Below are 72,089 nucleotides of genomic sequence, written 5' to 3'. Positions count from 1 at the left end.
TATGGGTCGTAAACCCATCTGTGGTCCCTTCATAATTCTTTCCCCTGATCACTGACCCCACACAAGACCACTCTACGGCCCATGGTTCACTCAATAGCCCGTGGTGGGCTCTGTGATGAAACCCGATGCCAAAAGCTATGGTTTCAAACTTGAACTTAATTTTTCTGACTTTCTAACTTTTGGGGCCTTACACTACTAATAGGGGTATATAAATTGAATTGGCACCTTCTGGCCTTATGGGGCCTGGGTAGGTGATCTTGTTTACTGTTTATATCTGCCGAGCTTATGAAGGCTTGGTTAGGTTGTTGTTTGATTATTTTTGGTATGTTTAGATTCATGATCAGCTTAGTACCCTTATTTTATTCTTGATTTCCTTACCTGATTATTTTCAATATATTATGATAGTTGCTTATTTAGTCTATTGACGTTCATACTTGGTACATTGTTTCGTACTGACACCCCATTATCTAGGGGCACTGCATTCATGTTTGCATGTCCCGATAGACGAATCGATAGACCTCTACAACAGCACGGTTGATTCTATCAAGTTGGCTAGTTCATTTCTTCCGTAGCTTCCAGAGTTTGAAGGTTTGTTGTCTTTTATTATATATAGTTTTGTTAGGTAGGAAGCCTATCTTGACCAAGTTTTACTACTCTAGAGGTTTGCAAATTAGTGTGTTGGGTTGTATAGCTACGTGAATGTACATATCGGTCTGGTTTGATGAGGTTTGGTAGTTATTTGATATATATATACCTGTTTTAAGCTTTTGTATAGTGATCATTGTGGCGTTGATAGCCCACATAGTGTTTATGCTTTCCTAGATACCATGGTGGCTTTGACGGTCCAAACAAGACTTGTGTACTAGCTGGCTATTATTTTATATGAAATGTTGGGATAGTTGTTTTCTTTATAGGAGTTGTTGACAGAGGTCTTGTTGTTCGAGGACTTATTTTTAAGCCAAGATATACTTGTTTATTTTTTTAAATGTGTATGGTTACTATGAGCTATTAGCAAATGGTTCGGCAAGATCGGCTCAGACCTAAGTTTTGATAGTAGGTATCAATTGCACCCCTTAAGTTTGAGGTGTAGCAGCTAAACTAGGATGGAGACTGTTTTGATTTGTTTAAGACTCTGATGATAGGATTAACATCTTTTGTACTTCAAATGATGACATCACAGAGAGTAGCCACCGTCGAATCTACTCTACCCTACGCTACCATCTTTCTTCCTTGTGAGATACTATTTCACCAATCGAGTAACAGGTATCTAACATATTCATACCTAACAATTTTCCACCAATTTTTCAAGGAGGAAAGGCCCCAAAATAATCCTTTATTTTTGTCTTTAGATTCAAAATCATCCCTTTTCTTTTATATGATGCACTAATAGTCCGCCAAATTTAAAGTATTAGTGCACTTTTAGTCCTCTTCTAACGTTTGTTTACTATTTAACGTCCAGATATATATTTTAAAATTTTCAGTTGTAGTTCAAAATTACAAGAACAGAATACTAACTACGAAGCTTAGGTAAAGTCTTACCCATTATTCCACTCACACATCAGTTTGGTCCTTTGATTTGCACTTCTTTTTTTTCATTTTACTTTGCGTTTTATTCTTCAGTGCCAATTTCCAAATAAAAATATAGTCCGAGAACATTGGAAGGGTGGGTTTGGTACTAATAAGGAAAATAACTTTTTAGAAAATAAGTGAGTTTATTATTTATTTTCTTATATTCGGTATATATAAGTAAAAGAAATATTATTCTATAAATATTTTTATATAATATAGATAAATACTCCCTCTATTTCATATTAACTGAATTTCTAGAGCTTTTTTTCATTGTTCAAAATAGTTGAATTGTTTAAAGTTTGAGAGAAATATTTGAATAAAGTTTACCCTTTCCATTAATGAAGTTTTGTAATTTCCTAGAAATAAACTACACTACTTACGAAGTTATACTCCAATAAAGGACTACTTACTTGCATTTATGATTTCACATTTAATCATATTTATGATGCTGATTAAACAAAAGGATAATAGAGAAAAATATGGTTCAAATTTTGTCCTTAAATATTTTTCTTAATATGTGTGCATTACCTTAGAAATTCAATTAATATGAAATAAAGAAAGTACTATATATAAGAGGTGGAGGTGGGGTAGAAGTGTGGGGTAGTGGGAATGGGAGCTCCGAGAGTGGACGTGAAAATGAGGTGTCTCGAAGAGTGGAGAGGACATAATCAATTGGAATGTCATCTATGGAACTTGTTTTTCATAATTCCGTTAATAAAGTCATTTTCTTCATTTAAAAGAACGTATTTTTCTAGAGAATATATTTTCTAAAATTTTTGATTGAACACGAGAAAATTAAAAAATATTTTCTATGCAACACACCCTTTATCTTATCCCAAGTTGAGATCAAGTTGCTAGTGTGTTTCGTATGGAGGAAAATATTTTTCGGAAAAATGTTTTTTAATTTTTTCATATTTAATTGATCAAAATATTTTGGAATATTTTCTCTAGATAAAAAAGCTTTTTCAAAATGAGAAAAATGATTTCTCTAATGAAAGTGGAAAAACATGTTACACAAGTGATGAAGTGATATTTCAAGTTTATTATCTCCTTCTCACCCACCCAACATTCCCAATCCCCACCCTTTGACCATCCCACTCTCTAGAGACCACTCTCCACCTCATCTCGCTCTTATAATATGTTACTAAATTACATATAAATGCTTCTAATAATATTTTTTTCTTACTTACTAAATCCTAAAATCTAACATGATTTTAGATAACCACTAGCTAGAAGCTAAGCCCATATTATATTTTTTCTTTTTTTCTTGTTCCTCTTTGATTATGCTCCACATATATATAGGCAAAGCATTTAAGCTGAGCATGACCAAGACAGAGTACTTAGAATGTAAGTTCAGTGAGACACCTCAGGAGGTCAGCGCGGAAGTTAGGCTTAGTGACCGAGCCATCCAAAAGAAAAGTAGTTTCAAGTACCTTGGGTCTATCATACAAAGCAGCGGGGAGATTGACGATGATGTCACACATCGTATTGGGGCAAGGTGGATGAAATGGAGGCTCGCTTCTGGTGTGCTATGTGATAAGAAGGTGCCACCACAACTTAAAGACAAGTTCTACAAAGTGGTGGTTAGACAGGCTATGTTATATGGGGCGGAGTGTTGGTCAGTTAAGGTATCTCATGTTCAAAAGATGAAAGTGGCCGAGATGAGAATGTTGAGATGGATTGTGGGCATACCAGGAGCGACAGGATTAGAAATGAGGCTATTCGGGACAAGGTAGGAGTGGCCTCGGTGGAAGACAAGATGCGTAAAATGCAACTGAGATGGTTTGGGCATGTGAAAAGGAGAGACACAGATGCCCCAGTGCAAAGGTGTGAGAGGTTGGCCATGGATGGTTTCAGAAGAGGTAGGGGTAGGCCGAATAAATATTGGGGAGAGGTGATTAGACAGGACATGGCGTAATTACAGCTTACCGAGGAAATGACCTTAGATAGGAGGGTGTGGAGGACCCATATTAGGGTAGAAGGCTAGTACATAGTCTCGTTATTCCTCCGTATTAGTAGGCGCATTAGCGCACTATAATTTGTTGTGCTCTGACTTCTGTTATTATCTTTCAATTACTTTCTGTACTTTGATTACTCTATTTTATCTGTGTCGCTTTCGTTATTTGCGTTATTCGTTATTTGCTTTTCCATATCGCTTTGAACTTTTTAGCCTTATCTGACCTTTTTTATGCTTTTTTTGAGCCAAGGATTTCTCGAAAACAGCCGTCCTACCTTGGTAGGAGTAAGGTCTGTGTACATTTTACCCTCCCCACACCCATGTTGTGAGATTTCACTGGGTTGTTGTTGTTGTATATATAGGCAAAGCGCAAGAGACTTTTATATAGGCAAAACCCAAAGACTTGGTCAGCAGATCAATTGTTTATGAAAACAAAGGAGAAAGATAAAGCATTAGCAAATCTTGAATGGTGCACACCAAACAATGAATACGCTGAGTCCAACAAATAAAAGAAGTATAACCTCTGTCCCATATTAGATGGACACTTCCAATTTTACATAGTGATTAAGAAATTATTAATACATTGAAAGATTTTATAATTTTGCCCTTTGTTTATATCAATGCAATATAAGTAGAGTATAGAAATAGCTAGTATTAGAAATTGCTTACATTCAAAATGTCATATTAATTGTAGGTGTAAAATAGGAAATATTTAATTAATTCTATCTTGATTTAGTAAGTGATCAAGTAATATGGGATAAACTTTTTTAGTAAGATGCTCATCTAATATGAGACGAAGGTATTACAAATCAAAATTCAATTACAACCTACTGGGATAAATCTAAGAAGGAATTTATTTTGTACTAGAAAATATACGGAGGAGGTTATTAAATGGACGTGTAAAGGATCAAAACGTTAATGAAGAGACTAAAAGTGCACTAAAACGGATGTTAATGAACAGACTAAAAGTGCACTAAAACTGAAATTTGAAGGACTATTAGTGCAAAGAAAAGAGATGACTCTGAGTTTAAAGTCAAATATAAGGGACTATTTTGGTCTTTTTCCATTTTTTAAGACTTGTGTCTATTTGTCAAATTAAGTTTTTGGAAGTGGCCTTCTAACCGATTGATCCTAGTAACTAGTTATACTTTAATATATTTATCTCATATGGTACGAATAATCTTTTCATATTGAACATGACTGTTTTTTATAAAATTTTAAATTATATTGTTCTTTTTTAAAAAATATAAACTTATAAGTCAACTTTTAAATTTAAAAAAAAAATTAAAATTCTACCTTTAGAAGAATTTGATATTTAAAATTTTATTCAAATTTCATAAACAAACGCTAATTTCAATGAAAACTTCAAATAATTGCATGATGAGAAGCCTGCCCAGCCTCTTCATAAGTTGTGCATTTGGTGTGGAGGCAATGTGTAGGGTATCCTATTGGAAGAAACGCATGCATGCTTTTGTTAATATTTGATTTCAAAAAAAAAACTGCAAATGTTTGGTGTGCATGTCCACTCTCAACTCCCAATATAATAAAGCAAACCCATACTCTCTAAAAAGAATTTAAGGCATGTTGTTCGTTGAGTGCAGCATGCACTATATTCTTATGGACCCATCACGCCAGTGCATCTCCTTTCCTACCTTTAGTTTTAATCATCTGAAAGAATGATTTTATTCAAATCTATTTTCATTTTCTTTTTCCTTACAAACAAATCATGATGCACCTTTTAATTTCACCTCTTTTTGCCACTTTGTTTATCGCTTTTTTTATGCTCTAGTTCCAATTTCTAGACAATAGATATGGTCCAACACCTACTCGTGAGTCATACTTAGCATACCATTAATTACTACTTTGATTTTCTTCAAGAAATTTTGTGTCTTTTTCTTTTATTGATGTAGGACTGAAATGTATATTAAAAATAGTTGCAAAATGCATAAAAGAACCTTCTGCCCCTCCTTCCTTTCCATTTTGGCACATTCATAAATAAAATTATTTCATTACTAAGTGGTATTTGAAACTCTCTATCTTAAATGGGTAATTAGTGATTATACGGTCTTTTCACGATAATAAAAAAGACATTGATTGTCAATAGATTTTTCTTTTTAGTGTCAATATTTATTGTTACAAAAATTTGAATGACAATTAAGTTAATGTCATTACATTGAAAATCGCAATTATTTTCTACGATATTTACACAGAATGCTAGTTAAAAATAATTACTCCATCCATCCATCTTTATTTGTTTACTATACTGAAAATAGATGTGCAACAATATTTGTTCAATTTATGAAATCAAAAGATAATTTACACATAGTTTCTAATTTATCCTTATCATTAATTAGTAGTCATTTTTCTATTACGTTTTTCAAGTCATTGTATTTATTATATTCAAAGGGTGATATGGTAAAATTACCCTTCTATTATAGTTTTTTAAGAATTGTGCAACGTCAATAGTGGACAAGTAAAGATGATGGAGGAAGTATATTTATTATTCCCCCTAATATAATACTCCCTCCGTTCTATTTATATATCACCATTTTAGATTTCATGTCCCTTAAGAAAGTAGGTAAGTTTATTATTGCACCCTTATTTAATGTTCTCTTGAAGTTAGTTTTCAATAAATGAATATAAATTAATTTATTTTAATTAATAAAATTGACCAATGAAAATAAATAAATTATTTAGTTTTTCTATGTTGGTCAAATTCATACTTTTAAGACTAATAACTTTCAAGGATAAAATATCAAAAATAATATTATTTTTAGTATTAATTTTGTAAAATGACAAATATTAAGGAATATCTATTTTTATAAAAACGACATATAAATAGAAAAGGGTATAATAACGACAATTCTTTATTTGTTGTACTGTTTGGACCAATTCCTTTTATGTATTTGCAATGCCTATGCAATTCAGAGATGTAATTAAAACTCTTCGGCCAACGTACATCCATCATTAATACCTTTGCATGGTCCAATTCATACTAGCTAGTCATACTTTGGACTTAGCATACCATTAATTCTTTGGTGCCTTTCTTCAAGAAATTCGTTTTCTTAAAAAAGAAATAAAAAAATTGCTGATTTTGGACCTTGGGGCTTGTAGGTTCTAGGAGGTGGAGCCATTTGTCTAGCTTTAATTTCTAGAAGGCTTAAGAATGCCGAAGATTCTTTTCAGTAATTTATAACTCTTTGAATCAGAAGCTTAATTGTAAGAGCATGTGGTAGTTGATGATAATGAAAACGCCAAACGAATTAGGTTTTCTTGGAACCAACAACGCTCATGAGACTTGTTGCACGCCAGAGTTGCAACAAATTTAAGACAACTCACATTAGTTTTCTAAATCACATGGCTTTGGAATTTTAGTGAGATTATCTCAACTATAAATTAAACAACGTAACCACCATTATACAATGGCTTTCTTATGTTGCTACTGAGATTTTTGTTAATGCATAATCAACATAAAATATCTAGTACATGCATGCTGACTAGTGAGAGGAACCCTAATAAAATTAGTAAACACTACCGAGTAGTAAAATTAATGGATTTGTATGAAGATAATTAAAGGCAGAATAAAGCCTGGTGCACCAAATTCGCGCTCAACTATTATATATGTTATAATTAAGCAGATTTTGAATTATTGAGACTAGTAAACTCGGGAGAATATGGATCTCTAAATGAGGGACACTGGCAGAGCTAGGGTATCACAAGAGGTCTATATAAATCCCCACTTCCAAAAACTTGCACAACATATATATAAGGTAGGTTGGATTTTTCAGCGAAAATTTCGACTCCGTCGCTGACAATAGTCAAAGGCACTGGAGGGAAGCCGCTTGGGAGGTGGCTTATGCTGTTGAAAGCCTAGCTCATCCTAGCATGGCATATCTGTATCCCCTGATAATGATCATTCCTATTCGATATCATGAATAGGTATGCCTGTCAACCATTTCTATATGCGAGATGGAGGGCAGCTTTGGTTTGGAGCTATTCCCATTAGGCTGCTTTCTCCTCGCCTTGTCGATATAGCGCATCTTACAGGGCGCCTTTCATCAAGTAAAGGCTCGTGATAACGCTCTTGTGGAACTAGGCTCTCTTAAGATTGTGCGAAAGAGTTCTTCTTTACCGAGAAGATTGGCATGACTATTTCTATAAGTAAAAGAATGTATGAAGTCGGCCCGAGAAAAAGGAAAAAATTGACTTTTTGAAGTCAATAAAAGATCATATAATAAAGTGGCGGGTTAGATAGCAAGAGCAACTAGATCAGTAATGGAAAGGGTGGCTAAAATGGATAGATCTCTTTTACCCGGGGGTCTAACTGGATACCTTGAAAAGCTCTCATGAGATCTCGTTGGCATGCCCTACCAAATGAAAAGGAAGTCGCAGGAGCAAGTTAAGAGTTAGAATTCCCCGTTACCCCTTGCATCTTCATCTTTTCGAAAGCCCAGACCATTCTTCTGGATCTGCATTAGTCCTATTTCAGGTGCAAAGCCTCTTCAATAAAGACCTCTTTTTTGGATTTCTCCCCCATTTCTCATTTTGTTGATTGAAAGAGAATAAGCGCTATCCATTGAGTAAAGAGAGGGTTTGCTACAGTGAATAAAAAATAGACAGAACTGCTTCACTTTCGACAACATCATATGCACTGTTATCCCATACCCACCATTTTCTCTATTTTATTAGTAATTTGATCTACCTTTTCCTTTTCTTTTTTCTTTTTTTTGGGGGCTAAATTTTGTGCAAACCATATTCTAATCATCATTACTGAGATTATTTGCTTTATAAGTAGTGGGAGAAAAGAATCTTTAAGGCACTCAGCCTATCAAGTATCAAGACCCTTTTTGACTTTACAATATATATTATGATTATTTTGTTATGTACTTTCAAGAAAACAAAAAACCATGGATTGCAAATTCTTTTTTTTTCTTTTTCTAACAATAATTGAAAAGACATTATACTGCAGAGCACTTTTGCTGCTTTGACAAGTCATTTTCCAGTCAGACAGACAGACATATAATAGTGTATGTTCGATCATTTTGTCATGAAATGTACTTATTGGCACATCCACTATCAACATTTGGAACTTCCTAATCTTACAAGTCTTAATTCTCATTTGAACAAAACAGAAGAGGTTGCTGGAATTACATATTAGAGTAACTGTTACAGAAAAGAGCCAAGAAAAAGGATAAGTGAGATCCCCACATACTGAAACCCGGTGAAAAGGAATCCGGTAACCCAGAATAACAGAGAACCAATAACATAAAATAAAAATAAAAAATGAAACTTTAAATGACCATAATATGAAAAGATCAAGCGGATTCTTCTTCCCCGGGACTAATAGCTTATGTTAAAAATTCCATCAATTTAGTGGGATATCATACCAGTTCCTCCTGCCCTTCTGAAGGACATCTGATCATCTCCAATATGTTAACCACTTCTGCCATATCAGGCCTGTTTGAAGGGACTTGTGATGTGCAGATTAAACCCAATTTCATCACAGGAATTGCTTCCTCCGCTGGAAATTTCCCGTGCAGCCTCTTGTCAACACACTCTTCTACCTTGCCTTCTTCCAATGCGCCTCTTACCATGTCACACAATACAATAACATCGTCCTCCATGTACTCAACTGGCTTCTTTCCAGTGACTATCTCAAGAACAAGAACTCCAAACCCATACACATCACACTTCTCAGTTATCTTCACAGTCTTGCATGCGAATTCAGGTGCCATGTAACCGAGTGCACTTTGAATTTTGCTGCTCAAAACATATCGATCTAACATCGGTAACAACCTTGCTAACCCATAATCTGCAACTTTAGGATCACCAGATCTGTCAATCAAAATATTGCTGGACTTGAGGTTATAGTGAATTATGTTCATTTGATGTAAGTTAGCCAAGCCTTTTGCTGTCCCAAGAATAATGTTGAACCGCTCATTCCAAGAGAGCAACTTTTTACTAGAACCTTCATGGATATGATCATACAAATTTCCACCAGTTATGAATTCATATATAAGTAGCTGTAGTGATGGTGTCCAATAATAACCTTGAAGAGCCACAAGATTAGGGTGATGAATTTTTCCCAATTTCTTAACCTCCTTTTCGAAGTCTCCCTTAGACTTAACAAGACCGGAGACAATAAGCTTCTTAATAGCCACAGGCATACCATCTCCGAGGACAGTGCGATAAACGGCTCCAAAACCGCCACGTCCGAGCTCACAATCCTTGTTAAGCAGAGCATGTGACCCTGTGCTGAAGTCAAGTTCGCCTGAAAACATGACAAGCTTACCAGAATTTGCATCTGTACTGTGTGAGGGGCTATAGTCATCTCCACCAGAAAATGTAAGGGCAACAGCAGAGCGAGATGTTGCAGACCGTACGCGAAGATTTAGCACAGTAATGGCAATAACACCAACAACAATAATAGCAGCTGCACTAATGGCAATGAGGGCAGAGATGCTTAGGATTTTCTTTTCATGGCCCAAAGCCGGAGGGATAGTACCAGCAATAGATTCTGTGGAGTTGGGATTCAGAACAATCGGCTTGGGAAGGACAGTTGGACAAGACCTGTTAGCAGCAGCCCCACAAAGAGATGGATTGGCTGACACTGAATAGGGAGAAATAGTGTTAAAAAAACCACCAGAAGGCAGTTCGCCCTTTAACTGGTTGTGTGAGATGTTGAATGACTCAAGATGACCAAGATTTACCAGCTGCTTTGGTAAGATTCCGGTTAATTTGTTAAAGGAAAGGTCAACATTTTGTAGGTTAGGTAGTTTAGCAAGGGTTGCAGGTACAGGGCCAGTTAAACCATTATGTGACAGAGACCTGCCAAGTTGATTGAAACAAAATGATTAACCAAGCTTTGAGGAAAGATGATATTCAAAGACTACTTCGTAAATAAATTTAAAGGTTACGTCACATAAAACATCGAAAAACAAGGTAATGTGATGTTGCTACATTATACTTTATGTAAAACATTATCTGAAATTGCCTTATATAGAAAAAAGAGAGGATATTATCATACACTAGAAGCTATCCGATTAACTCATTACGGAAAACTCTACATGATTGTTAGAAGCTTAGAATTAACAAATTAGTAGAACATGATAAAGATCTCTAGTATCTTGATCTGGTCACTAGAATTTTGACAAGCCAAAACAACATCTTCTGAGAGGAAACTGCGAAAAAGAATGCAAATGCTAGTTCCTTAATTATCAAAACTATATAACGATCAGGTTCTTCTGTACAATAACTTACACTACAGTATCCTTATGATAACCTCCAAGCAGAGAGGTTATCCCAAATGAAGATGTAAATGAACGATAAAGAGAAACAAGTACTTACAAGGACAAAAGTTCAGAACAGTTTCCAATAGAAGGAGCAATTTCTCCTGTCAAGGCGTTCTTCCCCAGTTTCAGTTCCCTGAGAGAATAGGCTCCTCCAATTTCCACAGGAATACTACCATTTAATTGATTCTCGCTCAAGTCAAGAACATCCAATGACTTCAGGTGGCCAACAGTCTCAGGAATGGTCCCTACAAGTGAATTTCTCGACAAATTCAAGGACTGCAAGCTATTAAAATCACCAACAGCAAATGGAATTTCACCAGCTAACTCATTACAAGAGATATCGAGAGCTAGAAGCTTTTGACGAGAGTTGTCCAGTGAAGAAGCAAAAGCATTCTTCAAACCCCCACTTAATTTATTCTCAGATAACAAAACTTGTCGCAATCCTAATTTGAATACCCAAGGAGAAAGATCACCCGTCAAAGAGTTGTGACTAACATCCAGTGTCATAAGATTAACACAACTGCTCATGGACTTGGGCAAGTTCCCAGAAATAGCATTTCGCGACACATTCAGTAATTTCAGTGATTGAAGCTTTCCAACTGAATTCGGGAACTGTCCAGAGAAGTTGTTCCCAGAAAGATCAAGCATCTCAAGGCTTTTCATTTCTCCAATCCATTCTGGTACAATACCAACTAATGCATTGTGTTTCAGAATCAACTCATTACACAAACTAAGCATCTGCATTGTTTTTGGAAGTTCTCCAGAGAAAGAATTTTCACTCAAATCAATTGACCTCAACAGCAAACAACTTCCAATTCCATCTGGAACTTCACCTTTGAGAAGATTTTTCCTCAAATTTATGGCTCTCAAATTATACATACCTTCAATGCCTACTGGAATTTCACCATCCAGCAAATTATCTGACAGATCAAGAGACCTTAGCCCATTCAAAGACCAAATTCCAGAAGGTAACAATCCTGAAAACTGATTTGAGGACAAGTTTAAAGACCCCAATGCCACACATGAGTTCAAACTTTCTGGAATTTTCCCTGAAAACTTATTCTTGGCCAAAGAAATTGATCTCAAAGGCCCGCATTGTTGAAAGAAATCACCCGGAATTGTCCCAAATAAGTTGTTGTCACTCAAGTCTAAAATCCTCAGATTAGCAAGTTGAACAACACTGATACTTATACTCCCTGTAAAGTTGTTCTTGGCAAGCGAAAGCTTTCGAAGAAACTGCAACCTCATAAGGCCTCTACTAATCTTACCTGAAAGACCAAACCCATCAAGAACAATTTGAGAGACCCTATTGGATCTGGGGTTACATTTGATTCCATTCCAACAGCAGGGACTATCATCTTCTTCATTCCAAGACACCAACTTTCCTTGTGGATCTTGAACATCGGCCTTGAATACCATCAACCCCAGTATGTCATCATTAAAAGATAAGTTCAAGGCTTTAACAAAAATAGGAGATAAAAGACACAATATTACTATACCAAAGACCTTCCTCATTTCCATTCTCCCACTCAAAAATCACAACGCAATATGTATGTTGCTCATAATCCCATTAGCAACCCCAAATGGGCATATATATACAAGAACAAGCAAAAGATACAATCTTTGGCACAAGAACAACGTAACGGCCAATAAAATGGGAATATATTTTTTAAAGAAATACCCAGTTCTTAAAAAGCCCTAGAAATCCGGAAAGAGTGATTTTTTAATGAAGCGAAGTGGAGAAGAACAAAATGTACATGAATGAGCGGAATAAACAGCTAACAGAGAGTTGAATTTTGACAGCAGAATCGGAAAAAGGGAATTCTGAAGGCAAGAAGAAGCCCACAATGAGAGTGAACGCCGGAAAATGTAAAGCACTGGTGATAACTAAGTGAAGTTAATGCTTATAAATGAGTTGTCGAGAAATATGCCGGAGAAAGTAGATAAAAGTAAAGTTTCCGAGGACGGCGGGTCAGTGGAGCATTTATTAACGTTCTCTTTCTATCTCTCTTACAGAGTATTTAATTAACGGGAAAAATGAGGGAGTGGGTGCTTTTATTAATGATGACACGTGGCACTGTATGGTCGGTTATGGTGAGTCTGATGTGGCATACACGTTAGTCACTGTCAGAATAGAAGTATAAATGGAAATTTAGGAAACAAGGGAGTTAATTAAATTTAGAGTAAAGGAAAGTACTAATTAACAAAGTCCACCTGAAGGTAAATCAAAGACAGTTCAAATATTTCTACTAATTTATTGAGACATTTGTAAGTACGGGTGCTTGCGGTCCCATTTCATTACAAATATATATTTTCCATTGATTTTACGGAAAAGAATCAAAAATATTTTTGAATTTATTTATTTTGTTAAAAAAAATTCTTTTCTACTTATTTTTTTGATTTAAAAATATCCTTCTATGCACCTTTTTGAATAACTATATCTCTTCAAACTAACAATCCTTTTTTTATTTTTTATTTTTTAAAAGTATGCATTTGTTTTTAATACATAATGCAGTTTTTTTTACCAAAACAAGTACAATACATTTTAATACATATATATTACATATATAATTTACTTTTAATATATAGTACATTTGCTGGTAAATATTTTCTAATATAATATATCTAGGTAATAAATAAAAAATATGTTTTAAAATAGTAAATATTTTATAAAAGGAACTCAAAAAGGTAGTTATCGGTATTAATAATGCATTGGACTCTAAATTTGACTATTCCATATTAAATGAATTGTTGGGTTTGATATAACCTTTAAAAAAAAAATTAAGGACGGAAATTAAGGTTACTTTCTATCCTTTTTTATTATTTTCAAATCATTCTATTAGAAAATGTAAAGTAGTTAAGAACCTTTTTAAATGAGGAATAAATATTTTTTAAAAATCTTAAAAATTCACTTAATTGGACTAAAGGGAGTATTATTTTTATGAGAAAAAAGTATTACGAGTTTTTTTTATTTTGCTATAATCAACAAATAAAATGAAACATATATTTTTGATATAAAAATCAAGTAAAATGAAACGGATGAAGTATCTACCTAAAATCAAATGATATCGCTTAAATATTAAACTTGTGAAAATATCCTTACTACTTTAAGCTTTTCTTTATGTATATAAAAAAGAGTAAGAAAAGAAAACTACAAATTGAAAATTGAAATTTCACGAATAAGATAAAAACTCAGATAGCAATTATATTTTAAGTCTTATGTGGTATGACATAAAATTTTCATTAATAGTTTGAAGACAAACCTTGTTTCCATCATTATAACTTAGAAACAAAAGTTCCCTATGTTTTTCTCATTTTTTGTCACGATGTCATGCGTTTTCCAAATGTGCATGATGCTGCAATTTATGTTATAAATAAAATCCAACCAATATTGACTTATAATTTAAACTAATCAATAACGATTTTCGCACCAGTGATTTCTATTAGGTGGGCGTTGGGGCATTTTAGATAGCACATAAAAAAAATTAATTTGAAGTTTCAATTTTCGGATTCAAAAAATTACAATTCATGCAATCTAAATAAGTTTGTTTGGATTTGTATTATTAATTCAATTTTGAATTGATTAATTTGGTTATTTTGAATTATCAATTTTGAGCTTATAAGTTTTACTTGTTTCTTCTTGTTGTTCTTCTTACAAAAACAAACATTCAAATAAATAATCGTGGTCAAATGCCTTAATAATCCCTCATTTCCATCATGATCGTCCAAAAAGAATATTAATACAAATAATGAAACTATTATAAAGAAAATTTCTAGCAACGAAACCATTAAAAAGCAATTCAAAAATTAAAAAGTGTAAACATAGTAATAAAATTAAATATATCATACTAGTAATAATTCATATTCAAAAACACTACTCAATCATTACACTTTGTGAGACTTAAACAATAATTCATATGCTTATTTTTATCACAATTGTTATTCTCACTAATAGAACACGAGGAATATCTACTCAAGAATCAACATGTGTTTTATTATTTTTGTGTGTTTAATCGATACAACAGGAAAACAGATAGACATATAGAATACATAGAAACACTTCAGTACCTAACTACAACCTACAAGTCAGTTATTTGTGCCCGTGGGAATTGGACTCCCCCGAAAAGTAGGACATTGTCTAATACTCCCCTTGTAAGATGAAGGTGGCAAAGCAACATTCATTCTGGATCTAAGAAACTCGAACATGGCAGTAGCTAGAAGCTTGGTGAGAATGTCAACAAGTTGGTCTTTTTTCGAGAAAAATTGTATAAAAAGATCTTTTTCGCCACTTTGTCTCAAACAAAATGAAAGTTGATCTCCACATGCTTGGTACGATCATGAAACATAGGATTGAGGGATAAGTAAGCAACCCATAAGTTGTCACACCAAAGAACAAAAGGCTTCAACTACAATATTGGCTAGGGCCTTATACTCAGACACGGTAGAAGAGCGTGTTACAGTGTGTTGTTTCTTAGAGAACCATGAAACCAATGCATTCCCAAGCAAAAAATATAATCATCGGTATACTTGCAATCATACAGATAACCATCCAAATAAGAATTAGTAAAGTCTTGGAGAGAGAGACCACTAGATACGGGGATAAAAGAGATGACTATTAATAGTGTGTTTCAGATAACGAAGTATGCATTTAACTGTTGCCTAATGATTTTGATTCAGAGAGTGCATGAGTTGACATACTTTATGAACGGAAAAAACAAGATATGTATTAATGAGTGTGACACATTGTAATGCTCCAACGATCGCTGTGGGATCATAGAACAAGGAGCTATCACATGGTGTGAATGTATTATCTCTATATTGGTTTGCATTTTTGCATTTTCGTCTTGGATAGTATGGTGTGAATGTATTATCTCTATGAGAGGGACATACTAGCAGTCGTAAAACGCACTTTAACCTCTAGAAAAAAAACTTAATAGAACTAAATCTCGAACAAAAATGGAACTAAATCTCGAACTAGTAGTCGTACAATACACTTGTTGATGGAGTCGTGTATACCATGGCTGGGGCACCTGTTTGAGGTAATAAATTGATTTATGTAGTCGACAAACATGGTAAGTACATGAGGGATAATCAAAACCAGCCTACTGACATATAAACATACTCCATTGAAGGTGGACTTGTAAAAAAACGACATTTTGCACATCTAATTGTTGCAAAATCCATCCCTTTAAGACTGCAATTGTAACCACAACTCAAATGGTGGATGTTTTTACCACTGGGATGAATGTTTCAAAATAGCCATAGCCTTCGAGTTGGTAAATTATTTTGACAACTAGAAGTGCCTTGCCACACTCAAGCTATCAAAAGATTTTTGTTTAATTTGAAATACCCATTATTTATCAAAAACATTAATGAAAGCCTCGAATCAAACTGTCACGATCCGATCTAGAGCCTAGTCGTAACACGACGATCGAAACTCCGAATGTCTCCAACCAAGCCTCTTGACATATCATAAAACATACATAAGGTAAAGCAAATGCGGAAAATAACATAAGGAGTCTAGATCATGAATCATAAAGAGTATGAGAATTCGACAACATAGACTCTAAACATACAACAACAACAACAACCCAGTGCAATCCCACATCGTAGGGTCTGGGGAGGGTAAAGTGTACGCAGACCTGACTCCTACCAATGTAGGACGGCTGTTTCCGAAAGACCCTCGGCTCATTAGAAGCATAAAAAAGGTCAGACAAGAGTATTAAAAGTAGATAAATAGATAACGAAATAATCAAAGCACAAAAAGCAGTAAGTATTATTAGATAGTAACATAAATACCATAAATCAAAGTACAAGGAATCATAGTGCATTAATACGCCTACGGCTAAGGGGGAGAAATGCCACTATGTGCTAGCCTTCTACCCTAATGTGTGTCCTCCACACCCTCCTATCTAAGGTCATGTCCTCGGTAAGTCGTAAATGCGTCAAGTCCTGTCTGATCACCTCTCTCCAGTATTTCTTCGGCCTACCCCTACCTCTTCTGAAACCATCCATGGCCAACCTCTCACATCTCCGCACTGGTGCATCTGGGACTCTCCTCTTCACATGCCCAAACCATCTCAGTCGCGTCTCCCGCATCTTGTCTTTCATCGAGGTCACTCCTACCTTGTCTCGAATAGCCTTATTTCTAATCCTGTCGCTCCTAGTATGCCCACACATCCATCTCAACATTCTCATCTCGGCAACTTTCATCTTTTGCACGTGGGAGACCTTAACTGGCCAACACTCCGCCCCGTATAACATAGCTGGTCTAACCACCACTTTGTAGAACTTGCCCTTAAGTAGTGGTGGCACCTTCTTGTCACACAACACACCGGAGGCGAGCCTCCATTTCATCTATCCTGCCCCAATATGATGTGTGACATCCTCGTCGATTTCCCCGTTGCCTTGCATTATAGAACCAAGGTACTTAAAACTACTTTTCTTTTGGATGGCTTGGTCCCCGAGCCTAACTTCCGCGCCAACCTCCTGAGGTGTCTCACTGAACTGGCACTCCAGGTACTCTATCTTGGTCCTACTCAGCTTAAACCCTTTAGACTCCAAGGTGCGTCTCCAATCTTCCAACTTAGCGTTAACTCCGCTACGAGTATCATCGATGAGGACTATGTCGTCCGCAAAAAGCATACACCATGGCACCTCACCTTGAATTTATCGCGTCAATACATCCATCACCAAGGCAAATAGAAACGGACTCAAGGCTGATCCTTGATGCAACCCCATCACCACCGGGAAGTGTTCTGAGTCTCCTCCTACTGTCCTTACCCTGGTTTTGGCACCCTCGTACATGTCCTTGATCAACCTTATGTACGCCTCTACTATATGAAAATGGCGGGGGCTAAGACATGTCCCTAGCTCACCCTCAACATGAAAGAAATAAACGTCTTTGAAAGAAGAAACAACTCATCACTAGTCCTCGATGGATGAGGACTCACCAAAAACTTCGCCGAATAATGCTCTACTAGCCACACATGGGAATGTGATCCTCAATCCCTATATTACTAAACAATGTAGGCAACAATATGCATTAGTACGTTTGAATGTACTAAGTATGAGGGCATGGCATGTAATATAAATCATAAGATTCAATGATCACTTGAGTACATGATAAAGAGGATAAGTAAAGTCATGAGAAAACCATAATGATCAAATCATGTGAAAGGCATAGTTGAAATCATGAAAGTACATAGGAAGTCATACATATGTGGGATAAAACCATAACCAACAATAAGACCAAGCGAGCTATAACATGGAATCTCGATATGTCTTCCCATACAACAGAAGAAAGGGGAATCTACTTGCCTAGGTAGACTATACTTCGCTAGGCAGGTCATGTACATACGCTATATGTAGATCCACTAGTTAAGCCATGAAGGCAACCTACGGTGGCATGTAATTTAAGAGACTTGAGGTTGTTACTAAGGCTTTTGGTAGGGACCCCACCTTAAAGTCCTGTTATTCCTCTTGTATTAAGATTAGTAAATTAGAAACTATAAAGATGAAGATAAAAAAATAGTATCGGAGTCCACAGAATTCACTATGTGTCCTTAAGAAATTTAATCCCCTCACTGTACCCGGGGTTATGGATTATTTTCTCCCAAGATAAAATGGATAAATTATTAAAGAAGTAGCGGTACCTCAAACTTTAATTATTTCACCGAACTCAAAAGTCAGCAACAAAATCATACAAAGACTCAATTTTATTTGTAAGAACATATATGCAGAATAGGGAGAAATTCAATGTTTAAAAATGAGAGGAAAATCCTCTATTTATAGACAACTAAGAGTAGTGTGAACATGTGCTTATTGTGGCTTATGGAAAAGTCACAACCCTTCACAAAAATCACAACCTTTCAGAAAAATCTCAACTCTTCAAAAAAGTCACAATTGTTTTTTGGAACGGTCACAATCTTTTGAAAAAGTCACAACCTTTTATTTTCCATTCACACTTTAAAAACCCAACAATCCCCCACATGAATGGGAAAATGGGTATTGTTAAAACATATGTATGAAAAACTATGTGATTTGTAAGTAAAAATTAATTGCATCTGGATAAGTAGATTTTCCTTTGAACTTTCCGTAGTGAACATATATTGGAGTAGATTTGATATATTTGAACCATCGGGCTTTGGTGTATACCTAGACAACATAAGTCACACAATCAACCCTTTAACTATTTTTAGTTCTCATTGTTTTGTTGTTTCATCCATGAACACTTCTTGGTTCATAAGTGCGTAGAGAACTGGCCTTACCAGATTTTCCTTGAAGCGGCTTACACTTCACACTTAAATAGGTGATATCTAAATGTGTTATTCCATAGAAACACCATTTGGTATACCCTGTATCAAACTTAGATATCATTAAAAGGTCCTAATGCCTTATCCTTGTTACTGAACATTGTCGCATCATAAGAATGGATCATAAAAATTATTTTGACAATATTGAACCGTCATTAATGACTTTGTTTGATCTCCTTGAACTTAGATCTTGGGATCTCCAGTCTTCTCGGTAGAGTTACCACCATGATGATTTGTCCTCGGACATAAGCCCATTCCCTTTAATGATCGCTCAACTCCTTCTTTAGTTAGGCCTTTTATAAGTGGATCCGACACATTATCATTTGATTTACATAGGCAATTGTGATAATTCCACTAGAGAATAGTTGCCTAACGATATGATATCTTCATCGTATGTGATGAGATTTACTATTATACATAACACTTTCAGCTCTTCCTATTGCAGTTTGACGATCACAATGTATGCATATAGGAGCCATTAGTTTGGGACAAAATGAAATATCTTCTAAGAAATTTTGCAGCCATTCTGCTTCTTCACCGGCCTTGTCTAAGGCTATAAACTCAAACTTTATTGTAGAGCAAGTTATACATGTTTGTTTGGAAGATTTCAAAGATATCGTTGTTGCACCAATGGTGAAAACATATTCACTTGTGGACTTAATTTTAGTTGACCCAGTAATCCATTTTGCATCACTATATCCTTCAACAACTGCTGGATACTTATTGTAATGTAAAGCAAAGTTTTTAGTGTGTTCTAAATACCCAAAAACTCATTTCATTTTTATCCAATGATTTTGGTTGGGATTACTTGTGTATCGACTCAATTTACTTATAGCACAAGCTATGTTTGGTCGTGTACAGTTCATGATATACATCAAACTTTTCAACACTCTTGCATAATCCAATTGAGCTTGATTTTCACCTTTATTCTTAGCAAGATCAAGGTTCACATCAATTGGTGTTTTTTCACTTTTGAAGTTTAAGTACTTGTATTTTTCAAGTACCTTTTGGATATAATGAGTTTGAGACAATGCTAAACCTTGAGGAGTTTTGTGAATTTTAATTCCCAATATCAAATTGGCAACTCCTAGATCTTTCATATCAAATTTACTAGAAAGCATACTCTTAGTAGAATTTATGTTTGCAATGTCGTTACTCATTATTAGCATATCATCCACATATAAACAAATAATGACAACTTTTTTTGGAGTGTTTTTAATGTAAACACATTAATCACACTCATTAATCTTAAATCCATTTATCAACAAGTTTGGTCAAACTTTGCGTGCCATTATTTGGGTGTTTGTTTTAGTCCATAAAGTGAATTAACAAGTTTGAAAACTTTATTTTCTTTACTAGGAACCACAAAGCTCTCGAGTTGTTCCATATAAATTTCTTCCTCCAATTCTCCATTTAAGAAAACTATTTTTACATCCATTTGATGGATTTCAAGGCCATATACTGTAGATAGTGCAATTAATATTCGAATGGATGTAATCCTAGTTACATGTGAGTATGTATCAAAATAATCAAGGCTTTCTTTCTGTATAAATTCTTTGACGACAAGTCTTGCCTTATATTTTTCAATAGTTCCATCAACTTTCATTTTTCTTTTGAAAATCTATTTTGAACCCAAAAGTTTGTTTCCTAGAGGAAGATCAACCAATTCTCAAGTATAGTTGCTCAAGATTGAATCATTTTCACTATTGAAAGCCTTTTTTTAAAAAGATGAGTCCACAGCGGATATAGCTTCTTTGAACTTTTAAGGCTTATGTTCAAGAAGAAATGCTACAAAATTAGATCCAAATGCAGTAGATGTCCTTTGATGTTTACTGCGCCTTGAATTCTCTTTATTAGGTACATTCTCCTTTGGTTCTTCTCGAGGTCATTTAGACCTTTCACTAGATACTTCAAATTTAGTTTTATACGGATAGATATATTCAAAAAATTCAACATTATTCGATTTTATTACTGTATTATCATGAATATCTGGATATTTGGACTTATGAAACAAAAATCGACATGCTTTACTATTTATAGCATATCCAATAAAAATACAGTCCACAGTCTTAGGTACTATTGAAACCCCACACTATTAAAATATTTCAAGTTTGATTTTCTTCCTTTTTGTTTCTCATATGGAATAGACTGTATTTCTATGTGAAAAACTCTATTGAGTATTCGATTTGCTGTAAGGATGACTTCCCTCCACAAGCTTTGTGGTAAACCCGAACTTATAAGTAAGACATTCATCATTTCCTTTTAAGTTCAATTTTTTCTTTCTGCAATTCCATTTGATTGAGGTGAGTAAGGGGCAGTAGCTTGATAGATGATTCCATTTTTCAAATATATTTCTGCAAAAGGAGATTCATATTCTCCACCTCTATCACTTCTTATCATTTTTATCTTTTTATTCAACTGATTTTCAACTTCAGTTTTGTATTGTATAAATGTTTCTATTGTTTCATCTTTACTATTCAATAAATAGATATAATAATATCTAGTGCAATCGTCAATAAAAGTTATAAAATACTTTTTTTTCACCACGAGTTGGTGTTGACTTCATATCACAAATGACTGTGTGAATCAATTCTAAGGGAATAAAATTCCTTTCAATAAATTTATAAGGATGCTTAACATCCTTAGATTCAACACATACTTGATATTTTGATTTATTGCACTCAAAGTTAGGCAATACATTTAAGTTGATCAGTTTTCGCAAGGTTTTATAATTGACATGTCTTAAACGTGAATGCTATAAATTATTTAACTCAATGTAAGTAAGAAGAAGCTTTAACTTTACTATTATCAACAACCATTACATTCAGTTTGAAAAGGCCTTCAGTGAGGTAGCATTTTCTTAAATACATTTCATTCTTACTAACAACTACTTTGTCTGAAACTAGAAAGCATTTCAATCCATTTTTAATGAAAAGACTGGCAGAAACCAAATTCTTTCTCATTTCTGGAATATGACAAACTTTGTTCAGTGTCACCACTTTGCTGGATGTTATTTTCAGGAATACTCTACCATATCCTTCAACCTTAGCCGTTGCAGAATTTTCAGATAATCTCATCAGGTGCGGCAAGGAAATAAGTAGCAAAGGCTTCTCGGATCGCACAAATATGTGACGTGGCTCCTGAATCAAGTCACCAATCTTTGAGATTTCCTACCAGGTTGCATTCGGTCAACATTAGACATAAGTTTTCAACATCCCTATTTGTATCAACCATGTTGGCTTGACCTTTCTTCTTTTCATTCTTGGGAGCATGACATTCCATAGCCTTATGTCCAGTTTTTTCATAGTTGTGGCAGTTTCCTTTGAACTTCTTTTTAATAGGATAGTTCTTCGGTCTAGAAGGTTTCTTCCTTTTTTTGATTTATTTGGACCATCCTTAACAATATTTGCTCCCGTAATTGTTGAGTTTCCTCTAGCCTTCTTTTCGATAGCCTTGTTGTCTTTCTTGATCCTAAGCCAAACAATCAAGTCTTCAATAATCATCTCCTTTCGCTTGTGCTTTAAATAATTTTTGAAGTCTTTTCATGAAGGAGGCAATTTTTCGATTAATGTCACTACTTGAAATGTTTCGTTTATGATCATACCTTTAATGGATAATTTAAAATCAATAACACATTCAACAATTTTAACAATAAAACTATTGAATTTGATCATACCTTCTGCCAGGAGATCATGAATAATGACTTATAGTTCTTAGACTTGAGACATCACAGTCTTGCTATCAACCATCTTATAGTCCAAAAATTTTGCAACCACAAACTTCTTTAAGCCTGTATCTTCAATTTTATATTTCTTATCAAGAGCATACCAGAGTTCTTTAGAGGTTTTACAAACACTGAAGATGTTATACAAGCCATCTTCCAATCCATTAGTATGTAATTCTTGCAAAGGAAATCAGAATATGTCCATGCCTCAGTCACAATAAACTTTTCATTATCAGGAGTTCCTTCATTTACCACAGAAACATCTTTATTTATAAACCGTTGTAGACTGAGTGTAGTCATATAGAAGAACATCTTCTGCTGCTAACGTTTAAAGTCAATATCAATAAACTTTTCAGGCTTTTCTGCAGTAGCCATTGCTGTAGAAACTGGTGTTCTACTGGTTGAATACATTGTGTTTGCTTCAAAACTTGATACATTTGTATCTCCCATTCTGTTTGACAAAACAAAAGTAGTGTTAAACAACAGAATAATCAAATATGGATTTTTGTTCAACTCAATTAAGTTTTTATATTCTTCAAATTGAGAAAAATAAAAACTCAATTAACTTGATGAAGATTTTATTTCTTCAAATCAAGTTAATCACTGAAGTAGAAATTCTTTCGATTTTAGTCTCCAGCCCCCCAAAAAGAATATAAGATGAAGCAGAAATATACAACTTATTTCTAGTTTAACGATTAAGTTTTTATGTTCTTCCAATCGTTAACCGAATGAATCTTGAATACTGATGAAGTTTTTATATTCTTCAAATCAGTATTAGATTTGGACAGTAGAAAACCATAAAGGTTTTAATCTCCAGAGCCGTAAGATACAAGAGAAAATAAATTAAATTCCTTAAGTTTGATATTCCTCCTGTATTAAGGTTAGTAAACCAGAAACTGTAAAGATAAAAATAAAAAAAATAGTATCCGAGTCCACAAAATTCACTATATGTCCTTAAGAAATTTAATTCCCTCACTGTATTCGAGGTTATGGATTATTTCTTCTAAGATAAAACAGATAAACTATTAAAAAAGTAGCGTTACCTCAAATTTTAATTATTTCATCGAACTCAAAATCCAGCAACAAAATCACACAAAGACTCAACTTTGTTTGTAAGAAAATATATGCAGAAGAGGGAGAAATTCAATGTTTAAAAATGAGAGGAAAATCCTCTATTTATAGACAATCAAGAGTAGTGTAAACATGTGCTTATTGTGGTTTATCGGAAAAGTCACAACCCTTCACAAAAATTACAACATTTCAGAAAAGTCGCAACTATTCAAAAAAGTCACAATTTTTTTTTTGAAAAAGTTACAACCTTTCGGAAAGTCACAATCTTTTGGAACGGTCACAATCCTTTGAAAAAGTCACAACCTTTTAAAAAGGTCACAACCTTTTATTTCTCATTCACACCTTTAAAACACAATAAGTCCACTCGGTGCTAATTCAAACCCCACAGAATATATAACATAGTAAACTTACTTAGTATATATCATAACTTGTTCATAAACTTTATAATTAATAGAATAACTCATTTCATAACATAATTGCAATGTGAGTATTGGCCTTTCATCATTACAAATCATATTTGCATAATTCATGTCATTAGGTCCTAGGTCACCACATAGGGCCCTAAGTCACATTTATTCATACTTGCATGAAATTCATAAGTTGAACATACTTGTAGTCCATGATCATAATTCATACTAGACTTTAGAGTAAAACTCATAAACATAATTTGAATGAAAATCATGATAATAACTTGAAATTATTGGACTTCATAATAATACTTCATAATATCATCTTTAAACATAACTATAATCATGGGCATTCATAATTTAACTTAAAATCTTATAATTCATGTAGGAATATACTTATAATGATTATCTATAATAATTAAAAATATAATTGAAACAACCCAATGCAATTAATCAAATTGGGGTTACAAATTCAATTGAAATTCATGAGATTTTGAGTAGAAACCTTGGGACTCCATGGGTGAAAGGGACCCATGGATCAATCCTTAAATACCTTGATTGAATTTGACCTTAGAATTGAAAAAAGAGATCTGTTCTTGAAGAAACCCTAGCCAAACTTGATGAAGAAGATGAACTTTGAATGATCCTTGAAAGAGAAGACTTAAAGTTGTTTGAAAGTTAATGAGGGAAAAGAATAGGTTTAGATGTGTTTAGGATATTTTTGTAATGAATCTAGTCCCAAAAACATCCATATACATTAGTGAAAGAATAGAAAAATAAACCGAATTGTCCCTCATTTAATTAGAACTAGGACTTACCACAAAGGACCCATCATGGTCCATGATGCTCATTACGGACCATGGTGGTGTCCATGATGATTAACTTGGACTTGGATTTTTAGGAGTTACGGGGAAGAGTTTCAGAACTTCCTCCACGTAATCCTTCACGGTCTGTGTAGTGTATTATGGTAGGTGAAACATGGGCGTTGTGTAGGACCTGTAGGTTGGTCTGCAGGAGTGACCACCACGGTATCCACCACAATTCGTGAAGGGCAATACGTGATGATGCGTGGTTCTAGCCTTGGAATCATTTTTTTGAGGCCATAAGGCAGGGGTCACTAGAGAGGGCTTTACGGCCTATAGTGCTTAACATGGTCCATGATGCCCTATCGTGGACCTCACTCTATAGGACTGAACCTCAGAGTTACCACCACGGTGGCTCACCATGAGGCGTGGTGCTCACCACGATCCGTGATGGCCTTCCGTGGTCATCACCTGGTGCCAAATTGTAGGTTCTCAGAAATTTCATGTTTTGATCCTTATTTTCTGACTTTTCAAATTCTAGGGTCTTACACAAACAAAAGACCAAGTCATGTTGCATAAAAAGATTTTTATCTCGGAGGTCATTGCATCACGCCAAACTGTAATGGATCTAGTAACTTTGATGGACTGTTCAGTTTAGGCATAAATAGATGTAATATTAGATAGGTGTGATGAATGAGCCAGGCATACAACAAAGAATCATGTGATGAGTATGTTAAGAATGAGATGGGAGGATACCAAGCCATATAGGAGACATGAACAAGTTAGGGGTGATTGAGGAATATGTGAGCAACTTTAGAGGTCCATCATGACTCCATGAGGTATATAGAGATTGGAAATGATGTTTTCTAGGATGGACTAGACTAGGACGTTGGAGTTGGATAGTCCATAGAAGGTGAGATAGTAGGCAGAGCTGAATTAACATTAAACGTGGATGAGGGACTATTTATAAAGTCACCAAAATAATTAAAGGGTTAATGATTTTTTGAGGTGGAGAAGATTGTGGAGAAGAAAATGTTGGAGGCAGAGAAATTCAAGAAGAAGCCCATGTTGTGTCGAGGAAAGTGTAGAAGGACGAGGACCTAAAATAGATGGGCTCGCAGATGAAAAGTTGGATTCAGTGAAGCCCACATGACGAACAATATATATACGACATGACACCTTATCTAGGCATCTATCTCCAAGATGTATAGATCTGTACCAGAGAAAGATGCATGAAATGCTTAAAACATTAAATTTAAGTTTGTTATATGATCGAATAATATAAGGAATAGATGCAGCCAATCACTCGAAAAAACATAATATTCTCTGAGGTTTTTCAAAGTCTTTTCATAATACGAGATATATGATAAAAATTATATGTAAATAGTTCTCAAACATCATTGTTAGCCATTGAGAGAGAGTTAAGATATGAAGAAGAAATTGAAAGTATATTTATTGAGAAAATGAATTGATTAGCTAGTATACACACTATAGAGTATATATGCTACTCTATACAACTGACAACTAATAATTAAAAATATCCAACCAACTAGTACACGTGTTTAATAGATTTCTAAAAACTTTATCAAAATATCTAGTTAAAGTTATGTCCACTCTGCCCTCAGCATCTTCTTTTGTGCATCTGTGCTTCAAGTTATTCTTATTTAATCACTCTACACTCAAGCTTGTAGGTATGAAAATCTTCAGCATATCAAACTTGCCTACTAGAAATTCATGTTGTGATTGTGGCAGTCCTTTAGTCAATACATCTTCTAGCTGATCTTTGAAACTCATATGAATTTTCTTGATCATTCCTTCTTGAATTTTTTCCATAATGATCAGATAATTTATTTCACTATGTTTAGTCCTTTCGTGAAAAATAGAATTAGCTGAAATTTGTAGTGCAGTTTTACTATTACTGTACATAACTACAGATATAGTCGCTTCTCTATTTAACTCTTTTAGCAATGTAGTTAACCATACCACTTCAGACACCGCATTAGCGATGCTCCTACACTCAGACTCTAATGAACTTTCGGATATCACATTTCATATCTTTGACTTTCAAAAAAACTAATGAGTCTCCATGCTTTATTAAAACCTCTAAAATTTATCTCCTTGTTGGGACATGAGGCCCAATATGCATCATAGAACACTGTCGATGTATTGGAGGTTTTACTATACTCAGCAAAATCCCTAAAGCTGGTTCTCTCTTAATGCTTCATGACTCTAATTGTTGTATTCCAGTGAGATTTCTTAAGCTGTTGTGGGAATTAATGAAGTCTCTATACTAAGAAAGCAATATTAGATTTTGATAATGTCATATACAACATCTTTTCAATCAGTCTTTGGTATTGTGTTTCGTCTTCCAATGTCTCACCATCTGTTCCTTTTGTCAATTCATTTAATTTCTATGTTGTCAACTTTATGTTTGTCTCCAAAGGTGTTCAAACAAGCTTCACATTGCCAATTTCCAGGTATGAAATGATCTCAAGTGCATATTTCCTATGATTCACAAGTATTCTCTTGGAAGATCTGCTAAACTCCAGTCCAATGAAAAGCTTCAATGTCCCTGAGTCTTTGATCTTGAATGCTTGATGCAATGATTCTTTGGTCTCTTCAATAAAAGCTAGATTACTTCTTCACACTAGCATGTTATCCACATAGATCAAGATAATATCAGTTCCTTATCTCTTTATAAACAAAAAATGATCTAAACGACTTTGAATGAAGCCTGAATGTGTCAATGCTTCAAATAATTTGAGATTACACTATCGGCTAGCCTTTTTTAAGCCATAAAGAGATTTAACAAGTCTGCAAAGTAGGGATGTTCAAAATCAAAATGATATCGATAACCCAAATCAAAAAAAAGTCATTGATTTATCGATAATATGTTATTTGTTTAGCAATTTCGGTAATGATTTTGATCTTTTTATTATTGGGATATCGATTCTTAATGGCTTTTAATTTTTTTTAATGGGTTAACCGATAACTCAATAGTAAATTAATAAATTATATTTATACCATTTGGTATATATAAAATCCTTGACTTAGGATTTAGTTTTATACTTATATTTTTGGTTGTCTCAAATTCTCAATTATTCTACAATGTGCCACTATTTTCTTTTGAGAAAGATGCAATCTGTCAACTCATGTGCATAGTTCATTTGGTTGATCACCTTGTGTTCTAAGTTAAAGCTTAACAGTTAAATTGATAATCAACTCCAAAATAATTAATAACCGATAATCTATTATTTTAATAATTTTATAACTATTTAGTATATCTACAAATAGATAAACAATAAGTTGAACTGATAAACGTTAAAATCGAATCGATCGATATGCAACCCTACTGCAAGCAATACTAGTTCCCCTGACTTAATAAACCCTGAGGAAGCTGCATATATACCTCGTCATATAAATCACCTTGTAAAAAATCATTATAGACATCCAGTTGGTGCACATGCCAATTATGTTGAGTAGCTACGGAGAAAACAACTCTGACAGTGGTAATATTAACAACAGGAGAAGAAGTTTCATGGTAGTCAAGACCATCCTGTTGGGTATGTACCTTGGTCACCAACCTGACCTTGAACCTTTCAACCGCACCAGTAGCCTTCAACTTCACCTTAAAGACTTATCTACATCCAATGGCAATCTTTACAGGAGGAAGACATACCAACTCCCATATATAATTGTCTTGAAGGGCTTTCAATTTAAAATTCATGACATTTATCCTTCTACTATCCTAAACAACTTTCTGGTATTACTTAGGGTCTTAAACAGTGGAAAAATACTAAGATAAGCTTGGTAGGCAGGAGAGAGTGTCTCATAAAATAGATGAACACTGATGGGATACAAAACATGTGCAAAAGTCTTCTTAGTGATATAATCAACATGCCAAAGAGGCTGCTTAAACACTCTTTGAGACCTCATCGGGGGAACAAGTGCAGGAATGGTCATGGAATCATTAGATGTGCTTGGATCAAAATGTAAAATATCAGAAGGAGAAAAAATCATAGGAACAAGTTCTATAGAAGTGGAAGGATGATTTAAGTTAGAGACAATAGAAAAATCAGATCCAACATCAACTTGACTAGAAAGAGAGTGATCCACGTGTTCATCCATAGGATTAGTTGGTTCATAAAAGCTAGAATTTGAGGAATCAGAAAACATAGAAAGAGAGGGAACATATCTAGTAACCGATAACTCAATAGTAAATTAATAAATTATATTTTTTTAGAGATACTATCAATACCTTGAACTAATATTGCAATTTCCTTGTGTAATTGATGAACTCAAGAGGTATTCACTATATCAAACATCTCCTTTAAGTCATTCCAAATCATTTTTAGATTTTTGTGCATAGACAAGTTCTGTGTGTAACTCATTTGTTATTGATCTTAGTATCTATTCTATCAATACCTTGAACTAATGTTGCAATTTTCTTGTGTAAATGATAAACTCAAGAGGTATTCACTTCATCAAACCTCTCCTTTAAGTCATCCCAAATCAATTTTAGATTTTTGTGCATAAACAATTTCTATGTGTAACTCATTTGTTACTAATCCTAGTATCCATTCTATCATACCAATATTACACTTATCCCATTAATGAGCTAGATCTACAGAATAATTCTCTTTCTCCAGGTGCAGTCTACGATTTTCAAATTATTCTTGCTAATTGAATTCTCATAGACCTGCTGCAAAGTGAATAGTTCTCAGATTCTGTCAATTGTATAGGAATTATCGGACCTACTGCTATATCTGAAGGATGGATGAAGAGTGCATACATGTGATCGATCTTTGTGGTCACCATTATTACTTCGAGCTAGCAAACGCACTAACCTTTCCTCTGCATTCGTCTTCCTCCTTGGATTGATCAATTCAACTCACAATTATGGTTGTAGCTCTGATACCATGATAAAAATTGTATATAAACAATTCTCAAACTCTATTGTTAGCCATTGAGAGAGAGCTAAGCTACGAAGAAGAAATTGAAAGTATATTTATTGAGAAAATGAATTAGCTAGTATACATAGTACGGAGTATATATACTACTCTATACAACTGACAACTAACAATTAAAAATGTCCATTCAACTAGTACACTTGTGTAACAGATTTCTAACAATTTTATCAAAATATCTAGTTAAGATAATATCCACTCTACCCTCAACATCCTCTTCTGTGCATTTATGTTTTAAGTTATTCCCATTTTATTAATATACAAAGTTGATTAAATATAACGATATAGTTAAAAAGACAGTTACATCGATTTAGGACCAAAACAATCTACATTTTTTTACATACATGAAGGACCATTTGAGTAAAAATATATTTCAAAGACCAAAATAGTCCAACCCTCGTACATTAATTACCATTTTGTCGGAAGAAATCATTTTGATTCTGCGCTTAAATCCTTGGCAACTCAAAACATATATGGCCCGTTTTCAACATGGGCATAGCATTCCCAATTATGCTCCGGCCCAAAAGCGGAAAATAAAACCCTACAAAATCCTGTTTTTTGGTTGATTTGAACAATTGAAGTGAAGTTGAAGAAGTAAAAATACCAAAAGAATCGAACCATGGCAGCTGCAGATCGCAAGCAAAACATTGTTTCAGCTCTATGCAAGCACCTGTCAATGCTTTCATTAGACCCAGTAAGATTTTCAGTCCTCAAAAAATTCTGTAGTATGCATGATTAAGTTGAATGCAATGCATGTAATTAATTGAATCATCGATCAATTTACTTGCTCGTTGATGGATTATTTTTGGTGCTAAACTATGCAGAATTCGTATTCGACTAATTTGGATAAAGACATTAAAAGCTTGTGTATAGACATTTTCAATTCTTCCCCAAGTGGGCCTTCTATCACAAAAGATAATGAGGTAACAACATTTCCTAGTTTTCTGTATTGAATTTTGGATTTGTTAGTTTCAATTTGACATTGAAATTATTTTTTCATTCCAGTTAATGAAGTGGGTCGAGTTTGCCAGTAACTTCCCTGCTGATTCTGGGACAAGCCTTAAAGCTCTAAGTGAGTTGAATGAGGATTTGAGTAAGAAGTCTGTTATTTTGGGCAAAGGGTTCAAGATTTCAGAAGCTGATGTTGTTGTTTTTGCTGCTGTGCATTCATCTGTGGTATGCATTTCCTTCTCTTTAGGTGCTTTTGGTTTGGAGGAAAATATTTTTCAGTGGAGAATATTTTTACTTAGTAAATCAGTGCTTGCTTAGGTATGAAAGTAGGTGACATATGGTAACTATACAAGCAGTAGATAGGAATAAATATTGTTACAACAACAAAATATCCGGTGTAATTCCACAAGTGACTTCTGGGGAGGGTGGTGTATACACTACCTTAATACTATCTTTGTTGGGATAGAGAGGTTGTTTCCAATAGACCCTCGGCTCAAGAAAATTGTATTTTAGAACTTGTATGAAAAAAATTCAAGAGTAAAAAAGCTATGATGAAAATATTGAAGAAAGAAAAATACTGACAACAATAATAGTAAAGAAAACTAAAGTAAAAGTAACAACTGTATAATGAAAATGAAGAATAAGATAAGAAAAATACTGACAACAATTATAGTAAAGATAACCAAAGTAAAAGTAGCAACAGTAGTAATGAAAATGAAGAATAAGATAATGCTAGCCTTATATAAATAGTAATTGAGGCAAGTAATATTGAACAACCACCAAAGGATGTGGTGTAGTGGATGGGGCTGCTCCTTTCTTAACCAGAGGTTTCGGGTTCCATCCCTATGTATGAAAATATCCTTGGTAGGGAGCGCTTTCCCCCGACTGGGCCCTTATGCACCGGATTAGTCGGGCTCAAATGCGAGTACCGGACACCGGATGGGAAACAAAAAAAAAAGTAATATTGAACAAGAGTTCAACAAACTGACCTCCAAAAAAGAGGAATACAATTATGTAGCAGATGCCTTTTATGTGAAGAGCATGTTGAAGAAGTATGTCACCTCCTTATGCACTGTAAGGTCACAAGACTGCTTTGGAGTGTATGTCACCTCCTTATGCACTGTAAGGTCACAAGACTGCTTTGGAGTGTATGTTTTGCAATACTTGGCATATGTTGGACTAACTCCATGATCGACTGCTGCATAGTTTGATTGAAGAGAGCGTGTCTCAACAAGAAATCCCAAAATACTTGGATTACTATTTCTCAAGTCATTTTGTGGACATTTTTGATTGAAAGAAATAATAGATTTTTGAAGGAAAATAAGAAATATACTTGGCCTTAAAGGCTTAAAACACAAATGTATTTTTGTTCTTGCTTTTTTGTGCAACCTAGTCCTCTTACATGATGTAGATTTAATGCTAAGTACAATTGAGGAATTGCATTTTATGTAATTATTCATTGGATTATTGCAAATTCATCTATGAATTCTCTTATTACTCGTACAAACAAAAAATATTGAATGAGAGTTCAGATACTTTTGAAGGAAATTTTTTCTGCCTATATGCGTCTGAAGTTATTTTTTTATCTTCTCTTGGACATGATTTTTTTTTAAGGAAAACATTTTCTGTCATACCAATCACACCTTTTGTAGAGTTATATTCTACTTAAACATGATATTGATTTTCATGTTAGGCATAAATGTTAAAGATTCTATTGACTTTAGTCAATTAGGTTCTTATTCTCTCTGTCGTAACTGTATTATAAGTGGTTTCTTAATTGTTCATCTTTTGCAGTTCCTTAATCGAAATATATTGTTGTTTTGGATATTAACTTTTTCAGTTTACACACTATTCTAACATGCTATCGTAATTCTCTGCCACCAGATCAGTCTTTCAAACTCTGACAGAAACAAATTGCCTCACTTGCTTAGATGGATGGACTATATCCAGGTATGCTAGAGTTTTTATCAGGGCATTATATTTTCATATTGAGATTTAGATAGTGGTATAATATGGAAATTAGGATCTCCATCCTGCGGTATATAGTGTCAAAATGAAAGGCTTACACGATGGCTTAGATGTGCTGAGTCTGGTGATGCCTGCGGGTTGCTCTACTTAAGATAGAACTTTCATCTGATTTGGCATGGTTCTCTATGACTTTCTTCAACTTGAGGATTGAGTAATACTAATACAAAGAGGAGATACGTTATTAAAAGGGAAAAAAGAAAGTGGTTGCTGTTATGATTTTCCTTGTTTGGTGGTTACTATTACGATTCTGACAAGGAAAACTGAAAAAGACTTATCGAGATTTGGCACACTTGTTTAGCGTTGTAGTTCAATGTATTCTTTTATTAATGTGAGTGAAAAAAATGTGGGGCTACTTTAGCTTTGTTTAATGTTTAATTGGCTCATTTTATCACGGGGCTGCTTTAGTTTTATCATTCGTCCATGCCATAAATGTTTAATTGGCTCATTTAGTTTTGTTCTTCAATTGTCTGATGTGGTATGTTTTAAATGAGTGAATGGGGCCTAAGAAGTTGAATTAATCATAGGCTTTCAAGGGAAAATACTGGAAAAAACTTTTATTTGTTTTTTCAACTAAATAATGCTTTTGTAGGCACAACTGGTCTCCTGGTCCTATTTTCTCTCAGGTTCATTCTATTTCTACTCAGGTTTCTTCTTAGGTCAAATCCATAAATAGACACTTAAAGTTTCGCCAACTGTCAAATAGACACATTAACTATTCTTGTGACCCAATGTTATCAAAAGCAAAAAGCGCAAAATATCTCAAAGTTCTGTTCATGGTTTAAGTGCAAATAAATCACGGGCTTTAATGAAAAAAGGCACAAAGGGAGAAAAAATACTAATAGATATGTTTAGTTCAAGACCAATAATTATAAGCGTGAATGGAAAATATATGAACAAAGAAATTGAATTTTAATAAAGTGAAATATCAATTGTTTAGTGTCACCTCTTCAGAAGAGACTCATTGACAAGGAAAAGTATGCCTTAGAATCTCGATGACAACATTGAAGTGCACATTAAGTGATAGTGAAGCGCTTAACACGTTTTCAGCCTCACTTCAAGTCATAAGTGCACCTTTGACAATACTATTATCACCAGATAGACAGCCACCTGGGTCCGGAAGAACTCATGCGTGAGATACAATCTCTTCTGACATGTTAGATAAACAAATAGAATTTTGACCCATCTGCGCAAGAATAAAAGAATTAAAACAAAGAAATCCACGCCAAACAACCCCTTGACGAGATGTCCTTCTCCTTCATTTCTTCATCACCCGCACCCTTTTCTATTCTTCTCCATACACATATCATCAAAACTACACTGTAGTTCCCATCATTTTCTTCCTCTTAAAAAACACAAAGCCACCATAGCTAAAAAAATTCCGAACCCTTATGGGTCGTAAGTGGAGGAGATCGTTGGTGGAGATGGAGAATGCAGGCTACCTTGTTCCCAAGTTCCACGATGCAGTGGCGGGCAGGTGAGATGGTGAACTTGGTACTCAAGAGCTTTGTGGTGTTGAAAGGTGGAAACTGCTTTTCCTGTTTACACTGGTGAAAATATCGATGGCAGCCACAAGCAGCAATATTAGCAAAGTGGGTCCGTAGGAGAGGCAGTGGGAGTAATGCATGAATTCTCTGCAGCCATCTATGGTCTGGCCACTGGCCAACCATGGTAAAGAGGAACCAAGTATCCACCAAATTAATTGTCATTTTAAATTATCTATGTTTTCCTGCTTCTATGTCCTCCAAATGGTTGAAATTTTTGATCCAGCTAGGCTGATGATAAGCTTGTCTCCAAATGGTTGAAATTTCAAGTTTATTTCCTTCACTTTCTCGCCATCGAGATCTGGAAAGGAATGAAGTTGTTGCACCAGTGACCTGCCAAATTCATCCATATGCAACAAAAATACATATAAGCATTTTTCATACATGCATATTCTAGTAGATTTCTTGGTGTACTTGACTTTACTCTTCTATGGCTAAATATTTTGGGCTGAAATAGAGGTACATTATAAGGGGAAAAAAGCATTTCACTATACTTTTCAGTTGGAAATGAATTTGAATAACATCTAATGTTTTCAAATGTGTGGTGCTAGATCAGACTTAGGTGTCCAAGAGACACCTTTGCCAAGTAGAGGCGTCTAAATGGTTACTTATAAAGTTAAAAGTGTCTATCTAGCAGTTGGTGACAACTTAAAGTGTCTATCTATGTGTTTGGCCTTTTTATTATGAATTGTGAAAAAAATCACTTTTCACTACAAGTCTAATCCATTCTAATGATGTTTGTCCTTGCAGAGTAATCACTTAGTGCTTAAACATCAAACTGCTTTTTTGTATTCATTAAACTTTTTAAATCTTTTGCGTACATTTGATTGCACATAGATTTATCTTGAGCACGAGCATACATCTTTGAATTGATCTATTTTTATGCAGACTAAAGGTGACGTTGGAGATGCATTCCAAAAAATTTTGCTGGGAAAAATCCAATTTGAGCCACCTGTGAGTAATGCCTTTACTGTAATGATCTAAGACTTTCTGAAGAACTAGCTTGAGAGCAGAGTTGATTTGCTTTTTGACTTGTTTCAAACTATGCATTGCTATATTTCCAGTTACCAGAACAGGAGCAATGACGTCCACTCTAATCACCAATGTAGTGTTCACTAATTGAACACTATTAACATTTTTTCAATACTTAAAGTAGAAATGGAGATATGTGATACTACATTTTGTCTCTTTTGGATGCTACCATGGAATATTAAATTGAAAAGTTTCTATTATCAATAACACTTTTTTAGTATACTATCTTGATTTGAATCATTCCTTGTCTCAGTTGCTCCTTCTGTTCATCTTTCACTTGGCAAACCCCTTATAAATAAAAGGGTAATTTTATTATACCACCCCTATTAATTATAAGTCGTCTAAATGTTGGAAACCCTTATTAATTATAAGTCATCTAAATGTTGGAAAATGAATAGTATTTAATAGCAAGGATAAAATACACACAAAATGGTAAATTATCTCTTGATTTTCCCAACTGGACAAGTAAAGTTGGACAACTATTTTTAGTATATTGAACAAGTAAAGATGTACGAAGGGAGCAACTTTTAGGCCCAACAATGGGCTTATATTAATATTCTTTTTCTCTGACATTGATTCAGGCATCAAAAAGTGTGAAGAAGGTAGAAGTGGAGTCAAATGCCAAAAAGACTGATGCAGAGACCAAACCGGTTAGTAATTCAGTTGTGGACTCCAAAAAAAAAAGAAAAATAGTGGTGTGGTATGTGATTTTAGCAGTTTACCCTTCATTCATTTTCATTCTTTCTACAGTTTAAACTTTTTCATTATCTCATTTTATTTCTTATTCTCTGGACTGTTTGTTGCAATTGTAGCAAAACATTGTATTGCTTTCTTCAATTAGTGACAGTAGAAAATATTGTCATTTCTTATTATTAGTGTCTTTGCTGCAGTCCTAGGTACTCTGATATGACTTGTTTGTTATAGTGGCACATGCTTGATGCTTTCAGTTTCTAGTTTCTCTGAAATTGCTCAAGTTTGAACTGTTTCTAACACCTGTCCCTTAAAATGTCTCAAGAAAAAAGCTGCTGCAGATAATCAAACTTCTGCAGAAAAGAAGAAGTTACCTGAGAAGGTAGATGAGAAAGATAAAGATATCAGTGTTAGTTTGCTTAAATTACAGATTGGCCACATTAAAAAAGCATGGAAACATCCATCAGCTGACAGGTATTATAGTTAATCTCTCATTCGTTTTATTTGTAGTCTCTTTCCCTAAACTTGTCCACTCTCTAGCAACTTTATACAGTTCTTAATTAGTTGTAAAACCTTTTCCTGTGTTATCCCTGTGTGCAGCTTACTGGTTGAGGAGATAGATGTTGGAGAAGCAAAATGTCGGCAAGTAGTTAGTGGCCTGGCAAAGTTTTGCAGTCCAGAACAGTTGACTGTACGCTTTCTGTCGTTAAGCATTCATATGTGCCTATTTCTGGCTTCTCTGAATTGTATTTGCTCTATCATTTGGGCACTTCCATTTCTTCTAATTAATTTGTTCTTGTTGTTGTGCATGCAGAATCGCCTTGTGGTGCTTGTGACAAACATGAAACCATCAAAACTACGTGATGTCACATCAGAGGGAATGGTATTATATCCCCATCTAAGCTATGAGCAATTTCACATTGGCTTATGCTACTGAACCTTTTGCGTTATATTGAATGATCTACTTCCTCTTCCTAATATACTCGTCTTGCTTTTTCATTTGCGATGTGGATCTGGTGAATTCAAAGTCTGTTTAAGACTTTTGGTCTCTATGGTACTTTACTTTATTCAATATCTAGACGTGCTTAAGGTAGTTAGAACATCATCCACTTAAGCAGTTTGAATTTCAGATTATTCTAGTTTGCGCATAGGAAAAATTAGTTATTACTATAAATGTAAAAAGATTGGTGGTGGAATGTGTAGAGTTGTCTAGCTCTAGTTAATCTTTCATAATATTATCTCCTTCGCCATTCTCTCTCTCATTTCTTTACTGCTTTTAACTCTTTTTTCTTAATTTCCTTTATTAGGTATTATGTGCTTCTAATGAAGATCATACTATGGTGGAGCCTCTTATAGCACCAGAAGGTGCCAAAGTTGGGGAATGCATCTCATTTTCTGGGTATGTTTTGTAGCCAAACCTTTTGGTATTGCATAAATTTCAAATTTCAACTTCTGTCCGTTTGATTTTTGTCACTGATTGACATAACATATATTATGTCAAATGTATTAATAAATAGATTTTCTTCATAAAAATAAATAAAATTAATAAAACCTTTTCTTCACAAACCATCCGTGTCATGTTCGCTTTTAATTCTTGGGCTCTGCCTTTCTGCCATTACCTGTTAAGTTCTGTCCAATTTCAGGCTTATGTTAGAAGATTTTTGGATTATATTAACCACATTCTAAAGAAGCTGAGAATTATAGGAAGTAAAGTCTTTCAACTTGGAAGGTGATTTTGTGAAAAAGGATCATTTGAAATTCCAGTGTCATTAGATAGATACTCAGTTGTCAGTGTGATAGAAACTAGGATGAAAACGAGATGATAATGAAACTTTACTGGTTAAATAAAGCGCAAGGATCTTAAACACTGCATTAACCAATAACTTTGTCCGTATGGAGTGGACAAATCTCCAGATACAAAGATGATAATATTTTTTTTCTACAGAATTCTCCTAGATACATATATTTATACTAAACATAAAGATAACTCCTAACACACAGAAACAATTATTGTTGTAGATAACTGCCGGTAATAACTGCTGCTTATAACTACTATAGATAACTACTGCTTATATATTTAATCCTATTTAAAACAAAGAAACTAAGATAGATTATCTCCACATGCTTGTCAAGATTTTCTTCTAGAGTAAGTCTGTAAAGGAGGAGTCGTATCAGTGCGTCCCCCCTGAAAATTTGCCTTGTCCTCAAGGCAAAAAGAAGGAAACTGATCAACAATGAGATCATAGTTCTCCCAACTAGCTTCTTCAAGGGGACGGTCAACCCATTGAACTAGCAGTTCCAAAGTAGAAGCACCAGCTTCTTTGACCCATCGATGTGATAAAACTTTTTTAGGTTCTACCATGAATTCCAATTCACCCACATTAAAAGATTGGAGAGAAGCCGTGGTGGAATTTGCTGATCTCACCCCTTGCAGTTTGTAACGTTTCCTTTTCCAATTGAAAATTATGAACATATCCTTCCCGTTAGCTTGAATAGCTAACCATTTGATACCAAAAACCAAATCAGCCCCTCCAAGTGCAAAAGGGTAGTAATCCTGAGTAATGGCAAAACCCGACAATTGAATTTGAAGATTCCGGAAAACTTTATTATATCGAATGATGTCCCCATTATCTATTTGCACACCGAATGTTGGAACTATCTCTACTGGGAGCTTAAGCTTCTCTACAATGGATTCAGCCACAAAATTATGTGTCGAACCACTATCCACAAGTATTAAAACCTTTCTCTGGTTGATTTCACCTTGAAGCTTCATTATAGCACCAGTTGACTGTCCTAAAATGGCATGGAAAGCAAATTTCAGCAATGTCAGTTTCTTGAGGGTCACCAACAATTCTTGCATTAACCTCGTCAACATCTTCCAATTGATCTCCTCCTGTAAGCTCCATGAGTGACAGTTTCGCAGAGTTACATCTATGACAGGGTGCAAATTTCTCATGGCAAGGATAACAAAGACCTTGTGCCATAAGATTTCTCCTCTCGGTATCCCATGTTTGCATTTGAAGAGTTTGGGAAGTGGCTGGATTGGAAGAAGCATTGTTGCATGGATTTTGAAGTGAAGAGTTAAAATTGTTCTGGGTTTATAGAGAAGCATTGTTGCGTGGATTTTGAAGTGAAGAGTTAAAATTGTTCTGGGTGTTTATAGAAGAGTGTAATGGGTTTTGTTTAATGGATCTGCTAGTTGGGGTCCAATATGACCCTCTATTGCTGCGAAATGGACCTAATTTATTTTCAAATTCAAGTGCCAAATTCATGGCTCTGTAAACTGTTCTGGGTTTGTGAATCCTAACATCAAATTTAAGTTCCTATTTTAGTCCATTCAGGAACACCCCTAAAAGACAGTGATCTCGTCGGTTGGTGACCCTAGACCAACCGTTTTGCTGAATGCTACAAAGATGCTCGTTGAGATTTTGAAACTCCGCAGGACCATAATTATGCTGCAATGCTTTAAGAAACTCTTCCTAATAAAGCAAAGTGCGTTCACGATTTATCCAAGAAAATAGATCAAGAGCATCGCCTTCCAGATACATCGCCGCGATGTCGACTTTGTGTTCCTCTGGAGTTTGATGGCAACAAAAATATTTTTCTGCCTTCAAAATCCATCCTCTGGGATCACCTACTTCAAATCAGGGAAATTCCATCTTTGTGTGTGGCCTTCGGGAAGGAGTTTTTGGCCACGCTGAGCTATCAATGTCTTCTTCCTCTTCTCGCCAAGTAGATTTTTCTCTATTACGGGTCCGGTGGCTAGTTTCCCCTTCTTGGACACAACCATTCTGGGCTTTCAATGTAGCAACTTCTATTGCCAGCGAATAAATAGTATTTAGTTTTGATGCTATGACAAATAATTGTTGGGCAAGAGATTCAACGTTGGGAGCGTTTTCTTGAGAAGTAGAAGATCTGGTATGACCATATTGGATCGATCTGCTCTGATACCAAATTGATAGAAACTAGGATGAAAACGAGATGATAATGAAACTTTATTGGTTAAATAAAGTGCAAGGATCTTAAACACCGTATTAACCAATAACTATGTCCGTATGGAGTGGACAAATGTCCCGATACAAAGATACGAAGATAACAATAGTTTTTTTGTACAGAATTCTCCTAAATACATATATTTATACTAAACATAAATATAACTCCTAACACATAGAAACAATCACGTTGTAGATAACTACCGGTAATAACTGTTGCTTAAAGCTACTATAGATAACTACTGCTTATATATTTTATCCTATTTAAAACAAAGAAACTAAGATATATTATCTTCACATGCTTGTAAAGATTTTCTTCTAGAGTAAGAGCCCGTTTGGATAAACATCTTTTAAGCTGCTTTTTTTAAGTTGGAAGTTTCAGCTTTTCACTTTCAGTTTTTTTAAAGCTGTTTTGCCTTAAAATGAGTGTTCAAAAACACTTTCTCTGTTTACCCAAACACCATAAAAAAGCTATTTTAACTTAAAAAGTACTTAAAATAAGCCTATCCAAACAGGCTCTAAGTCTGTAAAGGAGGAGTCGTATCACAGTGCTTGAGTGACCTCAGCGTCCAATATTCTCTTTTTCTCCCACATTTTGATACTAGTAATTATGGATGTCATAATTAGCATGTGTTTCTTCTGTGCAAGTGTGCCGTTAGGCTGGATATGACATTATGATTGTTGTTCTATTTGGTAGTACGAATTTTTAACTGAAGTTGAAGATTATGTTATGGTAACAATTTACTGTATTAATTCGTGATTCTACGTTTTTCTATGTAGGCATGATGGGAAACCAGAAGATGTACTGAATCCTAAAAAGAAGCAGTTTGAGAAAATTGCTGTGGTATGTATCTTGTTTTTTATGAATTTCTAAATCTTGTCCATGTTCAATGGATGAGTAAACTTATTGCACTCTAAGATCTATTCTTCTCTAACTAGTTAACACAAATATTTCGTCATGTTCTGTTTGTTATCTATCAAGGTTGATCAACTCTCCAAACATATGAGGATGCATGAAGCTTATGAAAAATTCACGTTAGCTTAACAATGTTATTAAAATGAGACTGATTAGTTAACTGGAGAGACGGGGTTGTTCTTTTAAGTTTCAATTATTTAGCTAGAGAATGATAGGGAGTCTCTGAGTTTTAGTTGCTTAGAGATCAGAACTGTGTAAATAGGTGCATGTTAACATTTTGATTTATATAATATTGGTAATGAAGTAGAAATCTGTTTTTCCAAACATGGTAAGAAAAATGATTACACATCATTTCCATCTTCTGGGGTTCCCTCTATCCATTATATATATCTGTCATGTAAATTTTGTCATGTGACCATCATGTATTGCAGAACCTTTTCACTGATGACAAAGGAATTGCTACCTTCAAAGGAATCCCATTCATGACATCTGCTGGACCATGCACATCTTCAATTCCCCAAGCAAGCGTCAAGTGATTGCACTTGTCAGCAGAAGAATAACATATTTCATTGTAGCTTCTCTTCCTTGTACCATCTTTGTTGGAAATGTATTGTTAAACTTGCATGAAATACCGTTCTTTTCTCTTTCATTTTTAGGGCACTTGCACTATTTTTGGTTTTTGAGGTGAAGAAGGTTAGCAGAAAGGGGTTTCCTGACAAAGCTTAGTACAAGGAAAACTGATTTTGGTTTACGTGTTTCGTCTATAGTCTAAAAGAGAACCTTAAAAACTAAATTGGTGCAGAAAACATTTGTTCAAAATGTCACAACAGTTATAGGGTTCTTTTTGTAGCCTTTTACATGCTTGTTTATAGTTTTATTACAAGAGATCTTCATTTTTAGAGATCTGAAAATGTCAATTTGTAAGTGGTCTAAGTGATCATTTCTGCGCTCTCACCCGTATCAAAAGAGCAAACATCTTCACTATGGTGGATCTTTTTTTTTTTTTTTTTTAAAGTTATGTGAAATGCAATTAATCAAATGTCTAGTCATATCCTTGAAATGATTTGATATGCTGGCACAAACTTGGTGTTTTGGACTAAGTTTTTCAAATTCCGTACAATAGTATCTGCCGTATCACCAAATACTAGCAAATATTTGGTTTCCAAGATTATTGCAGCTTTTATTTATTTATTTTTGTAAAAGTCCAATCGGATCTTTCTTCAGCTATAACAACTACACCACTTGGTGAAGGGAGATCCATTTTGATTTAGGAGTAAATAAACTACATTTCTCTTATTTTATTTCAAGAAATATTTAGAAAAGTGACAATACTAAGGATAATATGGAATCTTTTAGTTACGGTGTTGATATTTTAATCAAGAGATGATTTCTTCCCTAGTAAATCGAAAACCTGCTCTTCCAATCTCCCAAATGAATTTAATAAACATAAACAGTGTTTATTAGTTAATTAGTAAAATCTCTTCAAGTTGCGCCTATGGGGAACCACGTGCATTTGACATAATTTGTATTTGTTTTCAACCAAAAAATATAAAGAGAATAATTTTAATCTTTAGTTGGTGCATGTAGTTGTTTCATTATGTATTAAATGTTATTTTTCACTATTATTCTTTTAATTATTCTCCTAGAAAATGTAATGCTGTTAAGTACCTTTTTAAAAAGAAGAAGGGTATATATGAAAAAAGTCGCAATAATTTTTTTGAATTTAGAAAAAAATATTTATTTTAAATTATGAAAAAAGTCTAGTGCAATGAATAGACGGCCACAATGAATGCAACTTAATTGAATGATGAAGGGGTAATATAAATGGAGTGAAAATTAGACCTATTAATTGAATGCTTAGCAATTACTCCTACTGATGAGTTCTTGAGACAACAGACCTCTCTTGGTGGAAATTAATTGCAGAAAATTTTAACCAGATTTTGGTCCCCATTACAAGGATTTTCCTGGATACGCTATCATTTATTTCCAAAATCTTTCTATTTTTGTACCAGATATTGATCTGCATCCTATTCCACTGACCTGCTTGATTTCTTTCTTAACAAATAAAATACTTTTACTTGTCCATTACTCCATCCATTTCATATTAAGTGAATTTGTGAGACAATGCACACATATTAAGAAAAATATTTAAGGACATAATTTGAATCATACTTTCCACTATTGTCTTTGTAAAATCATAAATATAACTTTACAAGTAGTGTGATTAATCTCCTAGAAAATATAAAACTTCAATAAATAAAAGGGCAAATATGAAAAAGTTTTAAACATCTATCTTGAACTTTGAACAATTCAATTATTTTGAACAGTAAAAAATCTCTCAAAAATTCATTTAATATGGAATGGAGGAAGTATTATAAAAAAAAAGATTTTTATCTTTATTTGTCACTTTTAACCTATCAAGAAAGAATAATTATTTCTTTTCATCTTTTACCCTTATCATTAATTACTTAAAGCCCAAAATATTTTTCAAGACATAATACCAAACATCAATTAATAAGAATAATATAGTAAAATAACAATTGATTTTTCTTAATAAGTGTGTCAAATCCAACTGTGGCAAGTAAATATGAATGGATGGAGTAGTTTGGTTATTTAATTCTCTCTCTACTTCATGTTAAGTGAATTTTTGAGCCTTTTTTAATTGTTCAAAATAATTGAATTATTCAAAGTTCAAAATAAATGTTTGAATTTCTTTCCATATTTGCCTGAAGTTTTATATTTTTTACAAGATAAATTGCATTACTTAAGAATAAATAAAATTACAATAGTGAGAAAAATATGATTTTCTTCGTTATCTATTAAATGTGCTGTGTATATAAAAGAGTTAAGATCAGTATTACTTTCAATTACTAACGCTAAAATATTGTCCTCTGCATGCCACCTCCCCCTTAAATATATATATATATTTTTAAAAAAGGAATGAGCTGGAAGGAGCATCTGAGGAATCAACATAGTGATACAAATATAGATATTGTTTTGGTGAAAATCAAATATTTCAGATCACAAAATATCTGTGACAATCCCTTTCCTTTGATTTGATTTTCATCAGAAAATTCCCACTTTTAAATGGACTAGTATATATAAATTTACATACCAATCACATTACTCAACTATTTCATTCTTCTTTCTAGCTCTCTTTGGTTCTATCATCAATTTCAAAGGGAATGGGGGAAGTTAGTGATGAACCCCATGTTCTAGCTGTCGATGACAATCTTCTTGATCGTAAACTTGTTGAAATATTACTCAAGAAGTCTTCTTGCAAAGGTAATCACACAATTCAATCTTATAATTGTTTATTTTACCATATATAAAGGGATGCATCCTATGTTTCTGTTTCTTTTACTTTAATACTTGCACCAATATAATGTTGAAATTAATGTTTTTCAAGGAATTAAAAAACAAAACTAAAATATTACACTTCAAACTATTGAACTTGTAAGTTTTGCACTTCCTTTTCACTAAACAAAAATCTTCTCTTTATGACAAAAGAGATTCAATAGTTCATATATGACAAAAAAAATAATAATTCATTTTTACCGTATTTACATATTATAAATTTTCTGGCAAAGAGACCGTTCCCAGAAAACAGAAAACAGAAAAGAATTTATGTACATATCCTTTCAAATCAAGTCCCTTTAGTATGAGCTATCACCATTTCACGGCATATATATTGATTTTTCACCGATGTTCAATATTTATATTAGGATCTTATTAAATTTAGATTTACATCGGATAAAGTTCCACATTAGAGGATAAATAGCGCCTCTATAATCTATATTTGAATCTCAAACCCAAAATCATTAGTTAAACAAATATAAAGTAAATATCAATTTGGTACCGGAAATTAACTAAATTGATGTTTACTTGTACCAAATCCTTAAAGTCAACCTTTTGGATTTGACCACAGCTGTGCCTACGTAATCAGACTACTTTTCTTTTGCTGTAAAATCTTTCAGAATCCTAATTGTCGTAGACTTTTTAGCCCTTGTGCTTCATATAACGTGCATGACTCAATTATTTTCCTGATCCAAAAATAGGAAATACACATGCCCGGATAACATAATTATACATATTGTATCAAGATATTCTGATTTTGGTCGGAAATTAAACTGTTCTGTGCTAAAATGGCCATTGTGTATGTCTATCGTGTTAACATAAATGGGAAACCAGTAGCAAAGACAAAATTTTCACTGAGAGGTTTAAAAAAATTAGAGGAGCCTAATAGATAATTTAACTATATATAAATAATGTAATATTTCTATGAACTCCCTTCGATCCTAGGTGGCTCCACCCTTGTTCGAAACATGTATTAAATCACAAGTGAAAGATAGATCTATTTGATGATTTGCAAGATTTTTTTCAGTAACTACTGCAGAAGATGGTCTGAGGGCTTTGGAGTATTTGGGTTTGGCAGCGCATCAGGACAGCTCTACAAATAGCAATGTGAGTGTCTATTCAATCAACATTGAGACGAAATTAATTTTGTTACACTATCAAGTTAAGTTACCTTATTGTATTTCTCTATATTAAGACTGATATGACATTCTTGAAAATAGAGTAATAGCATGTTGTTCTAATAAATTAAATTGCAATTCAGTGTATATAACTTAAAACTCATAAAAACGAAAATGACATTTGCTTGCGTTTTCTGAATGCAGGCTCTTACTAAAGTTGTGGTAATGTTAATGAACATTTTTTTTAATTTGTTGTGAAGGGTTCAAAGGTTAATATGATAATAACAGATTATTGCATGCCAGGAATGACAGGTTATGAACTGCTCAAGAAAATCAAGGTAGTTTTTTTTTTCTATATTAATTCTACAAAAATACTACCTGTTTTGTAGATCTTTAATTTAGTTATTCCTTAAGAATTCGAACTCAATTGAATGCATTGCAAGCAGGGGTCATCGATGATGAAGGATGTGCCAGTTGTGATAATGTCATCGGAGAATATCCCAACTCGAATTAATCAGTAATTATAACAAATCATCAACTCTTTATACTTTATCAATTTGTAGCAGTCATGTCATATGATATACTGAAAAAATATTTGTGTAAAATTTTCGACAGATGCATGGAAGAAGGAGCTCAAATTTTCATGCTGAAGCCTCTGAAATACTCTGATGTCGAAAGACTTAGATGCCAAATAATGCAATGCCGAGGATAGAGAGATATTAATATGTATGAGTTATTATGTGTCTATCTGTCTAATGACTCATCAAGTTAAATGTTTAAAGTCTATTTATCTTTTGAGATTTAGCTCAAATCCCTTTCATGAAGACATCATTTTTCAGTTATGCAGAATATTCACATTTCTTTTTTGGCCACTTTTACACAAAAGTTGTCAAGGACTAATTCATTGTATGGTAGCCTAGTATACGACTTTTTTATCCTCTAAACTAGAATATAAGAACAGCCCGGTGCACTAAAGCTCCCGCTATGCGCAGAGTCCGGGGAAGGGCCCGACCACAAGGGTCTAAACTAGATTATAAGTGGAAAGATTTTATTTATTTATATGAGACTGCTATTTAACCGTTTTAAATTGCTGTAAGATCATCAGATAAAGTAGACCTTATTCCAAGGCATGGAAAGCCATAGCTGGAATGTTAAATGTATTTCTTTTCATATATTTTTCTCTTTTCTGCCCCACTACATGAAGGTAGCTGATATTTTGAGTCAAAATGTTGTATTCAACTAGAGCCAACCATTTAGGCCAACCGTAGCATTCGAACTCAGAATGATACTTCACATAAATACTTGGGACGTACAAGTCCCTCAACATTTGCCAATTGAACTTACCCTCGCCAAAAACTTGTATCTCAGTAGCATTTAGACAATAGTAGTATTTGTTAGTTATCAATCACATATCTCTCTTCCTTAACAGAACTTAGGAAAGTGGGAGATTCACAATCACCATTAGCCAAGTCCTGAAAAAATGGAATGGGGCATCTGTGCACTTCACAGAATATATTTGCCCCAAGTCAAAGAATCCAGAAACTCAACCCCACTTTTCTTGAACAAGGAAATTTAATCCACTCTTTCAACAAACCAAGTTTCAAGAAAACAACATAAACTTTAATGATTTGCAACAAACAACCCTATTTTTCTTCCATCCCTTTGGACTCAGAGTGAACAAACAACAACTCAAATTTATAACTGGTACATAAGGTAACGTATACACAAACAACCAAATTGAAATACTAACAATCCTCTGAAACTGGAAAAACAAAAATCACAACTTTGTCTTGCTACCACAAAAATAATCATCAAATTTGGGGTTAATTATAAGAAATGGCTGTGGTGGTGATGATGGTGTTGGTGTCTATGTTCATCCCATCCCAAACAGTGCAGAAAAGGGTAACAGATGCACCTCGTAAACATAGAGAACACAGAGGATACTAGCAAGCAAGGGAAGCAACAACATGCCAGGAAGGGATCATCATATGGATTGGCACCTTCATGGTGGTGGTGGTGGTGATGACCCATCTCCTTCTTTATACTGAGAAAAGCAAAGCAAATGATTACCCATTATTCAATTAACAAAATACTCCTTCTATTTTAATTTGTTTATCTTGCTTTCCAAAAAGAATGACATTACCTTTGTGTTTAGGATAGAGACATTTTGATATTGAGTCTTGATAAGCAAAAAAAAGAAATCTTTTAGGATCAAAATGAAACTTAAATCAAGAAATGAAGCAAAGAGCACACATACCTTGTGAGTTGTGAAATGAAACTTCTGCTTGGAAGAGGAAAAGCTGTACCAAAATGAACTACTTATTAAAAAAAGAGGTTGAATTTGGGGGAAAATTTATAAGACGTGTGAATGGAAATTTTTGGATTACTTAATACCAGTGTCCATCCAATTGACGTGGCAACACATAAGTGGCACAGGAAATTAAAATCTTAAAAATGAAACCATTTCTCTCATACTCGAATTCGTTTCTCAAGGAAAATAATTCCCTCGTTTCACCTTCTAACTTAAGGAATTGGTGTTTGCTTCAACATATCCAAACAAGAGTTTTTGCAAATTTTCTTTTTTTAATATTGTTGCAAACAAGTGTTTGGCAACATTTCAATTTTTTTTGGTTTTTGTGGTTGGCTGAAAAATTAAACTCTTCCAAAATAAGTCTTCAAACATTTGATTAACCTAACCTATTAACTAATCCTCATTAAATAATTCTCTCTCTCTCTCTCTCTCTCTCTCTCTCTCTCTCTCTCTCTCTCTCTCTCTCTCTCTCTCTCTCTCTCTCTCTCTCTCTCTCTCTCTCTCTCTCTCTCTCTATCTATCTATCTATCTATCTATCTATCTATCTATCTATCTATCTATCTCTCTCTCTCTCTCTCTCTCCATTTTTACATGTCTAACTTGAATGGTTCAATTATTGCCAATTTCTCAACAAATCATCCTTGACATAGTGTATAAGGCATTCGAATGGTTCAAAATTTTGAGTAGATGATAGGTGCATTCTTTTTTTGGAAAGTAACATGTTAAGAAAATATGATATATCTAATTGTTCGTTGGTGCTGCTAGATACGTAGGTATATGTCATGATCCAATCCATCGGGCTGTGTGGGCACCTATTCTAACACTTAAGCAAGAGAACCCTCCATTTTCAAACGATCAAATTATACAAAAAAGTAAAGGATTAAGAAATAATACTGAGAGATCATGCAATTACCAATTACTAAGTTTAAAACAAAACCTAGCTTTGAATTTCAAAAATAATTAACACCCCCAAGGGATCTAGTTTAAACAAGTACAAGAGCTTCTAAAGATGCAGAATATAAAATAAAATAACGACACAACTCCCACCACAAGAAAGGAAGAGTAGAAACTGTTAGAGAATCATCTCCGTCTTCACCTATGGAACATCACTGACCCTAAAACTAGACTATGCCAAGTGGCATAGCAAGAGTAGTATCGATACAAACAACACGTACTGGTAGGCATCATCGGTCAACTCGATACCCACCACATAATATAAAGAAATCAACTAGAAGAAGAGCATGCTAAAACAGATATCCTGAGCCAACCTTTGTACACACACTCTGACCCCCTCCCACTTACCTAGATCACCACTAGGATACATCATGATATTAACCTTCTATGTTTTCCGCTTCCAACTTTAATACAGATCAAAGCCTATCCCTTCTATCACACATAGAGGAGTTTCTGACTACACATCATCCCAAAGTCCGCCTAACCCGCTTACTACACTAATACAAGTTTCCACTACAACCATCCGGCCCTTGACCATGTAGTATACCACAATAAGGCTTCACCAACCACCCCGGACCTGAACTCCCTTCACAAGGCATAACCTATTCAATTGATCACCATACCGACCACTATGCTTCTTACTCTCACATCTTTTCATACCTGGGATACGAGACATATCTAACCATCACAATATCGTAGCAAAAATAACACCACCATAATACGGAAACTGGTAGCATTTGAACTTTTGGTCCTTTTCACATCAATTATTACACATGGTGGGCATGGTCAGATATAGTTGTGTCAATTACAAATACAACAGTCATCATGCGTATAATCATATTCATTCACAAATAATCATTCAATAATGGTTCTCTCAAGGAACCCATACCCACACTGTTAGTGTACCTGCGTGACACCCGTTTTGATAATTATTGTGTTAGCATGACACCCGTTCCAATATGTACCAGCGTGGTACTCAATCCAATATATCAGTGTGGTGCCTAATCCAATATGTACCAATGTGATACTTAATCCAATATGTACCGATGTGGTATTCGATCCAATATATATCAGCATGGTACCCGATCCAATAACCACAATCACAATCACAATTACATTGAATAGTTCACACACTTGCACGATATATATCAGCATGGTACCCGATCCAATAACCACAATCACAATCACAATTACATTGAATAGTTCACACACTTGCACGATCAAGTAACAGGTTCATTATATATAATTGATGACAAATAGTCATTTCATTAGGCTCATTCCATCTTTTCCTATTTACATACATGCATGCAATACTAATAATGCAGTTAACAAGCATACATAAAACGTGTGGGAAATTAAACACCTAAATCACCAAATAGGTCTATCTACACATCGCACAAACCAACCTAATGACAAGAACAACACTTACAACCATCCAAACTCCATGCCTACAGGCCTAAACATAAAATTTTTCGTCAATTTGCATTATATTAAGGGTGGGAATAAGTTTATAACTACATAATTAAGAAATCCTAAACTTACCTGGGGTAAGCAGCTATTGAAGGATAATAGCTCGGCTCCTGACTTCTAAACAACGGAAATGATGGAGGTAGGCCTAAAATTCACCGGTTGCAACATTTCTTGCGCTAGAAATCTTTTTCTCCCTTCCTTCCAAGAAGCTTTTTGAGGGTTTCTAGGGTGACCCTCATCTATTTTGGAAATTAAGAAATAAGGAGAAAATAAGAATATTCATCTTTTAATTTTGTCCCCAACAATCCTGCTACGGTGACTCTTATCCTTCTATGGCTGCGTCGCTGTGGTAGAGTTATTCTTGTTATGGTGGGATGGTACTGCATCAGATTTAGTTATTTACTTAAAATTTTATCCCTTCTAGATAATGACGGTTTGGATCATTACAATAAATACCAATTTTTTGCTCTTTCGTCCTCGAACGATAAATGAAGGAATAGGCATGAGTTGGTTGGAGTTCCTTAAAAACTAATGGAACCACTCATCATTGACTAATGAAGGACCTCATATCCCAAGGTTTAGATGCAAAAAGGACCATGCCAATGGACCGAACTAGGAAGAACAAGATGAAAGCATAAAAATCTGCATAATCTACCAAGCCTAACTCTGATATTATGAGGGAATCCCACCCTGGTGGGGGAAGTTCAGCTATGGTAGTAAGCATCTCACCCTGGCTAGGCTGATGTAGTGGGATCCCTGCTGCCATGATAGAATGATGGGATCAGTTAAAATAGTTTCTCCTCACTTCTCCCTTTACTTATTCCTAATTCTCAAAACGCTCATAATCGCTTTGCTTTGAACATCAATTTCAAGGTAATGATCTCTCTGCCTACTCTAATTGCTTTATTATTTACTAAAAAATAATTACATGATAAGAATCAGTTGGGTCGAATGGGCCTTGAGTTAGATTCTTTTTTGAAAACTCAATGGGTTACTTGATTTGATGTAGTTAACATAAAATAGGTGCTTATTTTATGTTCATAATGTCCCCACAACATTCTGAGCATAAGGATTACGGGAAAATAGGGTCGAATCAGTTACAAAATAGGTAGGGAAGTTTGAATGGTGTTCTTGGTTGAAACTTAGATTTGGGCATCATTTATGAGTTGAAATGATAGAATCTTTGAACATTTAGGTAATATGGTACTTTAGAAATACTAATCTGACAAATTTTTGATAAAATAGAGTTTTTTGGGCAAAAGGTGCCATGGACACACCCCTAGAGTTCAAACACGATGAAGGCTGCAATGGTAGCCCTGATCCCGCAATGGCAGCCTCGCCATGGAGAGACCATGGCGCCACGGTGGGAGGCCGTAAACCAGTGGCCTCCCAGGCAATGGCGGAGCCAGAAATTTTATGAAGGGGGTTCAAAAAAAATTAAACACGCTAATCATATCCATAAATAAATGGGTCGGATCAAATATACCTATTTTGCAAGAAGCAGGGGCCCTTCTACAAGTTTTTCAGTTTCTTTTGAATTCTCTTTAGCTCCTGAAAGTGCAAATGGTAAACTTTTATATTTAAAAAGACTTAAAATAAACACCAACTCAAAGTAAAAGCACTCTTCCTCCACAAAAACAAAATTGACATAAAATGGCTTCAAAACAATACAAAAACATCCTGAACAATAGAAATTATTATATCTTGATATGTATTACAAAACATAGTAATAATTACACCACCTTGAAGGGGGATTAAGAAACCAAACACACGAATAAGCATATCAAAACATTGTTTTACAATTGAAATTCAACTACATACACTATTACAATTGTATTCTACGAGGTTTCATATCTTGAAATGTCTTAATAATAGCATCATTAGAAATACTATCAAATACATCTTTTTCTAAATAAGGCACCAAACAACCACTAAAAAAATCATCACTCATTTGGCTCTGCAAGTCATTTTTGATAAACTTCATTGCCGAAAAAGCTCTTTCAACGGAGGCAGTGACAACTGGTAGAAGTAGAGCAAGTTTCACTAAGCGGAATACCAAAGGATAAGTAGAATGTTTCTTTGTCTGAACTAATCTTTTGGAAAGATCACAAAGCCCATTTAGACCGGAGAACCTTTCATCAATATCACGAACATCAATAACATAACTTGCAAGTTGATTCTCAAGAGCACTCATATTAGATTCATCAAAGTCATCCGGATATAATTTCGCCATTCTCATTACTTTTTTGATGTCAAAACTTGAAAATGAGTTAATTGGATTTAAGCAAGCAATTCCATGGAGCAAATCGGTAGTCACTTCATCAAAACGATCATTAAGTTCTTGAAGTTGCCAATCAATAATATTGCAAAAGACTTCAACACGATAATGATGTAAGATTGTATAGTTAGCAAGCTTTCGTCGTGATCTTAAAGAGCTAACATATGGCTCCTCAAAGTTAGGTATCAAAACATCATGTTTGATACAAAACGTAGATACCTTAGCAATAAGAGAGTCCCATTCATCATCCCTTAAAACTTGCAACCTTCTTTTTGCTACTTCAACAAGTAGCATGGCATTTGCAATATCTTGCTCCTTTTTTGTAAGCATTTATTAAGCTCATTTGTAATTGCTAAGACATTTCTCATCAAATGCAACATGAACGCAACCTCGTATGTTCAGCAAGCTTCGAGATGTCCCATTGCCTTAGCTCTTTCATCCAATTTCGTGCATCAAGAGCAAGTGATTCAAGAATATCAAGAATAGAGCCAAACATAATAATAAAATTATTAAAGGATTTATAATGAGATCCCCAACGAGTGTCACAATCTCTTGAAAGACCAAGTTGTTGATTCAAGCCCCTACCGGTTGTAAGTTCACCCATATCTAATGCCTCTTTAATTATTTCTTTTTGAGAATCACGTAATTCATCCATACGTTTAAAAGAAGATCCCAATACATTTAAAATATTTGAGACCAATACTACAAGTTTTCCCACTTCAACACACTTTTTAGAGACCCCAACAAGAGTTAGTTGAAGTTGATGAGCAAAACAATGGATGGAATGAGCCGATCTACTTTCTTGCCTAATCAACATTTTAAGGCCATTGATCTCACCTTGCATATTGCTTGCCCCATCATACCATTGTCCACGCACACTTGATGGACTCAAAGAATGTTGAGCAAGTAAATTAACAATTGCCTCCTTTAGAGATGAAGCACTAGTATCTTGAACATGAACAATGTCAATAAGTCGCTCCATCACAAATCCCTTTTTATCAATATACCGAAATACAATAGCCATTTGCTCCTTGCGTGACACATCAAAGGATTCATCAACTAGCAAGGCAAAGTAATCACCATTTAATTCCTCAAGAATAGCTTTAACGGTCTCTATTTTACACGCACTCACAATATCTTTTTGAATCATTGGAGAAATCATTTGATCATTTTGAGGAGCATGTTCTAGTACATAATCAGAGATTTTATCATATTTTTGGCATACCATGAGAGAATTTCAAGAAAGTTACCCATACTAAGTGATGATTTAGATTCATCATGACCTCGAAATGCAAATCCCTGAGTTATGAGAAGTCTTACTACATCAACCGAAGCACTTAAGCGAATCCAATATCCATACTTGAGTTGATTAGATTGCCTCTCAAATGCAAATTGAATAGACTGCTGTTGTCGTAATAAATCTTGACATTTCTTTTTTGATTGATTATGTATGCTATTTGGTAGACCAATATGTTTGTCAAGACTACTCTTTTTATTCCAACTCTTAAACCCAACACTTGAAAATACTTCACCTCCTCCTTGATGAATGTTATGGTCTTTAAATAGATAACAATACAAACAATAGACTGCATCTTTACTAACACTATACTCCAACCAATCATGATATACATCATCAAACCATTCACGATTAAAACGACGTATTGATCCAAAAATATTTGTTTGAGGATACTCATGCACTGCTAGACGAGGTTGGCAAGGACCATTCAAAATGTATGCTGTTCTAATAACATCACGATGATTTGGATGATAGTTCAATATTGAGATTCTTTCACCAGGATCAAACTTTAAAGAACCCAAATCAAATTCTTGAGAAGAATGTAATGATACTTCCGAATGATTATCATTTTCTTCTTGGTTAGATTGACTATGACTATGAGAGACTAAACTTGATTTCGAAACTTTGGTGAAATACTTCTTCATTGAAGCTTGAAACTGAATCGTAAAGAGCACATAAATAAGACAATAAATACCATTATACCAAAGCCAAAAAAGGACAAACGCACTAAGGTTACCTTCGTCCGCAAAATAAAACTTAGATATCAGAATTGAGATCAGTACCAATTAGTTCAAAAGGGTAAAATTTTAGATAATCAAATAATTGACTCAATTTTGTTATATAAGAAAACACTGATCTAATATAATCAAATAGTTACCATTGAATGACCAAAAAAAATCATTATAAATGATGAAACGTGGTAATATCAAATCTCTTAAATTAATACATTTCTAAATCAACTCACATTATTAAAAAAATGAACACCACTAATAAGATAGCAATACATATGTTATCTTGTGAGTAGACAACCAAACACTCCTAGTCTCCTATAAAAGCATAATGGAATAAGTCAAAGAATAACATTTGTGAAAATATCTTAAAGGACTACTTATAAATTAAATTTTTTAAAAAATATTTTCAAAGTATGAAAATGAAAGATCTCTGACTCTTATAGGTAAAATATGAAAAGTCATGTAAAAAAGATAAAATAAAAAACAAGTTGATAATTTGACAATGATACTTGTACAATGAAAAATCGTTTTATAAATCCTAGTTAAATTGATGACTATATTTTTAAATTTTCATTATAATGTACAAAGAAAGCACGATGAAAACAAACAATTAACATAAAACATGGAGAACTTATCAACTGACTTTGAATCTCCAAAATCACTCTATAATGTACACAAAACAAAGACACATACACACACAAAGAGAGAATTTTCTAATTTCTGATGAAGAAATCAAATCGAAAAAATCTGCTTAAAATAAATTTAAAAACGATATTAATGTTACAATAAATGGGTACAACAATGAATTCTGAAAATTTTTAGAACAAAAAAAAAAGGAAGAAGAACTAAGAACTTACAGGCTACAGGCTACAGCAGCAAGCAACGGACAACGGACAGCGGCCAGCGGCAACGGGCAGCGGCCAGCGGCCAGTGGCGGAGCGACAATGGAAAATGGACAGCAGCCAGAGGCAGCAGCAGCCAGCAAAGAGAGCAGCAGAAAGAAGATCGGAGAAGAGAAGAGTTGGAGAGAAAATAAGACAATGAAATCCCTAGAAGTTAGAAAAAGAGGGTTTTTTTTTATTTGGTGATTTTTCAATTAAAGATTTAAAATTTTAAAAAATTAATATATTAAGAAGCTGTTTTTTTAATTTACATTAAATTTTAAAAACATCAAAAACTTAGCCTAAAAATGTACCTAAAATCAGAAGAAAAAAAAGTGTGGTTATTCAGATTCGAACCTACAACCTAAGGCAAAATAAGGTAAAATGAGAACCCCCTTTGCCACTAAGCTAGTCCTTTACCTTATGTTTAGGGGGTTCAATATTAAATATGTACACATAAATTAAAAAAATTATTTTATATATACAGTATATTTTTTTAACGAAGGGGGTTCGGATGAACCCCCTGGAGACCATGTAGATCCGCCCCTGCTCCCAGGCCATATCCAATCTCCTTCCTTTGTATGCAATCATTTATCTATACATGGTTCTAACCTATACTCTTTTGAATTCCCAGTTTCTAAGAACATCAACCATGGACGAAATTAATGAGGATAACATACCTTTCATCGTATTCCCCGACAATGCCAGTTAAGAGAGATACCAAGACTGGCAGAAGAACAAGTTCTTATGCGAGAGAGCCTTCCACATGCTAGGATTGGAGAAAAATGCTCCAGCCTTTTGTGCTTGGCTAAAAGAGCTCAGTTGGGTCCTACTAGTAGAGGCTCCTCCTTTCGCACTCTTAGGTTGGGTGAGGGATTTCTTTGCCCTCCTCTGTACCATGAATTGGGATGATCTCAACCCCTCCATCTGCATTCGTAGGGTAGACATCGCAATGAGCTCCCAGTTCATCAATGTTGTGCTTGAGGTACCAAAGGTTTCCAATGCTGATTATGAGGCCAAGATGAGGGAGATGGATCTGGTATGGCTATGATAAACACTAATGGAGGATAATTTCCAGGACGGAGTCTATTGGGCTACTACAGAGGGCATCACCAATACTCACTAGTCAATCGATGCTAAAAGGTGGCTGAACTTAGTGGCCGGGACCATTGTGACCTACCCCTGAGAATTGGTAGTGGCTTGTGCTATGAGTGGAATCACGCTGAATGTAGAGGCACAGATAGTATCCGAATGGAAGATGTTCTATCGGGATAATAAAAAGGCATTCTTCCAACTAGGGCTCGTGACAGTGATGTGCAAATGGGTAGGGGTGCCACTTATGGACGCCGGTGAAGTACTCCCTATGGATCCCCCTTCTACCCTTTTTTGATTAGGTAAGCTTCCTCTACGGGCAGAAATAATAAGAGGACGAACGGGGATAAGAGTAGTAGGAAGGCAATGGAAGTAGAGGACAAAGAGGAGGAAGATGGGGGCGACCGCCCATCCAATTCACAATACCCACTCTCTGGTGACCATGTAGAGGAGGACTTAGCCGCCATCAAAGGGCCATGAGAGGAAATGCTATTAGTGCCTCATTCTCGGTTCCATAATCCACCGCCCTCGAGGTCGAGATGCTCCACCTCCAATTGAGGCATGAGAGGAGAAAGGATCTGGAGAGAGAGGGACCACTTGATGACCAAGATGTAGAGGATAATCAAAGTGATCTTTTCTTGCGTCGCCCCCAGAAGGTGCTCCCCAGACTTGACCCAAAAGATTTTGTGGAGTTCCCTCATCTGAGCAAGATCAGGACTGGTAAGCGCGCCCCAATGAACCTGGATTCTGATGCTGACACTCCCCCTCCCTCTAGTTAGAGATTTTACCTACTAATTTGGGTTGCCTCATTTGGGCAATGTAACAAATAATCTTTCTATTTATTTTCTTGTTTTGACTACATTTTTATAAGCACATGGATGCTTGAATCTCCATTTACCCCTAGCCGTATATAAAATTAGCTTGTATTTAACTCATTTCTCTATTATTATGCTTTTATGATCCCAGGCTAGACCCTAAGTGTGACACAATGATTGGAATCCTGAGGAAATCCAACCAAGTCTCTTAGCATACATCTCATACATAAGGTAAGTAAAGACATAAATAAATCATAAAGCGGAAGATAAGTCTGAATAGGAAAATCTCAACATAAGAAAAGTACAATTTCAATACCATCTAACATGCCTCTACTTCTATTAGATGGGGCTTAGGACATGTTTCTAGCTCACCAAAATATAAAGGGTGGAAGTATAATGAAAACATAAGAAAAGCATAAATGTGGCATCATCGAAATATGATAACTCACCAATAATGAGATAATAATAGACAACTTTATCCATGAGTAGGAGAATAAGTGTGATGATCTTTGGACCATATGTACCTTTCACCCATGGAATCCCAAAGTTTTATCTCCAAAAATTCTCTATGATTTCATGATTCAAAAGCCGTAACTTTATGATTATACATTGTATTTTCTTATTCATGAAGAATTATATGATATTTGAGTAAATTGCACATCTAATTGATATTATTTTCATGAATTATGTATCGGTTGAGATAAGTAGTATGATCATGCATGTTTTCAATCTAATTTTAAGGTTTACAATTAAATTGTCTATGTATTCAAGTTTCTACCCTAATGTCAAGTATAAACTATGATTACAGATTTTAATTATGATAAAGATATGAATTTTATGAAAATTATGAAAAGAGGTGACTAGAATCCTTAATTAGTGACCTAGGAACCTAATGATATGTATCATGCAAACATGATTTGTGATGTTGAAAGCTTTTTACTCACATTGAAATTATGATATGAAAATGAGCTATTCTATGAGTTTTGAAATCTATGAACAAGTTTATGAGTATATGTCAAGTATGATTATTATGCTATGTATTCCGTGGAATTTGACTTAGCACTAAATGAGGCTTAAGATGGGGGCTTGACCTACGGGGTCCTTATATAAAGTATCTAGTCTCATAACTACGTGCCATTGTATGATTTTCCTTTATGGCCTAGCTAGTGGATCCACATATAACACATGTTAATGACTCACATAGTAGGGTAGATTCTACCTTGGTAAGTAGATTCCTCTTTCTTCCGTTGTATGGGGAGACATCAGGATTCCATGTTATAACTTACATGGTCTTATTGTCGGTTATGGAGTATCCTACATATGTATACTCTCTTTGTGTACTCCTTATGATTTTTCTTATGTCTTTCAAATGCTTTGATCAAACTATGGCTTTCTCAACACTTTACTTAACGTTTTATTACATGTATATTAGTGGATCATTACATCTCATGTTTTATGTTGCATAGCATGCTCGCATACTTAGTATATTCAAATATATTAATGCATATTTTTGTATCATAATATAGAGGTCGAAGATCACGTCCATTTTCTACGTGGCTAGTTGAGTTCTAATAATCCGAAGATTGGTGAGTCCTCATCTACTCGAGGAAGAGTTATGAGTTTACTTCTTTCAAAATATGTTTTTTATTTTACATTGAGGGTGAGATAGGGACAAGTCTTAGCCCCACCCATATTGATTAGTATAGGCTTATTGGACACACTATGTAGAGTCTATATTATCAAAATCCTTACTTTTTATGATACACATATTGAGATTTTCTTATGTTATTTCTGCTTATTTATACCATATACATGCTTACGATATGTCAAAATGCTTGGTTGGAGCCTCTTTGGGGTTTCGATCGCCATTACACATCTAGGGCCTAGTGTGGGTTGTGACAAACTTGGTATTAGAGCACAAGGTTTAAGAGTGTCCTAGGGAGTCCAACATGCCGCGTCAAGTAGAGTCTTATTCATAAATATGAAGTGCACCATATCTATGAATTAGAGGCAATAAGGCATTTTATTAAATCTTCGCTTCTTTCATGATCTATGTTATGCCATAGAGTGAACTCTAAGACTTCTTCTCCCTAATGATTGTTCTTTGCAATTTTAAAAAAATGCCTCCAAGAAGAGCACTGCAAAGAGGGGTCAATGCTAGTGGAGACCAAGCCCCTCCAGTTCCCTAAGCCAATGGTCCCTTGCTCCTTCAAGTTACTAATGCGATGTTTTGGACCGCTATTACTATGCTTGCTCATGTTGTGGCCAACCAAGGAGTTGTTTCTCCTCTTAATGCTCCTACTCTGACTTTTAGAGTGAGGTACTTTGCAATAATGAATCTTTTTGAATTTCATGGTTCAAAAGTTGATGAAGATCCCCAAGAGTTCATTGATGAGGTGTATAAAGTAGTGGATATTATGGGCGTGACTTCGAAAAAAAAACGGATTTGACGGCCTACCAACTCAAGGGTGTTGCCCAAGTATAGTACAACCAATGGAAGTCCAAGAGAGTTGATGAGGTCCCTATTGGTTGGAAAGTCTTTAAGCTTGCCTTTCTTGATCGTTTCTTCCTGATTGAGCTAAAGGAGGAAAATGTGTTGGAGTTTATAAATCTCAAACAAGGCAACATGGGTATGCGGGATTATGCCCTCAATTTCACCAAGCTCTCTAAGTATTCTCCTTCTTTGGTTGCTGATCCATGAGCCCGAATGAGCTAATTCATATCGGGGGTGTTTGACTTGGTTGTAAAAGAATGCCGAACTTCCATGCTTGTTAAAGAAATAGACATATCTCGATTCATGACTTTTTCCAAACAAATTAAAGTTGATAAACTTAAGGAGATAAGGGTGAGAGACTCCAAGAGGGCTCGATTTGAAGGTGGTTTCTCAAATGCTAAGACCGATGGTAGCAATGGCCTCTCAATAAGGCCAAAGATTCCTAGGCTAAGGTTCTTCTCAAGGATTGGGAAAAAGGTTTGACAAGAATAAGGTTCCACACCCTAAGATTCAAGGTGGAGGTATGAATGCTAGTAGTCCCATATTTCCTAAATATGGGAAAAATCATGGAAGAATATGTTTGATGGGAATGGGTGTTTGCTATGGATGTGGTAAGATGGGATACAAGCAATCCGAGTGTCCTAATATTTCCAACAAAAGTAGAGAAGGTCATCCTCAAGGCTAAGTTGCTCAAGGAGGGAAAGTGCAATAAGGTGCCCAGGCTTAACTAAAAGATGGTCAACGCAATAACTGGTTCTATGCTCTTCATGCCAGGCAAGATGTGGATGAGACCTCCGATGTTGTTATGGGTATGTTACAGGCCTTTGACTTTGATGTTTATGTATTGCTTTATCCGAGCGACATCTTATCTTTTGTTACTCCTTATCTTATCTTTTGTTACTCCTTACCTTGCTATGAGATTTGATGTGTGCCCCAAAATTTTGTTAGAGCCTATTTCGATTTATACTCCCTTTGGTGATTCAATGTTAGCCAAGAGAGTTTATAGATATTGTCCCGTGTCAGTTTTGCATAAAGTTATTTATTGCGATTTTGTTGAACTTGACACGATCGTTTTTGATATTATTCTTGGTATGGATTGGTTATATGCCTCATATGCATCCATTAATTGTAGAACCCATATGTTCAAGTTTCAATTTCTTAATGAGTCAATTCTTGAATGGAAGGGTAATGATTTGGTGGTTAAGGGTTGATTCATCTCAAATCTTAAGGCCTGAAAAATAATTTCCAAGGGGTGTATCATCATATAGTGCGATTTAGGGATGTTGATTCCGAAATTTCTACTCTTGAGTCAATTTCTATTGTTAATGAATTCTCTGATGTATTTTTTGATGATTTACCCGGTGTTTGTTCTGAAAGAGAAATTACCTTGGGCATAGATCTTCTTCTCGACACTCAACCTATTTCTATTCCTCCTTACCATATGGCTCCGGTAGAACTTAAGGAATTGGAAGAGCAATTGAAGGATTTGTTGTTTAAGGCTTTCATAAGTCCAAGTATTTTATCATAGGGTGTTCCCATGTTATTTGTTCGGAAGAAGGATGGCTCACTCCGAATGTGTATAGATTATCGATAATTGAATAAGGTTACCATAAAGAACAAGTATCTAATTTTGAGGATAGATGATTTGTTTGACCAATTACATGGGGAAAGTTACTTCTCAAAGATTGATATCCGTTTCGGTTATCACCAATTAAGGGTAAGGGAGTGTGATATTCCCAAGACGGCATTTCAAAAAAGGTATGGTCATTTTGAATTCTTAGTCCTGTCATTTGGATTTACTAATGCTCCCACTATCTTCATGGATTTGATGAATCATATTGTTAAGCCATACTTAAATATGTTTGTGGTGATGTTTGTTGATGATATTATGATTTGCTCCTGAAATGAGGAATACCTTGTGGATCACTTGAGGATTGTGTTACAAACTCTAAAGGACAAGCAACTATTTGCCAAATTTAGTAAGTGCGAATTTTGGCTAAGAGAAGTTGCATTTCTTGGCCATGTGGTGTCGGGTGATGGAATTAAGGTTGATCTAAAGAAAATGGAGGCGGTGAAAAATTAGGCTAGACCATTGTCTCCTTAGGATATTTGAAGATTTTTAGGCTTAACCGGATACTATATAAGGTTTGTTGAAAGGTTTTTTTCTATTGCTTCACCTTTACCTAGGTTGACCCAAAAGAAAATAAAGTTTCAATGGTTGGATGAGTGTGAGAAATTTTTTAAATATTGAAGGGTTGTCTTACGTCGACTCCTATTTTGACTTTATTGGAAGGGTTCGATGGTTTTGTTATGTAACGTGATGCCTCACGTATTGATTTGGGATGTGTTTTGATGCAACATGGAAATGTTATAGCATATGCCTCAAGGCAACTCAAAGTGCATGAATGGAACTATCCAACTCATGATCTTGAACTGGAACTATCCAACTCATGATCTTGAACTTGCAGCGGTTGTATTTGTATTAAAAATTTGGCATCATTATCTTTATGGGGTCCATGTTGATGTTTTCACCAACTACAAAAGCATATGTATTTAGCCAAAAGGATTTGAACCTTAGGCAAATGAGGTGACTTGAACTACTAAAGGACTATGATATAAGTATGTTGTACGATTCGGATAAAGCTAATGTTGTAGCCAATGCTCTTAGACAATTGTCCATGAATAGTGTTGCCCATGTGGAGGAAGGTAAGAAGGTAGTGATTAAAGAGGTGCATAGATTGGCCCGTTTAGGTATTTGCTTGGTTGATTCTAATAATGGTGGTATTTTTGTTCATAATGGCTCGAAAGCATCTCTTATGGCTGATGTTAAAGCCAAACAAGACTGTGATCTAGTTTTGGTTGAATTGAAGAAGTCGATTGTTGAAAAACCCATTGAGGCTTTCTCCCAAGGAGGAGATGGAGTACTTCATTACCAAGGTCATTTGTGTGTGCCAAATATGGATGTACTAAGGGAATTGATATTAAATGAGGCCCATAGTTCTCGATATTTGATTCATTTGGGATCTACCAAGATATATCGTGATTTGAGGGAAGAGTATTGGTGGAATGACATGAATAAGGACATAGCGGACTTCTTGGATAAGTGTCCAAATTGCCAACAAGGAAAGATGAGCATCAAAAAATGGGAGGTTTAGCTTAAGACATTGAGATTCCTACTTAAAAGTGGAAAGATGTGAATATGAACTTTGTGTTGGATTTGCCTCGTACTAGAAGGCAACATGATTCTATTTGGGTTGTTTTGGATTGAATGACTAAGTCGGCATATTTTTTACCAGTTAAAACTTCTTATAGTGTCGAAGATTATGCTAAGTTGTATATTCGTGAGTTGGTAAAGTTTTATGGTGTTCCCTTGTCAATTATATTGGATCAAGGTACTCAATTCACTTCACATTTTTGGAAGTCATTCCAACAGGGTCTTGGTATGAAAGTCAAGTTAAGTACCGCTTTTGTTACGACCCGACCTAGGGCCTAGTCATAATACAACGATCGAAACTCCAAAAGGTTCCAACCAAGCCTCTTGACATATCATAAGCATGGATAAGGTAAAGTTAATGCAAAAATAACATAAGAAGAGTCTAAACATGATAATAAAAGAAAGATTAAACTTGACTATATAGACTTCATAACATAGGTCCAACAATGCCTTTACTACATAAGACGGGCGGTGGATAAGACATATTCCTAGCTCACCCTCAAATAAAATGTATCGAAATTCTTAACAAGGAAACAACTCATAATTCGTCCTCGATATATGAGGAATCACCAAGACTTCATCGGATAAAAGCTCTACTAGCCACATGGGGGAATGTGATCCTCAACCCCAATATTATGAGACAATGTAGGCAACAATATGCGTTAGTACATTTGAATGTACTAAGTATGAGGGCATGACATGCAATATGAATTATAAGATTCAATGATCAATTAACGTACATGATAAAGAGAATAAGTAAAGTCATGAGAAAACCATAATGATTAAAGCATTTAAAAGGCATATTTGAAAGCATGAATGATCATAAGAGAACATACATATGTGGGATAGAACCATAACCACAATAAGACCATGCAAGCTATAACATGCAATTCCGATGTCTCCCCATACAACGGATGAAAGGGGAATCTACTTGCCAAGGTAGACTCTATCCTGCTAGGTGGGTCATGTACATACGCCATATGTGGATCCACTAGTTAGGATAAAAGGCAACCTATGGTGGCACGTAGTTTAAGAGACTTAAGGCTGCTACTAAGGCTTTTGGTAGGGCCCCCACCTCAATTCCTCTCAGTTCTAAGTCAAATCTCATGGAATGCATTACATATAAATCATACATAACATATATCATAAAACTTGTATATAGGTTTAAGTAGCTGATTTTCATAACATAGTTGCAATGTGAGTATTTACCTTCCACATTACAAATCATACTTGTAAAATACATGATATTATATTTTTTGGTCACCACATAGGGCCCTAATTTACCTTTTCCGTGATTTACATACAATTCATGATTTAATCATAATCAAAATACATAATCATAATACATACTTGAAAATTAGGATAAAACTTGAATACATAGTCAATTTGATTCAAAACTATAAGAGTTGGATTGAAAACATGCATGATCACAATACTTATATTAACCCACATATAAGTCATGAATATATTATCAATTAGATACGTGATCTAGTCAAATATCGTAGAATTTATCATAAATAAGAAAACCAAATGCATAATCATTGAAATTCATGTTCATAATTTATGTAAGTCATCATTGAAAATAGCTTCATGCATGGGAATTTATAATTTATCTTGAAATAAATCAATTAATATAGAAACATACCTATAATGATCATTAATAACACTTAAAAACATAATTGAAATAGCCCAACATGATTTATCAAAACTAGGGTTACAAACCAATTGAAATTTATGAAATTTTGAGTAAAAACCTTGGCACTCCATGGGTGAAAGGAACTCATGGATCACTCCCCACATACATTGATTGAATTTGAACTAGGAATTTAAAAAAGAGACTAGCTTTTGAAGAAACCCTAGCCAAGCTTGATGAAGAAGATGAACATTTGAAGAAACCTTGAGAGAGAAGAATTAAAGTTGTTTGAGAATTAATGAGGGAAAAGAATAGGTTTAGGAGCATTTAGGATAATATCGTAATGAATCTAATCCCAAATAAGTCCACATACATTAATGAAACAATAGAAAAATGACCAGATTATCCTTTATTTAATTGGAGCTTGGACTCACCATGGAGGACCCAACACGACCCGTGGTGGATTCCATAATGCTAGAATTGGACTTGAAATCCTGGGGTTGCAGGGGAGGAGTTTCAGAACTTCCTCCATGGAGCCCTTTACGGTTCGTGGAGGGCATCACGGTCCATGGACCATGGTCGTGGTGTTGGACCTGTAGTGTGGTCCTTGCCTTGGGATAATATTTTCTGAGGTCTCATGTGAGGGTCACTACGGAGGGCATTATAGTAGGTGGTCCCTTTTCATGGTCCTTTTCTATAGATCTGAGCTTTAGGGTTACCACCACGGTGTCTCACCACGAGGCATGGTGTGGACCACGGCTCGTGATGGCCTTTCGTGGTCATCAATTGGTGCCTAAAACTATAGATTTAAGTAATTTCATCTTTTGATCCTCGTTTTCGACTTTCTAAAATTTGGGGTCTTACAATATCTCCCTTTTGAGAACATTCATCCTCGAATGGGACCCAAACTAGCATGAATGAAATAGTAAAGGAGCATAACAACCCAACATGATATGAAAAACATCTCGATAATGTATAAAATATGAAATCTTTAATCTCAAGAAAAAACATAACTTGAAAACTTATTTCATGAACATGAATGCATATGAAACCATGAGAATAACTGAAATACATGATTTGGGATGGTTGGATCATAAGGGAGCTAAATACCTCAACTAGGCACTGAAGGAAAGAGATGCGGATATCGGGACATTATATCGGCTTCGACCTCCCAAGGAGCACCCTCAACTTCTTGATTCCTCCATAATACTTTAACTGAAGCTATTTCTCTATTTATCAACTTTCTAACTTACCAGTCTAAGATCTCAACCAAAACCTCTTCATAAGAAAGACTCTTCTTAACCTCAATTATCAAGCCCAGAGAGGGTACCCTAGGCGTGGCCGGCACTCATAAATCATTCCTGGCCTCCGAGAGAACCACTTTTTCTCATTACTCATTCATTCATTAGAAGAAGAATTAAGTGAAAATAAGAATACTTATGTGGGATCTCCATCATCAACATCAAATAAAAGAAATAATCTTTAGAAGAAGTAGTTTCAAAGGAGAACTACTCCAATTACATTATCAAACTCTGTCTATGAAGTCTCTAACACTATCAGACGGTGCCAATGACATGTCCATGGCTACCTTAAAAGAAATATAATACTCAACAATAATAAAAGGACAAAGAGTTCCTCCAAATACAAGAAGGACTCACTAGCGAAAAGTAATGATCTTCAATGATACGCCTGTTGAGGATCTCTAACACCTGTATCTGCATCATAAAATGATACAGGTCGAATGACATCAATAAATAGAATGTACGAGTATGTAAAATGACAGGAAATTAAGGACAAATATCAAGCAACTCCTCTCAGGAAGACTCAGCTCAGAACTCAACATCATCTCAATATCAATATGTAATGCAAGTTTAATAATAATAATAATAAGAAATGCTTACTCAGTTGGGATTTTCTCTAACCGACAATCATCACTTATGAGCTAGTGATGATACAACGAAGCGATATCGTTTCCACATTTATCCAATACCTTGCTAGGGTAAATGAAATTACCATCTTAGATCCAATCATCGAAGTCCTTTTTTGGGACTTAAGAGGTATAGCCTCCATCCTACGCTGGCTATATAGTTCTAGGGTTTGAGTTAATTAAATTCTTACCCAACTCGAAGGTCAATACTACTCCCAAAATATGTGCTCATATTAACATCATCATCTAATCTTATTGGAAAAACATCAAATTCATTTTATTACCTCTTCATCAATCATTACACTTTAAAACATTATTTACATCTCATCAAAACAACTTGCTCAGAACATCATTTACTCAAATTCATTTAAACTCAATTCTTTTGGTCTTTCAAAACTTAATAAAATACATATATAATATTAAATCAAATCACTCTTTTTGTCAATAGATATTAAAAGCCAACACCTTTACTCAAAACACGTGTAAAAATATTCATGAACATCAAATCAATTAGGGTTCATGGGAAAGTCGCCACGAATAATAATTCTAATAATATGAGAGATAAAAACAATAATAATTTCAATGCATAAATATATCTAACTCAATAGAACAAGAATTAGCTCATTAAGAATTCAAGAATTAGGGTAAAACTCAACTATAACTCAATTATGATGAATTTAATTATTGGGCGCATGAACGAACGCAATCCAATGCTATGAATAGTCTTACATATCCAAAATTTGAAGCTTTACTCCAAATTGAAGAAATCAATGACCACTCTTGAACTCCTAGCCTTTTCTCCTTGTCGGAGCATTTTGTGTACTATCTGGAGTATAAGAATCACCGAAATAGTATTTAAATACTATTAGAAACTAAAACTATATTTAAAAATGAGTAAATAAGTGTATAGAGAGAAGAGTTGCTTGAGAAAGTTTGATGAATAAAATAAGGAAATAAGGTGGTATTTATAGGTGTGGAGGAGGGACCTAATAATAAATAAAAATAATTAAAAAGGATGAATCTTGAAAATTCAATGGAGGATTCTGATCTCATGGATGATATCAAATGGAAGACTATTGATGTCATGGGTGATGTCAAATGGATCTAGATCTTTCAATGGTTGGTGAGATGAACCTTTTTTTAACGGAATATCCTTTTTCGGAGCTTCGTTTTAACAAGATAATTCATAATTAGGATTTGGTGTCTTCATGTGAATTGTAGATCTAGAAGTATATTTTTATTTCATTGATGAATCAACTGATTTGGAGCATCCTATTATGAGATATGATTTTTATTCTACAAATACTTCATTTCACCACAACACCATGTCTTATAAAAATTAATTTATTTGACCTATGTAGACTCCGAATCTTAAGATATGGTTTGCATGAAAGCTGTAACATCCCCTAAAAACGTTGTATATGATATTTCAATTTTCGCCTAAACATGATACAACCTCTGTATTTTGGGCATAACTTTGCATAGGAATATCCAAATTGAGTGATTCAAATTTCTGAGTAACTACAAGATCATTACCTACAACTTTTATGAATACCATATTTTAAGATTCGGAGGTTAAGTAGGTCAAATAAATTAATTTTTGTAAGGTAGGATGCTGTGACGGAAATGAGTGTTTATAGAAGAAAACTCATAGCTCACTGTATGTTTATCCAAATTGGTTGATTATTGAACGATATGAAACTAGACTTCCATATCTACAATTCTTATGAAGACACCAAATCCTAATAAGGAATTTATCTTATTCAAACGCAGCTCCCAAAAAGAGTATTCTGTCAAAAATAACTCATTTAACCTACCATAGAAAGATCTAGATACATTTGACATCACTCATGACATAAATTGTCCTCCATTTAACATCATCCATGACATCAATATGTTCCACTAAATTTTCAGATTTTTTTTTATAATTATTTTATTTATTGTTAGGTCCCTCTTTCCCTCCTATAAATACCCACCTTATTTCCTCATTTTATTCATCAAGCTTTCTCAAGCAAATCTTCTCTCTATACACATTCTCAAATATAGTTTTAGTTCTTAGTAGTGAAGAAATACTATTCCGGTGATTCATATATTCCGGGTAGTACATAAAACGTTCCGGCAAGGAGAGAAGCTAGGACTCAAGAGTGTTCATTAAGTCTTTCGGTACCAACTAAAGCTTCAGTTTCCAGGTATGTAAGGCTTTAATGAGAGTATTCCTTTCACTCTCATGTCTAAATTATTTTGATTATATGATAAATTATATTTATTTTCTTTAAGCTCTACTCTAAGTTATGTGTGTGTTTATCCATGGGTTCTTCCACCCATGTAGTCCAAAAACTCTTTCAATTAAATATCTTGATTTCAAGTAATATTTTCTTATGGTAAATTCTTATTTTTACTTAATAGTATGAATCATGATTAAACTAATGATTATTGCTCTATTTTGATGCAACATAATTTCATATATATATATGAATTGATGGTTTACAAGTAATTCCTCTATTTATCTATTTAAAGGCTCTTGAAATTCATGGTAGGTTGTTTAAAGCATGATTTTTAATTAATGGATTTCAAAGTATTTATGAATATTTATTTACATATATATTTGCAAGTTGAAGTGATTTGAACCCACCTAGTTTTACTATGTTTTTAATAAAGTTTGACTTGAAAGCGTTGACTCCAAATAAATGTTTATGAAAGCAATATCTATGATAAAAAAGGGAGTCTTATGAAATGAAAGAATGATGAAATGATATGAATGATGGATTCTTTATGCAATAAGGACAATTCTTGCATATTTGAATTATCAAATGTTTTAATGAGCTATTCTACCGAATATGATGTTTGAATTCTCAAGTTATATGATATGAATATTTTGAAGTATTAAACTATTCCATGGGATTGACTTAGCACCGAATGAGGCATTGAGGTGGGATTCAGTAAGGGAATCCTAGTAGCAACCCCTTGTCTCATTAACTATGTGCCAACATAGGAGCCCTTGTAGGCTTAGGCTAATGGATTCATAAATAGCCCTTAAAGTTAAAGTTAAAGAAATGAATGAAGTTGACGGATTTCTACCCGGCAAGTAGTCTCCCCGACCAACGTAAGGGGTTATGTTGGATTCCATGTAATAGCTCGCATGGTCTTAAATGTCGGTTATGGTTAATTTCCCACAAAATGAATGTTTTAAAGGATATATATATGATTCATTATGCATACATTAAATTATGTTTCATATTACATAAATGTTTTAATATTTTCTCAATGTTCATGCATCCTTACATACTTAGTACATTCAAAGTACTAACGCATACTCTTTTGCCTACATGATATCACCATGTAGGGATCAGTGCTCCTCCTCGTTCTCCTCCACGTGGCTAGTTGATATTCCATTGGAGACTACTTTTGGTGAGTTCCCATGTTCCGGGAATAATACTCCTTTATCTTTCTAGTTTATGATATGTTAAGATATTTTACTATGACATTTCTTCTATTATGATTGAGGGTGAGATAGGGACTTGTCTTAGCCCCGTTAAATCTAATAGTTAGAGGTATTGTTGGACATATGTAAGTTGAAGATTTACTATTATGATTTCCGCTTGTTTATTTATCATTATTACTTATGAAAGGCTAAACAATTGCTAAGAGGCTTGATTGAGGTACTTTCGGGTTTCTCATTCGCCATGTCACGTCTAGGCCCTAGGCTTGGGTCGTGACAAACTTGGTATCAGAGCCCGAGGTTTTGAATGATCCTTGGAAGTCCAACATGCCGCGTCGAATAGGTTCTTGTTCATGGTTGTGAAGCGCGCCACAATTATGAATAAGAGACTATGAGGCGTTTAGGAAATTTTTCACTTCTTTCAAATTCATGTCGTGCCTTAGAGTGTCCTAAGCTTTCCTTTAACTAATGACCCATTTTGTGTTCTCTAGATAATGACTAGTGGAAGACCACCTCAAAGAGAAAGGGTTGACGATGAGGACCAAACTCCTCCGATTCCTAATGCCCAACATCATGAGGATGGGGTAACCCATGCCGAGTTTCGCAGTGTTATTACTTTGTTAGCTCAAGTCGTAGCTAACCAAGGGAATCTAGGTGTTCCTCCTCCCCAAATGCAAAATCCAGCCTCTAGAATTTGGGATTTGCAAAGGATGAATCCACCCGAGTTCGATGGTTCTAAACTAGATGAGGACCCTATAGAGTTCATTAATGAGGTGTACCGGATTGTGGCTATCGTGGGTGTGCCACCAAATGAGAAGGCCGAGCTAGTGGCCTATCAACTCAAAGGTGTAGCTCGAATATGGTATGAACAATGGGTTGTTGAGAGGGATGAAGAAATAGGATCGATAGGATGGGAAGAGTTTAAAGGTGCCTTCCTAGACCGCTTCTTCCCATTAGAGCTAAGGGAGGCCAAAATCCAAGAGTTCATCAACCTCCATTAAGGGAGTATGAGCGTGAGGGGGTATGCTCTCAAATTCACTAAGTTGTCAAAGTATGCTCCTTTTATGGTCTCCGACCCAAGAGCTAGGATGAGCAAGTTTATTTCCGGTGTCTCAAGCTTGGTGTCCAAGGAGTGCAAAACGGCCATGTTGGTCAAGGAGATGGACATCTCTCGGTTAATGACTTACGCAGAACAAATCGAAGAAGAGAAGCTTAGAGAGAGATCAAGGGGGTTCAAAAAGTCTAGAATGCATGGTGGAGGGTTTAACCCTCAAAGGTCCGATCATGGTAACAATGGCAAAGGCCAAGGTGGGAAACGATTTGTGGGACAAGGTTCCACCAATACTCCTCCTCCAAAGTTCAACAAGGACAAGAGTGGTAAACCAATGATTCCAAGAGAGAATATTGCTACTCAAAATTTCCCCACTTGCAAGAAGTGTGGAAGGACTCACAAAGGGGAATGCTTAGCCGGCTCCAATGCATGCTTTAAGTGTGGCAATCTGGGCCACCATGCTAAGGATTGTAGAGATGGTGGTGGTCGGACTCAAGGACAAATTGCTCATGGTCAACAAGTCCAAGGAGGTATCCAACGCACCAACCGCTTTTATGCCTTGCATGGGAGACAAGAGGTTGAGGATGCACCCAATGTCATTACCGGTATGTTAAAGGTCTTTTCTTTTGATATGTATGCACTATTAGATCCGGGTGCAAATTTATATTTTGTTACTCCATTCCTTGCTAATAGATTTGATGTTTTACCTGAAATATTATTAGAGCCTTATTTGGTGTCTACCCCTGTTGGTGAGTCAGTTATTGCTAGAAAG

The 72,089-nt window shown here is 34.8% G+C and overlaps 5 protein-coding genes and 1 long non-coding RNA gene across 8 annotated transcripts; 2 read left to right on the top strand and 4 right to left on the bottom strand.

Annotated features, from left to right (window-relative positions):
• Positions 1 to 8,623: 8,623 nt before the first annotated feature.
• Positions 8,624 to 12,822, bottom strand: LOC129901014 (probable LRR receptor-like serine/threonine-protein kinase IRK). The gene is made up of 2 exons (XM_055976119.1): positions 10,874 to 12,822; positions 8,624 to 10,354 (listed from the first exon to the last, which is right to left on the bottom strand). The coding sequence occupies exons 1-2, from the start codon at positions 12,337 to 12,339 to the stop codon at positions 8,908 to 8,910; spliced, it is 2,913 nt and encodes a 970-aa protein (XP_055832094.1). The 5' UTR covers positions 12,340 to 12,822; the 3' UTR covers positions 8,624 to 8,907.
• Positions 12,823 to 30,592: 17,770 nt separating this feature from the next.
• On the top strand, positions 30,593 to 42,154 carry LOC129899707 (probable methionine--tRNA ligase). Of its 2 annotated transcripts, XM_055974736.1 has the most exons (13): positions 30,593 to 30,799; positions 30,930 to 31,028; positions 31,111 to 31,281; positions 32,941 to 33,006; positions 35,514 to 35,579; positions 36,239 to 36,307; positions 36,673 to 36,821; positions 36,948 to 37,038; positions 37,162 to 37,230; positions 37,655 to 37,746; positions 41,120 to 41,183; positions 41,687 to 41,826; positions 41,912 to 42,154. In XM_055974736.1, exons 1-12 carry the CDS (start codon positions 30,725 to 30,727, stop codon positions 41,789 to 41,791), a joined length of 1,116 nt encoding a protein of 371 aa, XP_055830711.1. In that variant the 5' UTR covers positions 30,593 to 30,724; the 3' UTR covers positions 41,792 to 41,826; positions 41,912 to 42,154. The 2 variants fall into 2 exon arrangements, with proteins under 2 accessions (XP_055830711.1, XP_055830710.1); XM_055974735.1 differs by lacking the exon at positions 41,912 to 42,154 and having other exon boundaries at positions 41,687 to 41,910.
• A 2,154-nt stretch (positions 42,155 to 44,308) lies between these two features.
• Positions 44,309 to 46,602, top strand: LOC129900570 (two-component response regulator ARR17-like). Its single transcript, XM_055975572.1, has 5 exons — positions 44,309 to 44,540; positions 45,640 to 45,719; positions 45,991 to 46,068; positions 46,177 to 46,247; positions 46,346 to 46,602. The coding sequence occupies exons 1-5, from the start codon at positions 44,441 to 44,443 to the stop codon at positions 46,440 to 46,442; spliced, it is 426 nt and encodes a 141-aa protein (XP_055831547.1). The 5' UTR covers positions 44,309 to 44,440; the 3' UTR covers positions 46,443 to 46,602.
• A 726-nt stretch (positions 46,603 to 47,328) lies between these two features.
• LOC129900486 (uncharacterized) lies at positions 47,329 to 48,119 on the bottom strand. Of its 2 annotated transcripts, XR_008769626.1 has the most exons (3): positions 47,988 to 48,095; positions 47,874 to 47,909; positions 47,329 to 47,774 (listed from the first exon to the last, which is right to left on the bottom strand). It is a non-coding gene; the product is annotated as an uncharacterized LOC129900486 (long non-coding RNA). The 2 variants fall into 2 exon arrangements; XR_008769627.1 differs by lacking the exon at positions 47,874 to 47,909 and having other exon boundaries at positions 47,988 to 48,119.
• Positions 48,120 to 52,290: 4,171 nt separating this feature from the next.
• On the bottom strand, positions 52,291 to 53,073 carry LOC129899946 (uncharacterized). Its single transcript, XM_055974939.1, has one exon. It carries the CDS (start codon positions 53,071 to 53,073, stop codon positions 52,291 to 52,293), a length of 783 nt encoding a protein of 260 aa, XP_055830914.1.
• Positions 53,074 to 53,110: 37 nt separating this feature from the next.
• Positions 53,111 to 53,905, bottom strand: LOC129899945 (uncharacterized). The gene has a single exon (XM_055974937.1). It carries the CDS (start codon positions 53,903 to 53,905, stop codon positions 53,111 to 53,113), a length of 795 nt encoding a protein of 264 aa, XP_055830912.1.
• Positions 53,906 to 72,089: the final 18,184 nt, after the last annotated feature.

This window comes from Solanum dulcamara, chromosome 8, assembly GCF_947179165.1.
Source record: "Solanum dulcamara chromosome 8, daSolDulc1.2, whole genome shotgun sequence".
Classification (NCBI taxonomy): domain Eukaryota; kingdom Viridiplantae; phylum Streptophyta; class Magnoliopsida; order Solanales; family Solanaceae; genus Solanum; species Solanum dulcamara.
Note: the sequence above shows the minus strand (reverse complement) of the source record. Positions and strands in the feature narration are given on the sequence as shown.

What these genes read in the sequence shown, in the direction of transcription:
- LOC129901014 (XM_055976119.1), bottom strand. Translation starts at nt 12,339, where the DNA reads ATGGAAATGAGGAAGGTCTTTGGTATAGTAATATTGTGTCTTTTATCT. An exon ending in TGTTCTGAACTTTTGTCCTT is followed by an intron (nt 10,355 to 10,873) that starts GTAAGTACTTGT and finishes TCAACTTGGCAG; the next exon opens with GTCTCTGTCACATAATGGTT.
- LOC129899707 (XM_055974736.1), top strand. Translation starts at nt 30,725, where the DNA reads ATGGCAGCTGCAGATCGCAAGCAAAACATTGTTTCAGCTCTATGCAAG. An exon ending in CTATCACAAAAGATAATGAG is followed by an intron (nt 31,029 to 31,110) that starts GTAACAACATTT and finishes TTTTCATTCCAG; the next exon opens with TTAATGAAGTGGGTCGAGTT. An exon ending in AGTTTGAGAAAATTGCTGTG is followed by an intron (nt 41,184 to 41,686) that starts GTATGTATCTTG and finishes CATGTATTGCAG; the next exon opens with AACCTTTTCACTGATGACAA.
- LOC129900570 (XM_055975572.1), top strand. Translation starts at nt 44,441, where the DNA reads ATGGGGGAAGTTAGTGATGAACCCCATGTTCTAGCTGTCGATGACAAT. An exon ending in CAAGAAGTCTTCTTGCAAAG is followed by an intron (nt 44,541 to 45,639) that starts GTAATCACACAA and finishes GATTTTTTTCAG; the next exon opens with TAACTACTGCAGAAGATGGT. An exon ending in ATCCCAACTCGAATTAATCA is followed by an intron (nt 46,248 to 46,345) that starts GTAATTATAACA and finishes AATTTTCGACAG; the next exon opens with ATGCATGGAAGAAGGAGCTC.
- LOC129899946 (XM_055974939.1), bottom strand. Translation starts at nt 53,073, where the DNA reads ATGCTTACAAAAAAGGAGCAAGATATTGCAAATGCCATGCTACTTGTT.
- LOC129899945 (XM_055974937.1), bottom strand. Translation starts at nt 53,905, where the DNA reads ATGATTTCTCCAATGATTCAAAAAGATATTGTGAGTGCGTGTAAAATA.